Below are 72089 nucleotides of genomic sequence, written 5' to 3'. Positions count from 1 at the left end.
GCAGAGAGAGTAATTGTTGATTGCATTTTCAACACCTTATGAGGTAAAAGAAATGTGAGCAGTATGATGGTGTTTGAGGGGTTGATTAGATCAAGCCATTTTTTTAGTTTTGGAAACTGACCAAATATACAGTTTATTGGCAGAGAAAAGTTGAGTTGTGGTGAAAAAGGGAGGTAGAAGAAGGGAGAAAGGGAGAGGAAGGAATCAGAGTAGTTAAAATAATGCTTAATTAAAAAAGGTTTATGAGAGAGTAGGAATAGCTGAATCAAAAGTGCAGGGAAAAGAATCAGACCTGATAATGCAGAAGAATATTTCTTCCTCTGAAACATGTCAGAATAAAATAACAGAGAGAGAAAAACATTTTGAGTTATAATTGGAGAAAAGTTATGCAAATACTTATTCCATAGTTTTGTGGAGTTGGGGTGAGCAGGAATGGGGAGGGCCAGAGGAGACTATCAAAGAAAACATCTGCAAGAGTCCACAGTGGTGTAGGTGGCAGAAAGTAAAAAAATGCCATGAATAAGAAATGAGCAAGAGGTCCACCTAACATTCTTGTGTTAGGAAACACATGAGCATGGAAAATTGGAAACAGAGAAAACAAACTATAATTCCATAGCTGATGAAGAGTTTGAGGACCAGCCAAGGGTAGGAAGTAAGAATCTGATGTGACACCTAGCTGCTTTGTGCCTTCTCTCATAGACCTTGGCTACCTGGGTGTGGGAGAAGGAGGAATATGACAGCCGTCCTAGGCTGGGAATGTTCTCAAGGTTGTGTAGAGGCTTAGGGAGGTAGTAGATACTACTGTGAGTCCCATGCTATTCAGGGAACAAAGTAAAACCAGAGCACTCCAATGAATGAAAACACTAGACAGAGAGACTGGGGCTAGGCTGAGTCAGTACAGAGCAGTGTCTGCAGGCATGAGGAAGTGTGAGATGGGGTGGATGGTGTAGGTGGAGCTTAGGAATGACAGCTGAATCCAGAAGCAAAGAATGAACCATTGCTAATATTTGGAGAAGTTTTTAAGGCTTTTTCTTCACAAATACATACTTACCCAAAACATGCCATTTTGTAATTTGCTTTTTTTGCACTTAACAATTATTGTGATAAAGTTCCATGTCAACTGATGCACATGGACATTGTACATTTTGATGGTTGCCTTATGTACCATTTTCATAGATGTCTTCCCATTCAGGTCATTAGGTTCTAGGATAACTGAGAACAGATACAGTTCTGCAGTGCTGCAGGCTCTACTCTGATATGTGATTCTCAGATATGGTCTTCCAGTGGAAGTGCCACTTTGGTGGATGTCAGAAGGCTGGTGAGCTTGGCACATGGGTTGATTATTCATAAGATTTCCTCTCTTCATTTTCAGCTTCACGTTTTCCCCTCTTTTTCCCTTTCTTCACTTCTCCTTTCTTTCTTTCTCCTCTTCAAAATTCTCTTCTGCCTGTTCCTCTCTTCCTCCCTGATGTTATTCCAGGCCTGGCAAAGAATCACAGTAGCATCATGTTGCTCACCCCACCCACCTCTTGAGGACAAGTAGAGCTGTGGAAATGTAAGCTGTAGTCAACCCAATAATCTAATTTTATAGTCAACCCAGTAAAAATAGTGATAGTGAGTCCTAGTGGGGGTTCTGCTCATAATTTAATTGGAGGATGTGGCCGATTATTTCCACTTGTTAGTGGAATACATTCTCTCCCTGGTTTCTACCTGCTTACAACAAATCTGCAAGGTTTATGTTGTACCTATGCAGTGTTAATACAGCAACCCTGGAGTGGATCCAAATCACCATTCTACCGATTATTTTATTTACTCAACACCTAACACATCTCTTGAAATGCCTAGTATTATTTTAGTTACTTATTCTGACTTTGCTTGATCTTTGGCATCATAGAATTGAGCCCTGGCTCTGGATAAGTATTGGTTTTTGTGTTGATTACTCCAGATACTATCCTGCAGTGGTCATAAAAAGTTTTTGCTTATGTAACTCTAAAAATATTTGAAAATTCTGTACTTCCTCACCTCTTTCTATAGTGACATCTACAATTTTTCATCATTAGTTTAAATTGTTGCAAAGAATGAAATGTAAGAATATTGACATTTTAAAATAAAACTGTATGCTATGTTTTAATTGTAGCCCAAAGAATCTAAATACTATAGCATTTGAGGCCTAATAACATCCATTTAAAAAATACATGAGTAAATTCTTCTTCAACACTTGGGAATTTAATTTCACTTCTATTTCTCCTTGATGCTTATAGCCTATTTCCATTTTTTCTAAAAAAGAAGCAACCGTGGAAGAATTTTCTTCTGTATTTTAGAGAGTATGTTCATAGAGCCCCCTGACATAAAAAAGTGCTAGTCAATAATTTTTTTTAAAGATTTGAAACTAGCTCCAGTCAGCCAGATTAGACTTCAGTTTAAAGGAATAAAAAAAGTGTTTTAAATTTATTTTAGTTTACTCTTGGTCTCTTTAGTGAACCCAGCTCAATTGCATGACAGCAATGGTCCCAGGTAACCCTAAGAATCCTTGAGCATAAACTCCCTTTCTTCCTTTTGCTGACTCTGACACTCTTCCAGACCAGGGCAGTTGTACTGTTACATCCCAAGGTTCCTATCTAGCAGAACTTAGATTTGCCTGATGGGGGCCTCCTGTGGTACACTTGTGGTAGATCTGCTTCTAGCGTGGCTGGCTCTGCTGCCGAGGGTAACAGTGGCCAGGCCCTTGGAACTTGGCAAGTAGGTAGAGTGGTTTCCTTTGACCCATACTCTCTGGCCCTAAGAGTTCACAAAACCTGTCAGGAGGCTCCTCACTTTCCAGGAAACAGCTGTGAATAGTTGGTTTGGAAGAAACTGGAAATATCACTTTTCTAAATTGTACAAACTAGCCCAACTGCATGAACCTCAATTAAATTGTGAAGAATAGTTATGGACTCCTGGATAAATGCAGAAATTCCTTGCCTGTGAAAGTTCAAGTTTTAGAGCATATGTAGGCCAGACATCATCCTATGATGAGACTTGGCCTGGGAGCCTTGCTAAAAGATACCCATACAGAATGGAAATGGCTGAACCAGTTACCATGATGGTAGAATACTGGAAAAGGGAGTTGTGGATACCTGTTATTGAGGAAGTAAAAATAATTCGGTAAGATGTATGGTAGCTGAGTGTATTGTAGTCTGTATGGGTCTGGTTGATGGGAGTTTCCTGTCTTCCTTTTGTCTTTGGGTGTCCTTACAATAAGTTGCATTAAGTGAAGGAACCTGAATAGGATTTTTCCTGGTAATAAGAAAATACCTAAGAAACTGTCAATAGAAGGAAGAATAAGACACAGAGAGGGCTTACACATTAAAAGAGTCCGGTAAACAGGTAAACTAAAAAATACATGGGGATAAAATATACACTGTCACGAAGAAGTGTGTACAGGGTACAGTATTGACCCAAAGGGTAGGGGAGTCAATTCTGGCACAGTGGAAAGCGTTTTGGACATGTAGTATTGGGTTCAAATCTGTCTTAACCTACTTATGGGCTGTCTGACTAATTTTTTCCCATAAATTTCTTTATTTGTGAAATGGGGATCGTTCTATCTACCTTTCAGGAGTTGTGATGTGTGTGAAATAACTTTATTAACTCTAAAGCATTTTGCTTGGGTAAGGTAGGGGAATGGGAATGCAATGACAGATTGAACCACAGAAAACCAACTCCTTCACTGACTCAATTTTAAATACTCAAGCTTATTTTGAAACCAATTAACCACATTAAAGTTGCCTATCGACATAGAGGTAGAAAATGTGAGTGACTTGGTAAGAAAGAAAAGTTAGAATCTAAGTGCATTCATTCATTCAAAATGTTGATTCATAAAATATTATGGGACAGGCACTGTTGTCTGCATGTGAGACAATTTCTCACATGTTATGAGGTAAACATTCTAGGGGGAAAATAGGATATACACTATTCTACTGCCATTTAATCTTTACAAATTGCTAATTTTTTTCTGGGCCTTGTTTCTCTTTCACTATGTGTTCTTAGAGAGAATATGATGATTTTATATAAAACATGTGAATCCAAGTCATTATATGTGCTTATTGTAAAACAGAATACATATTCTCCTACATACGGAGTGTATTTAAAGTATTAGCTACTGAACAAGGCTACATCCCTATGACTTATCTTTTTGAAGTCAGTTTTCAAAGTCATTTGTTCACCTAGGATCAACTTATTAATAAGCCATTCTCTTCTAAATAGCACTTATAAAATGATTAAATAAATCAGTTGCCATCCTCATAGGGAATTGGTAGAGGTGCCCAGTTCAAGACTAATTATGCCAGTTTTGTTTATAATGGAAGATATATGATGTAATGGAATTTTTGTTTGTAAGCCTTGTAATTTTCTGCATAGAAAGGCAGGACACACATTTCTCATGCAGGTAATATCTGAAGGTTTCACTTAAGTCACTCTTTCACACACCCTGTCATCAAAGCTGCTATCCATGAATGAGGAATTCCCCCTGAGAGTCTAACTGGGAAAGGGAAGGAAACATTGCAGAACTCAAACAAAACAAAACAAAAAAACAACAAACAAAAACAAAATGAGTTCATTGCTCTAAAAGGAAGTTTTCTCTAAATACTTAAGAACAGGAAAGGAGTCATAAAACTATGTGCACAGGACTCCAAATCTCTCTAAAAATGGAAAGTCTTTAAAAAAAGCATCATAGATTTTCAAGAATCATGAAATATTTGTAGGGCAGGATTTCATAACCTAAAACTCTATAGGTAGATATTACTGAAAAAATTATATTAAATTGTAGGTCATGGTATAGTAATGATACTAGGTGTCCCCTGGGATATAAAACCCTTTTTAGGTGAGTTTCCCACCATGGATCCTGCAGGGATTGGAAGGCAAAATATAAATTTGCCCACTTGGTTTAAAATATATTTTCAATTCCGTGGCCACTTATACCAACAAAAAATAATAGAAGTGAGATTTGCTTCTATGTAACCTTTGGTGTGATGAGGACATCAACAGTTTCTGTAAAAAGCAGTAATGAAACCATTCAGTGCTATCCAGGGGTTTGTGTTTTGTTCAAATTAAAAAAAGGAAAATCAGGTAAGGTTTTTCCCCCCTACCACTCTATACTTCTAGAAATTTGCTTGACAATAAAAATTTTAAAACCCGACCATTTCTATTCCACATGTCAGAATCACATTGTTATGGGTGAGCACTAAATTCACAAGTGGCTAGGTTGTTTCTAAATGTGTTTAAAAATTTTCAACTTAAAATGGGATCCTCTCTGTATGCTTAACTACCTACCTTTTTCACTTTCCAAGAATCAGAATATTTCATTGAAATATTTATATCTCATACATAGATGAGTGGTCACCGAATGTAGACAAAAATTCTTATCTGATGTAAGTTACTTGGCTGTTTTATGATTGCATCAACTCGAAAAAATAGAATCCTCTCACAGCTAATAAATGTTCTGCCTTATGTGATTCTGTCCTAGTAAAATTTTTACAATCCATAGTACTGCCCAAATCTTAAGATTTTTCCAACCAAAGTTAAGAAAATAGTATTCAGGAGTCAGGTGTGAATACCTATGACATAACTATTCAGAAGAACATAGTCTATCTGCTCATTCTCAGACAGAACAGAAGAAAACCCTGAGAAGATGGGTGCCTGCACCAAAGTTACACAGCCACTTTGAAGGGAGATGTGACTCAAACCTGGGACTTCCAAATCTTGCCTCTGTGTTCCTTGTATCTCACCACCCCAATCCATCTTACAGCAGAACACGATGGAGGTTCTTAGAAAGAAAACGCTATGGGACTCATGTAAAAATAAAATACCTTATTTTAGCCTAGAGTTTTGGGTACCTTTTATTGGTTAAGTCAGTAAAATGTTGTTTAAAGTACTCTTTGTAGTTGAGATTTAGATGACACAGGTATCCGCAAGTCTCTGAGAGGTCACCACACCCTCATTAGTGTTAGTTGTAATAATGCCTCAGAGAGTCTTTGATTTAGTTAATGAAAAGGGGAAGAGTTCAAGTTCAGGAAATTAAAGCCAAGTAAGCATGCCTATTTTCCACCACACCTGCAATATTTTATTGATTCTCCTTAGACATTTCTTGCTTTTATTTCAATCTTGAAGTCTCTACTTCACGATTCCAAATATTATTAACTGATATATTAAGAAGGGTTTTATTAGAAGTACATAAAGACCTTATGATTTATTGCAATTAATATGAACTGTAAAACACAAATATTTCAGTATTATTGGGGAATGGGGAGAATTTCTATATTAAAAACACTACCAATGATAATAAACCAATACTACCAGTAAGAGAGCCCGAGAATCTGAAATATATTAGTCTTTTAAGATTAAGAGGAAGAAAAATTAACTCCTCAATTAAATAATGTATCATAAAATATGCCTATGCAGAGACCAATAGTAGCCAAAATTTAGAGCTCAGAAGTTGCTTCTAAAATCTTGACCCATCCAATCAGTTTTCCTTACAGAAAAGCATCAAAGCATGGAGATACCCCATAGAAGTGAAATAAGAGGTAATACTAGTAATTTACAATTGCTATTCAAGACTGAGTCAGATTCTTATATCTTCCTTTAGTACCAAGAGATGTCAAAAATGGTCTTGTTTCATATCCCGTCTCCCAAGCCTGGGGAATGGAATGTTCTCCACTGTTCTCATACTCCCTTCTAAGTTTGGGCTGTGTGCCCTTCGGCAGTGTTATGCTCCTGCACTGCTTTTGATGTTCACAGAAACGTGAACGCCAGCTGTGCCAATGGCACAATGAAGGACCTGTTCCCATCTCTCCCCAGCCGTGGCTGCCCGCTGCTTTTCAGAGCTGATGTTCAGATGAGTCCCAGAATAAGCCAGAATTGGGGGAAATCTTTTCCCAAACCTGTGTTGACACACAGCTATGGACATTCCTGGGAGATTGGGGTGCAGCCAACTATACGTTATTTGCCTAATTTGCTTAGAAAAAAAAAATGTACAATTTCCCCCAAACCCTCTCCTCCTGTCTTTGCATTTATTTATTTTTTAAATGGTTTTGACTAAATTGTTCTCTCATCTGACCATCAATTTAATCTAAACCCACGTAGTTGATTCTTGAAATAACTGAATTGACAACTCTTTGGGAGATTGACCTGATCTTTGTGCCTTTATAGACCTGGAATTAAAACTGCCTTACATCATTCAGGCTTAGGTTACTTGCTTTGTGTAGGTGCCTGTCTGGAGAGTACATTCACACCTTGAGCACCCAAGCGCTGGAGTCAAGGAATATAATATCCAAAAATGGCGCATCAACTTAGATGAAACAGAGCATCTAAGTGTTCCCCTCTGGGGCGGCAGGGCTGCTTTAATAATTGCAGAGGAGGTTTGTCTTGTTGGCATGGCTTTCTTCACTTTTCTTGAACCATTTCAGACTGAAAAATTTCTCATATACTGTTACTATTTCCTAATTAGTGGCAATTTATTTTTGGCATAGTTATTATTTCTCTACCTTTAAACAAACTCAGAGAGAAATAACTGTTTAAAAGAAATGGACTTGATCAACTTTACTTCCTTTCAAATTTAGAATCCATTTGCACTAGGAATTTTGAGAGCAAACTGTATGATTTAAGTATAAGAAAATAGGAAAATAATTGTATTTAATATTATGAATTTTAGAATTGTCCCAGCTTTTAATCTCAATTCGTTTATGTCTCATGTCACTTAAATCTAATTCGGCCAGATTCTCATACTGTTTCTCTAAGGCATTTGGTCCCTAAAGGCATAGAGAATCCTTTGGAGTCAACAGAGGCTGAATTCATAGTACTACCATTTCAGGAAGAAGATAAAAATAGAAATAATTCCATGTAGAAAGTGCAGTAGCTGACAGAGGAGACAAGGTCTCAAGGCTGCATTTCCTTCCCAGACCTGCAAGTTCTACTTACCATTAAAATGATCAGTGGGCAAATATTTCTGAAAAGGAGCCAATCCATTCCTTCGGGTTTCTCTTAACACGAAGTCCAGGAAGATTCAATTATTTTAGTCTTGGTTTGCTGTCTCCTGAATTCAGCTCTGACACAAGATGTGCTTCAAGACGCCCTTCCAGGAGGGCATAGGAGGATAATTCTGGAGCTCTCTGAACAGAGGGATGAAGATGTTCTATAATGACTCTGTTTCCCCACCCAAAACTCCTGGGCAGGTCTGGAAGGCTGGCATTGTTTGGGCTCTGGGTAAGAACTCAGACACACCTTGGTTCTTATTGCAATGAAACCCTTTGTTGGACACCAAAGGAAAAAAATCTTACAGAGTGAGGACAAGATTTACAGGGAAGATACCCAATGAATAATAAATTACTCATGACATGAAAAATAATTAAAATGCTAGGACCTATCATCATGTTAAATAAAATTAGTAGGCTTCTTCTTACTGCCAACATTGTAAAAGCAAAATTATACATATTGACAACACACACACCTGCACATATGTCCACTACCAGATCAACTCAAGGAATGACTCTTTCACCAGAGACACTGTGAAAAGGCATCAGGCTTAAAGTATGGTGTATGGAGAGAGAAAAATGAAATCCTTGTCTCTTAATTCAGGCGATTTCTGTCTTCCTTCCTTAAGAAGTACCATGATTGAACTGCCTTCCTCAATTTTAAAGATGCTCTGAAATAACAAGGTAATGACAAAGAAACTGATTTAACTGTATGTTTTTACATCTCAGCACCTTATTTCCTGATTATACAATTGAACCTCTATGATAGAACATTAAATTGTTTTAAATTGACCACATAATAGGGTTTGGTTACTCTGCAAGGCATTTCCACTGCTTAAAAAAAGTACAAAACCTGGGCAAGGAACACCTTTCAAACAATGTTTAATTAGTAAATGTTTATTAAGAAGAAGCTGGAGTTGGAAACCTGGGAATTTAAGACCAGAGCAGCATCTGGGTGGGTTTTTGTTGTTGTTGTTGTTCCTGTAGTTTTTAGTTAGGCTGGTAAAAAGAATTTATTTGGAATGGAATAGAGCTTGCTGAGAAATGGGAAAGAAAGATGGAAATACACACCAAGATATGGTGCAGGCTTCTGCAGGCAGAGAGAGCCCTGGGTGTTTTTGAAAATCATTTCCCTTTTCAAATTTCTTTCCTCCTGTTTGTTGGTGTAGGTTTAGAATAGGGCATAGTCTCCTAATGGAAAAATTGCAGGCTGGCAACATCAACAAACATCAAAAGAAAATGTAGTTAAATGTTCTTTAATTGCTAATATATTCTGGTAGGAGAATTTCAAAGGAAGATATCATTGTAAGTTCACTACCCCATTGCTGCAATTCAGAAACAAGGCAGGTTCTATCTCTAGTAATGGATGTATTCTAAATATTGCTTAGTCTCTTGAGAAACTTGATTCTTGGATTTTCAGAGGCTTAGGAGAGAGTCAATGCAATTAGAGGGCTGGTATAGTATCCTAAATAAAGAGTAACGAATTATATGTTGAACATATTTATGGGAGAGAGAGAAGGAAATTATATTTAAGCAATGGAAAAATTAAATTGTTACTAAGAGGCAGTATTCGGAGGTATCTATTCACGCTTACCAGCATTTGGAGATATCTGCCTTACTCAAAAACGTGTAAACTGACTAGCTAAAACATACCTTTGGTGCTATTTTAAAAAATATGCCTTGGTCCCAAGGGTTATTTGAAAGACCCTTGAAGAAAGCATTTCAAGTCAGATACAGCCCTACCTGCAGTATCTCAACAAATGCCTCTCAAGGGACCAAAGAAATTGACTAGTATTGACACTGTTCTAATTAATTTCAGTGTGTTTTAAGAGTAGAACAAGTATCTTCAATTGTCATGGCATTTGGTGGCAAAATGTTTAGAACACCAATACAACCTAAAATCACTGGATGATTTGTTAACCCAGTATTTCATTGTGTGCTAGATAGGTCCTTAAACCAAGTGTGGTGGAAAGCTGTGCTTGAGTAAATAAGCACTTAAAACATTCTTTGTAACTGTTTCATATCCAACTGCACTTTCATCATAATTTGTTTTCACTAATTTTTTTTCAAAGGTTTGAAATTTGACAGTTGCATCTACCCTAGAAAATTTTTCTTTTATATCTAGGTCATGATAGTATTAAATTATTTTTACTCTTGAGATGTATCCTCTCTCATAATGCTAGTGACTTTCAGGACATTGGAAAAGAGCATAAATTTCCCCTTTGCTTCTCAGTATGTGGCGGGAAATACAAATGGCACTGCTGCACTGCTGCTCTTAGAGAAAGGGAGTATGATGGGGTATTCTCTGACCCAGCCTACCAGTGCTATAATCATGTTGTAAACTTGCTTTTTAATTAAAAATTTTTTTTTTTAAAACAAGTCTTTGGCTTATCTTGGAATAAAGAAGGAAAGGGAGAATTGTGCACTGTATTAGCAAGTGGAGGTGTTTCTTGGTGAATAATGTAGTGTAATTTCTATTCCTAGAGATGTACCATAAGCAACAATGGAGATGATTTGAGTCTTACAGAAATTTAATGTGCAATACTGCTTTAATGGACTTACAGTTATAAAAAATGGATCAAGTAGAGTTTAAGAAGAAACTAAAGGAGCAGGGGCAGTCAGTGACTGATATGATGGTTTTATTTCTTTTTTAACCATATGTATTTCCAAGCAGACTTGGAGGTAACCTGTAATAGTGTATTACACTAATATATGTCATACAGAACACTGACCATTGTTTAGCCACCTGAAGACATTTATTTTTGTTTTATATCAGTTAATTTTGTTTTATTTCCACGAATTAACTTGCCTAAGAGAATTAATGACACAGGTCTGATTCCCCATATGATACTGTTTTTCACAAAGGGAAAACAACACCCTTCTCTATTGTGTCTAATGGAGAAATATTTTTTAAAGATTTCTATCCTTGGATTATACTATAATTTCATTGATTTCTTCTGATATATAAAGTTTTCTATCTATATGAAATGCTGTTTATACGATGGGTTTCAAAGAAAAGAAATAGCGGGAAACAGACTTGGCCCAGTGGTTAGGGCGTCCGTCTACCACATGGGAGGTCCGCAATTCAGACCCTGGGCCTCCTTGACCCGTGTAGAGCTGGCCCATGTGCAGCGCTGATGCACGCAAGGAGTGTCCTCCCACGCAGGGGTGTCCCCCGCATAGGGGAGCCCCACGTGCAAGGAGTGCAACCATAAGGAGAGCCGCCCAGCGCAGAAAGAAAGTGCAGCCTGCCCAGGAATGGCGCCGCCCACACTTCCCGTGCCGCTGACGACAACAGAAGCGGGCAAAGAAACAAGACGCAGCAAATAGACACAGAGAACAGACAACCGGGGGAGGGGGGGGGGGGGGATTAAATAAATAAATAAATCTTAAAAAAAAGAAAAGAAATAGCAAGAGAGAAATAGGTCTTAGATCATTTGGGTGGATTCCTCCAGGTTTCTCTGTTTGTAAATTCATGATTTCACTGGTTCCCAAAGCTTGATTCTACAGACTACTATTGTTATTTGATTTAAAAGATGGTGCATTAACTGAGAAATGACCACATGAAGCCCTGTCATCTCTTTTATACTTACTCGTTGGTGATATTGTGGGTTATTCTTAAAATAGAATCCTAAAGGCAAAGTTAGATCATGGCTCTGAGCTTGGATAGATGAATAACAGCTACTTTTGTTTCTCTTGTAGTGTACCAGTCATCATGAAAATAAAGCAGCATGAGATATTAATAGTTAAATATACTCCAGAGGTGACCTAATCTAATATCTTCCCTTCCTTCTCTCTTACCCATGTTATAATGATAAAACTAAAGCCCAGAGAGATTGTTTACTGCACAGTTTATTAGCGCCAAAGGTAGGGAAAGAATTCCTTCTCCTGATTCATGGCCAGTTCATATAAAGACCAAATCACATTTCTGTATTAGTTGGATATGTGAAGGCAAAGTATTTGATGGCTAAACATTATTATCTCTTAAAAAAACCTTTCCATACTTTACAGTCTACTATACTATTGAGTTTAATTGTTAGGTCTACAGGCATCCGTTTTTAGTAGGCTCATCCTATTACTTTTCTTTGAGGTCTAACCAGTGGCATTTCATTTTCTCAAATGAAGGTGTCCATTGAATTTCAGGGATGCTTTTGATAGTTAATGATTATTCCTTTGCTCCTGTCATATTGTCTCATCATTTTTCCAAAGTAGCAGGACATTTTCTCGCCAAATATTATATTCATCTAAGACAGTGGGAGCTTTAGCATTTATATTTTCCAAAGTAATGCCACAGAAAGCAGCTGATTCAATAAACTCCAGGATAAGTTTTCATTGGGGGGAAAAAAGTAAATGTAGTCTATACAGGAAAAGATGGCAGTGATGTTACAGTAAATTTTCCTATCAAGTTATCATACCTTAGGCTTATTGGTGAATATTATTTAAGTCTCCAAGGGCAGCTATATTTCTTGTAGACAGGTATTAAAATAAAGGTAATTAAATATATATATATATATATTTGGTTCTAAACCATGCTTGTCAAATGTAGTAGGCAAGAAGTTCCTAAAATTGATGCACACAAAAGGCTTTTCATTAGCATGGGCTTGGGGAGACGGACAAAGGTAAACAAGGCTTGTCTTGGTTTGTGATCTAGAGCAACTGCTGTTAACACAAGTCTGACTGTTCACCTTGAGGTAATAATGGCACTGAAGGTAAACATCCTGTATCCTCATTAAAGCCAATTTACATTTGGCACCGAGGGGCCAGCACACTAGGTTATTTAGTGGGTGTTAGAGATCACTGAGATTAAAAGTCAGTTTTCTAAAGGGTTATGTTAATACCATAAGGATGATGTTAGACCCTAAAATCATGCACTCTGACAGAGGTGTCTTGTTGATTCACTCTGTGACTTCATGTCATTGGTGTGTATATCTTCCAAATAAGAGGAGAAAGGATAGCATGGCTTCTAGTATTAATTAAAGAGTATTACTTATATATTTGTTACATACCTCCTGCATACTTATCCCGGGAAATGTCATCCTAGTCTGCCTCCTGCTTCCTGATCACAGTAGCTGTGGCAGCCATTCCACGGTGCCATAATTACTTAGCTATGACTCTGGTTATTTCAGTGACAGTGGGATCCCCCTCTTTGGCAAAGCTGTAATGTGTTTATGGTTAACTTTTGAAGCCGTTATGCATCCTGACAGACTCTGATGTGGGATCTGGGTGCTCAGGTTGTTTGGTGAAGAAATCTAGGAATACGATGTCAAAAACTAGACAGTGGTTTTTGAACTCTAGTTCTTGGGCCATCTGCCTCAAAATCATATGAGCCGTGGACTATAGTTAACACCAATACTGTAATATTCTTGCATCACTGCCAAAGATATACTGTGTTAATAATATGGGGTATGGAAAAAACATGCCAATTGTATGCTACGGACCATAGTGAGTGGTAATAGTCTGGTGATATTACCTCACAGTCCACAACGGTGTGCCGTGTTGGTGAAGGGGTGTTGTATGGGAATTCCACACATGTGTATGCATGTTATGTATTTTCACAACTTCTGTAACAAAATATGTGTTTTTTTAAAAAAGCACATTAGGGAAGTGGATATGGCTCAAGAGATTAGGCTTCTGCCTACCCAATGGGAGGTCCCGGGTTTAGTCCCTGGTGCCTTCTAGAGAAGGCGGGCTGGCGTGGTGGGTGGGCACAGTGAGCTGAGGCAAAAGGATGATGCAACAGAAGAGACATGGGGGTGGAGGGATGTACAATGAGAGACAAAACAAAGCAGGGGGCTGAGGTGGCTTAGGTGATCAGATGCCTCTCTTCTACATGGGAGGTCTCGGTTCGGTTCCTGGTGCCTCCTAAAGAGAAAACATGCAATCATAGAGAATACACAGCAGATGCAAACAAGAAGGATGGGGGATAAATAAAGAAAATAAATCTTTTTTTTTTTAAAGCACATTAGCAGGTAGTTGTGGGTACCATGTCAACAAATATGGAAAACAGAACAAGATTAACAAATAAGGAATGCCTAGAAAATTGTGATTTGAGGAGAAAATAAAATAGTTTCATAAGAAAATAATCATATGGACCATTATGTAGAAAATGCAGATTTCTTGACCTTAGATTTACTGAATCAGAATCTCTGCGGATGGGACCTAAAATTACTCATTTTTAATAAGTCCAGGTAATTCTGGGTTTGCAGGCTGAAGTTAATAACTGCTGGGCTAGGGGAATTAACCCATGGGTGGCCCAGGGAAGAATGATAACAAGCAAACATGGACATTTTTCTAATATGAGTATGATTATCATCTTTTCATTGTGGGACTTGAATGTCCACATTGTGGCTGCTTGTATTTCTTTTTATGTGAAATGTTTGGTTCCTTTTTCTTCTTTTTCCCATTGTGTTACTGATATCTTTATTATTGATTTAAAATACTCTTTACATATAAGAGAAATTAGCCTGTTATATGTGTTGCAGCTATTTCTTTATTTTTTCTCTTTAGGCTTGTTTTGGATTTTTAAATTTTGCAATTGAGGATGTTTGTTTTTACATATAATAGTTAAATGTATCCATCTTTTTCTTTATGGCTCTGGGTTTTATATTATGCTTATAAAGTCCAAAAGTATATGAACATTGAATATATGTGTGTTTACATATATTATACATATAAAATATAAAATACACATATCAATTCAATGTTAAGTGAAGCTGTGAAAGTGAACATCATTGTTTTATATCTCTATCTCAAAGGGAAAGCTTTTGTTATTTCACCATTAAATATGATATTTGCTTTTGGGTTTTTGTAGATTTTTAAAAAATAAGATTAAGAAAATCCTCTTCTCATAATTTGCTAGGAATGTTTACCATGAAGATATGTTGAATTTGAGCAAACATGTTGTATGTATTGAGATTATATGATTTTTGTCATTTCTTCTGTTACTGTGGTGTATTATCTGGATTAATTTTCTAATGTTAACCCAATCTTGCATTGTTAGCAAAAACCAAATTTGGTCATTATCCTTTTTGATATTGTCTTGGTTCAGTTTCTGAATATTCTGTTTAGGATTTTTCCAACCATTTTTAAGATTGAGATGGCATGTAATTTTCCTTTTTTCCACCATTCCCATTGGATTTGGTATCATGGTTATGCTAGCCTTATAAATTGGGGATTATATTGTCTTTTTCTTTTATCTGGAAGAATTGTGTAAGGTTGAAATTACTGCTTCCTTGAATTTTTGGTTTCTGAGACAGTTTGAGTAAGTTATATTTTTTTCTATGAATTTGTTAACTTCATCTACATTTTCTTTTTTTTTTTAATGAATCAATTTTATTGATACATATTACTAAGGCATAGATCCATCTAAAGTGTACAATCAATGGTATTTGGTATAATCACATAGTTGTGTATTCATCACTCCAATAATTTTCATTACTCCAGCATATTCATTATTCTAGTAATACTAATAATGATGTTAAAAAACTAAAACCAACCAACCAAACAAAGCTCATCACCTCTCAATCTTACTATGCTTCCCCTGCCATACATAACTACTATTCTGCTTCCTTCTCTCTAATATGTTTGTATTTATATTTTCTAAAAACAGCCTTATATAAGCAATATCACCTATATTTGTATATTACATCAATGATATGCATATTACAATATCACTATGTTATACAGTCCCATGTTACATTTTTTTGTTTTCCTTGTACTAATATAAATGTCCTTAGACTTTCCCTTTCAAATGAGTCATACCCATATAATAGCTCTGCCAGTCACAAGCAGCATGATATGCTCTCACCATTTCGATTTATTTCCAGAGATTTACAAACAACCACTTAACCAATTTTTGCACAGATTAACCCTCAGCTTTCAAACTCTGACCTCATTCTGTTTTCTGGTGACCTATATTTTAATTATTAATTCCAGAGTTTACATAATATATTTAGTATTTAATAGTACAATCATACAGAATTTACCTTTTTTGTTTGGCTTGCTTCATAATGCTTCATAATGTCCTTGATTCATATATGTTGTCCTTCAGGTTCATATATGTTGTCCTAAGTTTCACGACATCATTTCTTCCTACTGTTGCATAATATTCTGTTATGTGTATATACCACAATTTATTTATCCATTCATCATTTGATGGACATCTGGGTTGTTTCCAGCTTTTGGCCATCATGAATAACACTTCTATATACATCAGTGTGCAGATGTTTATTCGTGTCACTACTCTCAGTTCCTCTGGGTATATGCCTAGCCATGGTATTGCTGGGTCCCATGCCGTGTCTATATTCCTTAGAAACTGCCAAACTGTCCTTTACAGTGGCTATACCATTCTACATTCCCACATCCTCTCCAACATTTACAGTTTTTTGACTTTTTAATAGCAGTCAGTTTAATAGGTGTGAAATTATATCTCATTATACTTTAGATTCGCGCTTCCCTAATTGCTAGCGATATTGAACATTTTTTCATGTGTTTCTTTGCCATTTGTATTTCTTCTTTGGAAAGTTGTCTTTTCAAGTCTTTTGCCCATTTTTTTAAAGATTTATTTTATTTACTTCTCACGCCCCCTGTCCCCCTGCCCCAGTTGTCTGTTCTCTGTGTCATCCATTTGCTGCGTGTTCTTCTTTGTCTGCTTCATTTGTTGTCATCGGCAGGGGAATCTGTGTCTCTTTTCATTGTGTCATCTTGCTGAGTCAGCTCTCTGTGTGTGTGGCACCATTCTTGGGCAGGCTACACTTTCTTTCGTGCTGGGGGGTTCTCCTTATGGGGCACACTCCTTGCGCGTGGGACTCCCCTATGCGGGAGACACCCTGCATGGCACGGCACTCCTTGCGCGCATCAGCACTGTGCATGGGCCAGCTCCATACGGGTTAAGGAGGCCCAGGGTTTGAACCGCGGACCTCCCATGTGGTAGGCGATGCCCTACCATTGTTTTGCCCTTTTTTAAATTGGATAGTTTGTCTTTTTATTGTTGAGTTGTATGATCTCTTTATGTATCAATGATCGTAAACTCTTATCAGATATGTGATTTCCAAATATTTTCTCCAGTTGAGTTGGCTGCTTTTTTACCCTTTTGACAAAGTCCTTTGAGGTGCAAAAGTGTTTAATTTTGAGGAGGTCCCATTTATCTATTTTTTAAAAAGAAACTACTGCCTACCATAAAAGATCTGGAAGATGTTTTCCTACATTTTCTTCTAGGAGTTTGATAGTTGTTTTTATATTTAGGTCCTTGATCCATTTTAAGTTAATTTTTGTGTAAGGTGTGAGAAAGGGATCTTCTTTCTTTCTTTCTTTCTTTTTTTTTTTGAATATAGCTATCCAGTTCTCCCAGCACCATATGTTGAATAGACTGTTCTGTCCAGCTGGGTGGGTTTAACAGCCTTGTCAAAAATCACTTGACTGTAGATGTAAGGGTCTATTTCTGAGTTCTTGATTTGGTTCCATTTATCAATCTGTCTGTCTTTATGCCAGTACCATGCTGTTTTTCACCACTGTAGCTAAGTTATATTCTTTAATATCAGGAAGTGAGTCTCTTCAACTTTGTTCTTTTTTAAAGACATTTTTGGCTATTCAGGGCCCTTTAAACTTCCAAATAAATTTGATCTTTGGCTTCTCCAATTCTGCAGAAAAAGCTGTGGGGATTTTATTAGAATTGCATTGACTCTGTAAATCAGTTTGGATAGAATTGACATTTGGATATTTAGTCTTCCAATCCATGAATATGGAATGTGCTTCCATTTATCTAGTTCTTCTTCAGTTTCTTTTAGCAATGTTTTCAAGTTTTCTGAATACAGGTCCTTTATGTCCTTGGTTAAGTTTATTCCTAAATATTTGATTGTTTTTGTTGCTATTATAAATGGAATTTTTTTTTCTGATTGCACATCAGTAGTGTATAGAAACTCTGTTGATTTTTGCATACTAATCTTATATACTGCCACTTTGCTAAACTCATCTATTAATTCTTATAGCTTTGTTGTAAGTTTTTCAAGATTTTCTAGATATAGGACCGTATCATCAGTAAACAGCGGAAGTTTTACTTCTTCCTTTACTATTTGGGTGCCTTTAATTTCTTTATCTAGACTAATTGTTCTAACTAGAACTTCTAGCACAATACTGAATAATAATGATGACAGTGGGCATCCTTGTCTTGTTGCTGATCTCAGCAGGAAAGTTTTCAGTCTTTCACCATTGAATACAATGCTAGCTGTAGGTTTTTCATATATGCACTTTACCATATTGAGAAAGTTTCTTTCTATACCTATCTTTTGGAATGTTTTTTATCAAGGAAGGGTGTTGTATTTTTTCAAATGCCTTCTGCACCAGTTGAGAGGATCATGTGATTTTTTTTCTTCAACTTATCAATGTGGTTTATTACACTAACTGATTTTCTTGTGTTGAACCACCCTTGCATACCTGGGATAAAACCTATTTGATCATAGAGTATGATTTTTTAACGTGCTTTTGGATTCAGTTTATAAGAATTTGGGGGGGGAATTTTGCATCTCTTTCATTAGAGATATTAGTCTGTAAGTTTCTTTTTTTGTGGTATCTTTATTTGGTTTTGATATTATGGTGATGTTGGTAGAATTCCTTTTTGTTCCATTTTTTGGAAGAGATTGAGCAATATTGGTATTAGGTCATCTTTGAGTGACTGGTAGAATTCACCAATGAAGCCATCTGTCCTGGGCTTTTCATCTTTGGGAAGGTTTTTTTTCAATTAAAGATTTATTTATTTATTTATTCCCCTCTCTGCCATGTTGTTTGTGCTCGCTGTCTGCTTGTGCTCGTTGTCCAGCTTGTCTACATTGTCTAATTTTTTGGCATACAGTTGTTCATAGTATCCTCTTATTATCTCCTTTATATCTGTGGAGTCAGTGGTAATGTTCTTCCCTTTATTTCTGATTTATTTGTGTCTTCCCTCTTTTTTCCTTTGTAATTCCAGCTGAGGGTTTGTTGATTTTGTTGATCTCAAAGAACCAACTTTTGGTTTTGTTGATTTTCTCTATTTTTTTTCTTGATTTCATTTATTTCTCCTCGCATCTTTACTATTAATATTTCTTTCCTTTGGCTTGGTTTGGGATTAGTTTCCTATTCTTTTTTTCCCAGTTCCTCCATGTGCACAGTTATAGCATCAATTTTAGCTCTTTATTCTTTTTTAATGTAAGTATTGAGGGCTATGAATTTCCCTCTCAGCACTGTCTTTGCAGTTTTCCATAGGTTTTGGTATGTTGTATTTTCATTTTTTCCATACTGATTTCCCTTGCAATATCTTCTTTGACCCACTGATTATTTAAGAGTGTGTTGTTACATTTTCGAATTGATTGTTGTTTATACTATCCTCTTATTATTTTCTTAAATCTGTGAAATTTATAGTTATTTCCTATTTCTAAAAATGCCTGATTTTTTTGTCTTTTCTCTTTTTGTTTTGATCTGCTAACGAGGTATGTGGATTAGATTTTTAATTATTTTATAGTATATGCTTGACCGTTTCAATATCTGAAGTTGTTTTAGTTATTTTTCTGCTCTATATTGTTTCTGCTGGTTTTTATTTATGTAGTCTATGTGTGTTGATCCCTGTGTATCTTGATAAGCTCCTCTATTCTCTTTCCTCTTGCCCTTACTTTCTGCCTCATACTCAAAGGTTTCTAGGGGTAGAATGCTTTGTTATGGAAAATGAAGGTGAAACCTTTAAGGAGTTTGACCTGCACATTGCATCCCTTGTCAATCAATGATGTGGAATTGGGTTTCTATAAGAATATAAGAATGTTCCCTGATTATCCTATAATTTGCCTACATCCCTAGATAGGAGGACTGGGTCACTTCAAGATTTTATAGAACTCTCCACTCTGCAAGAGACATGGAGAAATATTCACTAGCTCTAGACTTCCTAGTTTTGGTCCAGATCTCACTGTATGTATAGATTCTGTGTGTGTGTGTGCATGCCTGCTGTGTGGATGTTTGGGGGTAAGGGTTGGTACCCATTTTCTAGTTTTTCTGAAGATAGACTATTATTTTTCACTCTCATCCCATTTATTGTTGGTTTCACAGAGTTGAGTAAAAATATGTTGACTTCCATTATTTATTGAAAATCCTCATTGTGTTCATTTTTTATTACATCTGTTAGTTTTTATTGTGTAGAAGTTAATATATTTTCTTATTTTATTTTTCTTATACCTAATTTATCTTCTAGTTTGTCAAGTCATATAATTATCTTTCTGTTTATAATTAAGTTAAATGTATTATGCCAGTGTGGTATATTGAAATATATAAAGATTTAGATCTGGGTTCAAATTCCAGCTATTCCACTAACTTGGTTTATTTCTATGAGCAAGTTAATTTGTCTTTGTAAATTGCAATTTTCTCATCTCTTTCCCTCCCTGGCAGATATTTGGAGATTAAATCAGATAAATTCATATACATAAATTAGCAATAGTATATTCTCTTTGAGTAGTGTTTTTCTGTTCAAAATTTTAACACACTTTTTATTTATTAAAACCTATGGTATTAGGTATGGATCTAATTAATTTTTTTGTATGTTAATAACCAGTGTTTAGTGGGAGTCATTAAATATGATTTTCCTTACTGTTTGCTACTCTAGTTTAGTACACATTAATTTCTGAAAATTTGTACCTGTGTTTGAAATTTTATTTTATTTTGTTGGATATATTCTTTGTTTTGACTTTAATAGATTTTTATACTTCTTTAAAACTTGTATTCATTATTTTTTCCTCACAAATTTTAATGTTGATATAAAAGGGAGGTTTTTAGGTTTTAATGATAAGATATGAGTGTTGCAAAGAGAAGTCTTACTAGATAGTCACCCAAGCAGGGCCCATTAATTATCTCACTTGACATGAGTTCCCTCATTGCAAGGTTTACATCCCAGGTTTCCAGGGCCACATTTATTTTTATGCTTATATTGAAAGCAGATGAGTTTCCTTTGTGATGAATTCTCAATAATAAAGTTTATAGAAGATGATGTATTAAGTAGAATATTAATTTCTAAATTTGCAGTGGCTCTTAACTCTTGCCACGTGAGGGGAGCAACTCTAAAACTCATATCCTCTCTCCAAAGGATGCCCTATAGCCCTAGCAATCAAAGCACCAGTCCAAAAATTGTTCATTGATCATGAACAGAGAGCAAAGATGGATAGATATTTTCACTTGTTCTTTATCTATGCTGCAGGGATATCTAGTAAAACATTCTTAACCCAGGAGAGGAAATACCTGTATTTACTTTCCCAGAGACAGCAGTGGAAAGGCCCAGAAGCTTTGCATATGTTTGATTTCCTCTATCAGTTGATCTCTTATGTAGTAAAATAAAATAATACAGGAGCTTTTTCACACCGTTGATGCCTCAGCCTTTCTGAGGTTGGTAATAAAATAAAGGGTTTTGCATTGTGATGCTGCTTCAGCTCTTAGACTATTACTAGGTCCCCTCAGGGATCACCCCTGACACCTGCTGATACAAGATCAACAACTTCTCCCCACATCCTCACCCCTGCAAAAATCAAATACAAACTCCCCAGTCTCCACTCTTGCTTGATCAGCTGCTCCAGCCTCTCCCCTATAATACTGAAAAGGCAGAGCCTCCTGGTCCTCTGTGCTCCTCTCGCACCACCTGCTTGGTCGAGCCCATACTTCCGCCCCATTTCCCGTGTGCCGTTGCGGGGCATGCCACTCCCCTCTCTCCTGGGACCTGTGAGTCCTAATAAATGTTTCTTTCATACATCTTTGGTGGTACTCGTTGCTTGCCACACCTGACTATCTATATAAAGAACCCTTCAATACATCTTATATATTGCTTTTATCTGTCAATCATAGAGTTCTGGGGGAGCAGTTTTCTATTGTTCTCTTAATCTTTATCATGTGAAGAAAGCCACATTCTTGCCCCAATTTTAAGATCCTTTTATTTGGATTCTGTTTTTCAGATACTTGGAATATGTTTATTTATGTGTGAAAACAAACTATTTTTCCTTTAGTTTCACTTTTAGTTCTAACTATATGCAAGTTAGGTCTCAATTTGTACATATTCTATTGTTCCCAAACAATTTAAGACAATTAAGACAAACTTTATAATCTAACAAAATTAAATGATATTTTCCTATTTAAAGAGGCATCATCATGCCATTGAATGATTCAGAAAAAGCAGTTCTATTGGAATTAGAGGGAATTTGACAAGCAATATGATGTAATATAGGGGCTTAGTTCTCATGCCAATGCAAGAAAGGATTTTACTACCAAAAAAAAAAAAAAAAATCCCTGGGCCTGTTTAGTGAATGTACAGTTTATTCGTGTGGTCAAAAAACAATTTCTGCTTGATGTTGTGTGTGCTGAACTCTATGTATCGCTCAGTAATTCAAAATTTATTACTTAATTACATCTATATCTGACTAGTGACAATATACATATGCTGGTGTGCCTTTTTAAGTAAATTAGGTATAAGAACATATCTAGGAGACTGAAGGAATTGACATGATGTTAGTGAGGCACTATTCAAATGTTGGGGTTTCTGCCTACAAAAAAAATGATGACTAATTCATAGTCTCTCTGTCATTAAATATCTATTAAGGTCACTCCTGCTTGTAACAGTAAAACCAAGTCATTTATTATAGGGGGATAATTATATGTGTGGGGACTCTATGGGGGCAAGGATCTAATTAACATAAATGATGTGAAATTATGAAGGTACCAGTGAATGAGAAAGGGGACCCAAAACCTTTCCTATTTCACACCAGTGAGTTTGTCATCTAATCAATATATTAGCTTAGGACCCTTTTTTTTTTTTACAGATAAATGTTAAGAAAGGCCTGAAAATTCTGAAGTTTCTCATAGCATATTTTGTTACCGAGTGCTGCAACATGTACTAATTTTGGGAGCAGAACTTGTCGGTGCCCTCCCCATTTTTTACCTTTATCATTTCAGTGTCTACCATCCTACTTTCTAACTGCCACCTCCAGCATTCTCCACTGAGGGTTTCCTTGATGCCAAAGCCACTTTGCCCTCCTGTGTAGCACGTGGATGTGCAGGAATTAACTGTCCCCAGAGGCAGCACATAACTATTAACTAGTGGTAGCTGGTGTATACTTGCTCCCCCTCTTTTCTTGGACAGGTTAACTCAGGCTCTACACCAGGTCCTGGGATTTCCCCAGGTGAATGGAGCTATGCTAGTCCTTGGTGGTCACTGGCTTGGTAATGCACCTTTTATTTGACTGCATTCCCTTGCCTGGTTCTCCTCCACTTTCCCTACCAATGGTTCCTTCTCCTTCCCCCAAACTGCCCTCAGATCTTTGTCTCAGGGTGAACCCAATTGAAGTCAGTGATCAAAACAGACTGAGAAGCCCAGGCGTAGTAGCATATATTTAGAAAGAGATAGCTAAATAGTTTGGATGGCACAAAGTATTTTCCTTTGAAATATCTGATGAATTACATTCCAGGTCCAACCCGATGTGAACATACTGGTAGGAACTGGAACCTGACATTTTGAGTGGCTCTGGAAAAGTTCTGGGGGCAAGAACTCTCCCCCTGAGGATTTAAGTGGAACACAGGCACAGAGCAGACTGGGAGCTATTAAATTTGGTATAATAAAGCTTTGTGAAAGTAGGAGAAGTCAAGTCTTTGAAACTGTCTTATTTGAACTTAATCACCTGGTACATGTCCATAAGCTGGCATCATTTCTAATTTTTTTGACCAATCCAATATCCTCCATTTGTATTTATATTGCTTGAATTTTCCAAGGCAATTTATAATGAAATTTAAATTTAACTTGTTCCTCAATGGCCTTTTTTTCAATTTCTGTTTGCACGTTGTTTCATTAACCTGTCAAGGATTTTGATTTGCTACCAAACTGTTAAGGTCAAACCAGGCAGTAGGAGTTCCTCATTGTAGAGCCAGCTTTAGGCCATCAGCAGCCACTCACTCACCTGGATTATTGAGGTAGCCTTCTAATCCATCTCTCTGACTTCTTGATATCCTTCCAACACTGTCAACAATGTAGGTAGAGTGATCTCCTAAAATTGTAAATCAGAGCAGTGCACTTCCGGGGCTCAACGTTTTCCAGGGCCTCCCCTTTACCGTCAGCATAAGGCAGAGGTCTTAGAATGTGGCCCGCAAGGCCAGACACAGCCTCATCCTGTTACCCCTCTGATTTCCTTTCCTATGGCTTTCCCCTTCCTTCTCTCTCTCCAGCCACAAAGGTTTTCTTGTTTTTCCTTGAATATCCTAAGAATGGTCCTACCTCAGGGTTTTTGCAATTGCAGTCCCCTCTGCCTGAAGTGTCCTGTACTCAGATAACCCCCTAGTTTGTTCCTAATGTTTTTTAGTTCTCTACTCAAATATCACCATGTGATAGAAGGCTACCTATACTACCCTACATAAAAGAGCATTGCCCCCACCTTGAACTCTGTTTTTGTTCCCTGGTTTATTTTTCTGCTGAGCATTTACTGCCATCCGATACACTATATATTTATTAGTTTACTTATTTATTGTCAGAATCCCCCTTTCCACCCCACTGTGAATGTAAACTCCATGAGAAGAACTTTATCTGCTTTGTTCACTGTTATATCACCTGTGCCTGGCACATCTTTTAGGAATGAGTGATTTTAACAGTGTGCAAATATAATTACTGTCTCTCTACATGAAATGAAAATAATAACAAGGTTCAATAACTTCTAATCGTTTCTTATAGTTTGAAAACTTTTCACCTACAGTTCAGAAAAGATAATGGAAGCATGTTAATCATTTTATTGCTGTAAACATAACTCTTTGGAAATTACAAATAGATGACCAAGCAAGGAATTGGCAGCCAGATAATCCATAAACTTTAATATATTGAAACTAGAAAGAAAGCACTGTGTTTTAAACAGCACCAAAGAGGAATATTAGAGTTTTAAAATGCTTGTAAAACAGACAGCAAAAGAAAAATTGTTAGACTAAATGCAGTTTAATGATAAAGTGTAAACTAATTCAAATATAATTAAACAGGGTAGAATTTTGACAATTAAACCATCAATTATTCATTGTTTTACATATTTTTGGTGGATATCAGGTTGAGCTGTTCAGTCTGTAGTCCTGACATAAACTGAATAATCTAGAACTGGGAGACAGATTCTATTTCTTGAGTACTAGGAATCTACCATGTACTAATCTATTCTAGTGCAATGTAAAGTAGGTCTTAAAAATACCAGAAGTCATAAATAAAGGTGGAATTTTGAAGTTTGCTTTGGGTTTCAAAGGTCCTTCCCAAATAACTATGGTCATTTTTGGCCAATAATTATAACAAATATTTAAACTCTTAATTAAAGTCAAAGAATGTCCTATGTTTTATGCTTGGGCTGTCAGTCAGATATTGGAGTAACTTAAATGAATTATGTAAATAACAAAAAAAAAATCCCCTGAACAGAATGAAAATGTAATTTTTGAGCATATATAAATTAAAATTTTTTCAGAACATTGCATTGAATGAAAGTTAGGATGCTAAAACTTTATATGCAAATGTAGGACAGGTATGCAGGTGAAGGCATATAAATAATTCGAAATAGACACTTTTTCTAAATATTTTAGTGCAAATACAGTTACATCAGGCAGCATATATAGAGGCTGATAGTATATAGCAGATATATCTGGAATGCATAAAGTTAGATCAAGATGGTATTTTGGTAGATATTAAATGATAAAGTATTTATGACACACTGGTTTTTGTACCTAAGGACCACCTTAGAAAATCAGATGTTTTATGGACATTAAATACTTTGTTTTCAAACCATCTATACATCACATTAAATTACTACCTCTTCTTTCTTTTGTATAAGAGCAAGCTGATCTGATATTCAGCTTGTAATACAGGTCCAAATTATAGTTGTTCACTTATAAAATGATTTGCCTATCTTTTCTAGGCCTAGGCAATGGTGCATATGAGTTAGAGTATAGCATGAAAGGAGAAGAATGAAATTCTGCCCAAAGACTTTGAAAAAAAAGCAGGTCTTTCGATGACTGTTAGAATGGTTGATATCTTAATAATTTAATTAATGTAATTTAAACATTTAGCACTAAAGGGTTAGAACATCAATGTGTAATCCTGGGGGTAAAAAACAATTTGTCTTAAAAGTATCACACTAGAAAGATTGGTGACTAATACTACCATTTATTCTTGCATCTGCTATAGGTTTATATAACTAAGGGAACTTAATAACAATAGTTTTCAAAGATGGTCACTCTGATATTTGTTAGACAATCTGAAAAAAATATCTCTGGGAAAGTATCAGCTGTCTTAAGAAAAGACTTCTGATGAAATGTCATATCAAAGCAACACATAAATGTCCTGTGGTGGATACTATTCCCTTCAACTAATTAATTAATAATTATATTTATTCCTTCAAACCCCTGGACCCAGGCACACTTAAGCATATTTCAACAAATATCTTTTTACTTTAATTTTAGAAAGGGCACTAGAGTTATTGGACCCCCCCCCAAACAGGAAAAAGACCAAAAAAACCCCAAAAAGCAAAAAACAAAAAACCCCACAACCACACAAAAGACTCCCTGTGAATGACTTTCTTACACCTCTGCATTTTTGCATGCTACAGACTATCAAAATTTTACATATTCTACAGAGTTAAAATAAGATGGATATTGTGGCTTCTAAAATTTTGACCTTCTCTGTTATTACATAGAGAAAAATAGCTTTAGGTAAAATAATTCACGCCCCAGCCCCCTTTGACAAGTGTTCAAAGTTAAATATCTATTCTTAGATCTTACAACACCCAGAAATTTGAGTAATTGAAGAAAAATATCACTGAAAGTTGTATTTTTAAAATCACTCAAGGGCAAAGGGCAAAGTTTTTTTCTAATTTTATTTTGTCATTTCCAGTTTTACTTTAGTGGGAATTAAATCAGCTCATGTTAACATTGATTTTAAAAAAAAAAGAGAGAAAATTCCTGTGCCATTCAGTAGTAAATTTACCTATCTCTGAGAATACTTTGATTCTTTTTAGAGAATTTAATCAGGTAATACTATATTACAAATATACAGAAATGATACATCATAAATAGGACATTACTGAGTTTTGAAGTTAGAAAAAATATATCATAGTATGTATTTTGGAAGCTATCTATTAGAAGGAGAATATGTAAGTAAAGAATTTATTGACAAATCAAATCAGCGATGTTAAGTTTATGCTAATGAGAAAATTCAGGTAGGTGTTCAGATAGGCTAAGGAAATGGGTTCTCTACTACTATTTAATTCTTGTCAACACAATATCATCAACTCTGTTAAAAGTTCCTGGTTGATCCCTTTAAAATGGCAGCAGAGGGTTGTTTAAAAAGGTAATGAAGCTCAATTGAAACTAATAAGTAGCACGGTATGACATTGCCAAACAATTCTTTTCTAACTCTCCCCGTTAAACATTTTTTACATGGTCTAAAAACATTTTCTTAGATCCCTTTTTAAAATTTCTCCCAAAGCTTATCTATACTACAAGCTTATTTTCACAGCTCAGCTTAAGTGAATTATTTTAATTTAGAAGATACGCAATAAAGAGCTGGAAATGAATGAGTAACACTTGCTAAAAACGCAATCTGAAAATGCAATGCAGTTCCCACCTGCTAATTTGGAAGGTAACTTACCACTAGTGCTGACAACCATGGCTGGTGTCATTACTTCAATCTGAGAAGTACACTTGGCAGGTTTTCCTTAACTAAATCAGAGCTACACAGGTAAAGGGAAAAATGAGTGTGGTATCCTGAACCTCACCAGGATGCAATATTCATCAATATTACATTTACTATAAACAGAAACTCGAATCAGAAAAATTCTTGACACCATGAAGAGACTTAGATGAAGTCCCATCTCAAGATTCAGGACATTACCAGTTTACCCTAAATGAATCTTACAGAATTTCCCTCCCAGGAAACTTTTCCTCTTTTTAAGTTTATCTAGTGCAGTTTTGGTGGATTGTGGACTTTGCTACATAGTCAGTTTTTTTTAAATGGCTAACTCTGGCCTGGATTTGTGGTTAGATTTTTATTTACACTTTCTGTGAAATTGATAGAGCACTTGGCACATATTTCAAATTCTTCCTACACATATGAACATCTTACATGTTCTTATTTTCATATTGCCAAAACTATATGACAATTCAAAACAGAGTAGGGAGAATTATACCAATTGTGATCTTAATGCCAGTGCTTTTAAATGACTGCGTTTTATTTATTCCACATATTGGAGATATACTATAGGTCATGAGATACAAAGAAGACCCTGCAGGCCACAGGCCCAAAGAGGACCCTGACTCAAGCATTAGTTCACTGTCCTCACTGCATTAGTACTAATATAGGAAGAAAAGTTTGCAAATGCCAAGGGGGCTCTCCTCCCAGAGCAGAGCAATTTTTCCATTCATTTTGCTCATTGTGGTTGTTCACCTTGCTCCACAATTATCTTGGCACCCAGTTGTGCATCATAAATAACATTGTTAGTTTTTTCTGGTGGGAATTAAATCTAAATCACAATTAATCATGAAAAAGTGTGCTTGGGCCCCTGACTACTTGGTATATTGCACTGTGCTGTACTTTGTGATCCGACTTCGAGTTGTGCTAGGGGAGGCGGAACCCAGGGGCTGACTAAAGTGATGGTCAGAGGAGTTCCTCACATGACCAATAGTGGCCGTGCCCCCAATGCCACCACTTAGGCCCCCACCTGCACTTAGGCTGCTCAGCCCAACGCCACCACCACTTACACCAGCTCCGCTCAGACCCCCACCTCCAGCACCGATGCCGGTGCTAACCAGGCCACCAGTGCCTAAGCCACTGCCTCCACTCATCCCAGCTGTGCCACTAATGCCAGTTATGCCAGACCCAGAAACAACCCTCTCTGTCACTATCACATTGTGGGCACTGGACAAATCAGGGTGCATACTCAGGGTGCCCGTCATGCCAGGAGTTGGTCGGATTACTCTTTCTGTCACTACCACATTTGAAGACTCTCTAGAGTTGGGGATGGTCAAAGAGGTGGGTAGACTTGAACTTGGTGCTATTACCCTTTCTGTCACTATAACGTTTGACCCATCTCTCAAGTCAGGCATGTCTAATATTCCATGCAGGTCAGTGCCAGAGATGGGGCCGACCACCCTCTCTGTCACAACCACGTTTGATGCATGTCGGTTATCATGAACATGGACAGAGGGCATCAGAGTGCCAGAGGTGGTGTAAGACTCCTTTACAGTGACATCACCAAAACCTAGAGGATCGGGGATAGGCATAGGATGCTGTACACCAGGTCCCGAGGGGTAGGTGCTCTCAGAAATTACTGTGGTAGTGCCGAAGTGTGGGGAGATGGGCTCTGTTCCCTGCTGAGGGCAAACGGGTTCAATGGTCTCAGATGGCCAGGAGGGATCAAAGTTTGGATATGATTCCACTTCTTTTCCCAGGGTGATATCTGCCAACTTTTTAAATTTAGGCCCCAGTGTGTCCAAGAAAGTGTCATCCAAGTCTTCTCCAATGAAGCTACAACAACCCACGGAGCCAGCAGGGGAGCCTACACCTTCAATATCATATATGAGCAAACAGTCATTGGATGGGCGGCCTTCATCTTCATCTGCATACGCATATGCTTTCTAAATTTGTGGAAGAAAGAGAAAATGAAATTATGGAGACATATTTAACTATAATAGAACAGTCTTTACCCTCATTTTTTTCTCCCAGAGCATTACCAAAGAAGAATATTTAAAAATAAATTTGAGGATCTACTAGAGATGCTTGAAAAAAATCATGATGTACCTGCTAGAGAGAATCTCTAGCAGTGATTCTGACAATAAATTTTAATTTTTAGAAAACTTTTTTAGAAAGACTTTATATTGCTACACTTTGGACACAAAGAATACAAAGAAATTCCAGAACTATTATTTTGGTTCAACAGAAGGAGGAATGTAAAAACACTGAAGCCCACTGAAATTGGGTATTTTTTCTTGTCTAAGAGGTAGTTCAAAGTTGATATGGGTTTGTTCAGGCTTGTGTTTTCCTTCACAAGGAGTGAATACGAGGGTTCTGTGAAGATTTATTTCAATGTGGCTTTTTAGCAAAACAAGAAGAAAACTTGACTCTGGGTCTAATTCTTGGGGATTCAAAATTGAAGGTAAACAAACGCATTTATAAAAAATAAAATCTCCAATTCAAAGTGAAAACCTACATACATGTACACTTATATTTTGTCTCTGTTATTCCTAACATTGGACTGCAAACATTTAGGCTAAATATCACAAATACCTTGCATCAAACCAAGTCATTGTACCATTTTATTAAAAAATACTTGTTGGGTTCTTATGATTTGCCAGGCACTCTGTTAGGCACTTGACTATGCTCAATAAGACCAGATGAAGTTCCTGTCTCATAGGGCCTACATTTTCATAGGATGAGACAAACAATAAATCATACATATATGTCAGGAGGTAACAGGTGCAGCTTGAGGGAATACAGAATGAATGGGGTTGCTATTTCAGATTGGGTGGTTGTAGTAGGCTGAATAATGGGTAACTAACGATATCAAGTCTAAACCCTGGAACCTGTAAATGGTACCTTATAAGGAAAAAGGACCTTTGCAGAGTCAAAGACTATACCATGGGGAGATGATTTTGGATTATTCAGGTGGGCCCTAAATGCAATCACAAGTGTCCTTAATAAGACAGAGGCAAAGGGTGGTTTGATAAGGACAGAGGAGGGGAAGAAAAACAAGGAGAAGATGACGCAGAGAAGGAGCAGAGTTTGGAGTGATGGGGCCACATGTCAAGGAATGCCAGTAGCCATGAGAAGCTGGAAGAGGCAAGGAACAGATTCTCCCCTAAAGCCTGCAGAGGGAGTATAGTCCTCCTGACACCTAGGGTTTGGCCCAGTTTTACTGGTTTCAGACTTTTGGCCTCCTAACTGTGAGAGCTACTTACTTTGTGGTCTTTTGTTATAGCAGCCCAAGGAAACTAATACAATGGTGAAGGAAGGCATCTTTGATAAAGAAATTTAATTAGGGACCAGAATGAGTGAAGTGGATAGAGGGTTCCCAGTAAAGGGAACTGCTAGTACAAGAGTTTTGGGGCAGAATTTTACTTTTCCTGAAAATATGTTCATATATGTAGGGGTGTGAATAGGAAGTATTCCTATGGATTTCAGCAACAAACCTCTTTTCATCCATAGCTATTTTTTTCTTTTCCAAAATATCAGCCATCCTCTTAAACCATTGGGGAGGTTAATGAAAGAATTTTAGGCCAGAATGCAGGACAGAAATGTAATTCCATCAGAGACAGGAGCTTCCAGAAGGCTTGAAAATTATATGGTATGAAACCACAGGCTGTTATGTCTCTGCCTGGGGATGGCAAAGTTAATTCTGCTTCTGCCACTTCTTCACTCTTTCTACCACCTGCAGCTGGTTCTTAGAATGTTCTCAGTATGTCCTAAGGTTCTTGAAACCACTTTTATTGGATGTTTACTATGTTCCTCCTGGCACTAAGCTAGGTATTGGCAACATAAATGTGGATAACATGTGCATGAGGCACTAAAAATGGTGGTAGACATATAAACTACAGATTTCAGCAGTGTAATGTGTACTATAAAATGAAACTGCAGAAGAGGCAGTCATATTTGAACTAGGTCTTGAAAGGTAAGTAAGAGTTTGTGAAAGATGGTGAGGTAAAAGCATTCCAGGAGGGGCACAGCATAAGCAATACCATGCTGTTTAATAGACCGGTGCTTGACAAGGGGCTTTGCTGAAAAGGAGTAATTGGAGATTTGAAGGAAGGCATCCATTTGTGAATAACCTCAGTTGCTAGTTTATGGAGTTTGGACTTCATACCTTGGGCAGAATAGAGCTGGGAACCATGGGCAGCTTTTAAGCGGGGGGATAAAGTACTCAGATCAGAGTTTTAGAAATATCATTCAGCAGCAGTGTGGATTGTTGGGTGTGAACACTAGAATCTGGGCATCTTATGAGGAGGCTCCCATCAAAGCCCTGCTGGGAAATAGTGAGAACCAGGAGTAGAGCAGTAGGTGTGGGGATGGAGAAGAAGGGACATGGCTAGAAACTTTACCTGACAGAAGTAACTTTCCATGAAATTCATATTCAGACCTCCTTCTCTACCTTCCTTCATAGAATTTCCAGAATATTCTTGACATATTTCAGGTACTCCAGGTCCTTTAACTCCAGTTGTTAGTTCATATCCTGATGTTACTCCTCCTCCTGCCAGTTCGTGCATCTCACCACCACAAAACTCATTTGTATAAACTCCTAAAAGTGTTAATCATATTAAATTTACTTTTTCTAGTGTACTGTAAACTTAAAGTTTATAACTTATTATAATGTACGGTTTCTTCAGTTTAGTGCACATTGTGAGTGAAGAAATAAATGAAGACAATATATAAAAAAAAGGAGATGTAAATATGATATTGAATTCAAAATACTATTATTAATCAACTTGTTAATTTTGTAAATATTTGAGAGACTAATCAAATTCCAAAACTTACAAAATAGTATAAGAATATCCCAAAGTTGAGGACCTGGGTTCAATCCTAGCTACCTCCAAAAGTATATATACATATATTACACACACTTGAAGCACTGGGTAGCCAGCAGAAGGTGTGAGTACCACTGGTATTTAGAGAAGAGAAAACGACTATGGGGAGGGCAAAGGTTTTCATGGAAAATCTTGGATTTGTACTTGGATCTGAGGGGTGAGTAGAACTCTGTCAAAATATTCCAGGGAGGTGAGATAAACCATGATCAGAAGTATGGAGGAGGCGTGGCAAGGGGATAGGTATTCTCCAACCTTAGTATTTTAATGACATTGTGTTTAGGGACAGTGTATTTTTCATATTTCTATGTCCTGGTGCCTCTGGTCTCCTAAATAAGGACCATTCTCCAAGTTATAAACATTCCTATGCCTGTTACATTTTAAAGAGTTTAAAATAGATAGGATATGCTTACTAGTTTGAGAAAGATTACGATAAATGAGAGTTATCTTAGTTTGCTTACCTTGAAAACCATAGGATGGTAAAACTAATTTCAAAAATATGAGAAATTATTTTAATTGCTCTTTTTATTAGACTGATAGTTATCAACTTATTGTGAAGTTTTCGTTATTCCCTGGTTACTGCCCTTGAATTGGTCTAGAACCCTGTTTTAGGGCAAGTTTATTTCTCCCATCTTACCTGTGTGCAAGGGGAAACTCCACCACAGACACGTAGCCTCAGCCAAGAGCTTTGAAAGATCTTGATAGTGTTTCACCCTCTTGCTTTCAATTTAAGAAATTGGACATATCTTTTTTAGACCAATATTTATGATGATTAAGTAAATGGCATGATGCAGTTTTTCTGTTTGTCATGTTAGGCAGCTAATGTCAGAGTAATTTTGAATCATTAAATGAATTGTGGAGGCAGATTCAAGCCTCCATAAGTAACACAAGCTTTATTTAACTGGGCTGTACTTTAATTCTAATTAGAATTTTTAACGTGTGTGGTAAATGACGTTTGCTCTATTAGACAAAAATCTTTGACCAAACTATTGGTCCCTCTCAACTATTTATAGAGGTTCTAACAAATCATCTCCTGGATGCTCTCTGGTGATTAAGGAAGATTTTTTAAACGCAATATCTGGGAATAATCCTGATAGATTTTTCCTTACCATTTAATTTGCATACTAGTCATTTTAAAAAGCAAAACAATTTTGAAGACATTAAGAAGAAAAGTAAAGTATGCAAAGAGAAAATAGAGTTCCTTCTTAGTCATCTGAGCAGTTAAAATGGAAAAAACAAAAAAGGTCTCTTACCTGAGTTGTCAATACATTCGATTATATTTGCATTATCCGGTGGTATTTGTGGCACACCAATGGTGGTCATGTCCTGAAAGTCGGGAAACAACATTTTCTCATTTGTAACCACTCTTTTCTTTCTACAGTTATGCATTTAGTTTATTCTCAAAATAACTCAAATTTTATAAAAGAATACTTAGGAAACTATTTAAAACCTGAACCTCGTTTGGAAAGTCTTCCCTTGTTACTTCCACCTGATTTTTTTGTTGTTATTAGAGAAGTTGTGGGTTTACAGAACAACCATGCATAAAATACAGAATTTCTGTCTGATTTTGATGTGTTCTTTCAATTTCTCTTCACTTTCCCCAGCAGCTATCACAGAACAAAGACTAGTATAGGCTGTGACTGATGGCTAATATCTTGGTTTGTGTGTCTGAGACCAAGTTTAGATGACTTCCAAAGGGCATGCCTTACAGATTAGCACTTACCCTGAGTTCAGGCTGGGGTCCTTCTACTGCCCAGGAATGAATTGCTCCATCTGAACATTCAGGAACAGGCTCAAAGCCGGCTCCAACACCAGGGGCACCGCCACAATCACAACAGATCAACAAAAATGGGACCACTGGCAGTGGAAAAAGATAAGAATTTTGGAGTTAGCAATGAACCCATGTTAAAACAAGCTAACCTCTTTTATTAGAGTTATGGTTATATTTCATTCCTAATGTAACTCCATTTGATCCTAAATGATTATGAACGTTTCAGAAAACCATCTTTATAGTGGTCAGACAGCAAAATAAATGTGAGCCTCAGTATACTAAACTGTAGTCAGTATTAATGTTTTATAGTATTCGAATTACAAACCTTATTATACTATTTAATATTATACTATTAAAAACATTAGTATACTATTATACTATTAAAACTTTCCAAGAACTTAAGAAAGAAGAGAAGAAAAAATGTGGAAGGGTCAAACAATATGTTTGGTTCTTAGAAGTCCCACCTTCATGTCTTCATTTATGTTCCTTCACACATGGCTTCCTTTCTTTATCTCAAAAGAAAGTTGTGCTGCAAGCAATTATTCTCTATGATGATGTTCTTTTCCCCTCCACTGATATTTTTTCTTCTAATAACATTTGCACAAATAGCATCACATTGCTTCACTGAGTTCTCCATTGTTTTACAGAAAGTTTAGTCTCTAATCTTTCTGTGTATTTGTGTGTGTATCATTTATTCAGAGATTATTTATTGATTTTGTATAGTGTTTATTTTCTCTGTAAAACATTTCCATTAGTCTTGTTTTTTATTTTAGTGATCCCCAAGATGAGGCAGGCTACATTTTCCTTTAATATTGTCTTTTGATATTAATCAGTTGGATTTTTTTTTGCATTCCTCTATGTTATTTCATTTTAGCACAGAGCTATTTTATATAATATGATTTTGAGAAATGGTTTTGAATAAATGGATGGATGAAGAAAAGAATATGTAAATAAATAAAGTAAGGAAGGAAGGAAGAAAGAAGGAAGCAAGGTAGGATGGAAAGAAGGTAGTAAAGATAGAAATAAGGGAGAGAAGGAGAGAGAGAAGAAGGAAGAAAAGGAGGATTATGTATTTTGCTTTCTTATGTATTTTGCTTTCTTGAAAACCTGCCAGCTATAGAGAAAGCTTTGAAACTAGAGATGATTGACTCTAAGGCCTGTATGTATATATTTAATCTTTTATTAACTATACTACCTAAAGGTAGTTATCAATATTAAAAAACCCTGAAAGTGAAAGTCATGTATTATTCCTAGTAGAGATCATCAGCACCTGAATTAATAAAGTTTTAATAGAGAAACAGAGAGAAAGAGAAAGACTAATTTTAAAGAGGCTCAAAATTTCCACAATACAATATAGAACTCAGTTGAATAATGTGATGTTCTCTATTTGGTCAAGAATATTTAAAGAAAGCATGTCTGTATAGGGGAAAATATTGGTCTCATTTCATTTTTTAACTTAAAATTTTTAAAAAAATTAAATTTATAGTTTTAAAATGTTGATTAATAATATAAAAGTTAGGGACTTACCTCCTTGCAAATATACTATATAGCATTCTATCAAATTGGAAGCATTTTTGTATTTATCTTGCCTAGGTTCACTTTAATGAGAATGTTTCTTTTTGTTTAAACCCTGTTTCCCCTTTCATGTCATTATTTCAATCTATTACTAGCCAATAATAATGACTTTCTATTACTTGATGTAAAAGTTTCATGTTTCATGAAATATACTTTAAATATGGAATATTTTAAAATATGGAAAAGAATCCCAATTTAAGCTGTGTTACCAGCATGTCCAAATGCTTTGTGGTTTGCATAAATTTAATTTCCATCAAAAAGATTAAAAAGGCAAAAAATTATTTAAAATCAGAGAAAACCCAATTTACCAATTTAGTGGAAAATACTTATTTCAATGCTGTTCATATGTTAAAATAAATGAAGCTAGAAAAAATAAATGAAGTCAAGTGCTTTTGGCTTCACATTTCTTTGTGTGTGTTTTAATTAATTAATCTCTGAGGTGTCTTCTTTCCTAAGATTTTATGATTGCTAGAAAATAGCACTATTTACATTGATTTAATGCAACCTACTACTTGCAGAGCTTCCTTTCTCATTCCTCAAGGACTATGGCAGGCTCCAGATCACCACAATTTCTGTCATCATCCAAGGCAACATTTTAAAGACCAGGAGAATCCATTGGACATTATACCCTCACAGTTAGACCCTTGAGTAGGTCTACTCTAACGAACATTTAAATGTACTAAATGTTTCCATGTGTGGTACTTCTTTTTCATCATCAAAGCATGTTGTGAGGTAAGTATTATTATTTTAAAGATGACAAAAGTGGGACTCAAAGTTTAAGTAATGTTTTAAAAGACTTAGACTTAAGTTTACAAGGTGGAATTGAAGCCCAGGTCATGTTAAGTGTCCTTTTCAAAAGCTGCACAGCCTTAGCACAAGATAAAATCCCTTCAAGATCTAGTCTGCTCCAACGTTTCTGGTTTCACCTCTCAGCACACTGTTTCTGATTGCCCTCTTCTCAAATATCAGTTTGAGTTTGCCTCTGTTTAGCACTTTTCCATTTCATTGAGACTGACTGCAAACAAATTTTTATCCTCCACTGGGCTAAAAGGGGTCAAGAAGTTTGAGTTTTTCATCTTCTAAATCTAATGCCAGTTACAGAACTTTTTTGATTATTGTATAAAAGATGCATTTGTAAATTGCAGTGTATCTAAGGATCAGAAAACTTATCTCCTTTCCCGCCATTTTTTTTTGGCGGGGTAGGAGTGGGGGATATATAAACAGGATTGTTAATACACTTACATCCCAAGACCAAGAATCCCATAATGAGTAGCCCAATGCCAGCAGGTCCAAAATGTACATTATCGACTGGCATTCCCAGCGGGGTATCCATGGTAGAAACAGCTTGAAAGGGTCCTGCAGTTGATCCAGTGACATCGTAATTAGAGGTCGTAGAGTCCCGATTTCCGTTGAAACCAGTACCAGTACCAGTACCAGTACCAGTACCAGTACCAGTACCACCATTTCCATTAGTGCTTCCTGTGCTGGTACCACCATTGGTTGTACCCTCACCATTCCAGCCATTCCCTTCAAGATCGATAATAATCGTGCCAGTGCAAGTTTTTTGAAGAGCATCTGCAGCAAGGTTCAAAATGGAAGAAATGTTTTACATATTTAGTGTAAATATTATTGGACAATACAAAAATACTTTCCTTTTTATTATTTCAATATCTTTATTCCTATAGATTCAGTAACTTCCTAAATCACGCTATGTCTGTGATTCAGATTTTTAAAAATCAAACCATATGAATATCAGTGCTTCTGAAAACCTGTCTTGTGTGTTGTGGGAGCATAACCAGTAAGTAAACACCACCTTGTGTATTGACCAGCAGTGTGTGATGAGCCCCAGATGAGTCATTTCTAGACCAATGGCTAATTTGCTCACTTCTCCATGTATTAGAGATGAATTTTGTTTACAGTTTTACTTTCTCTAATCTTTAGTTCTTGTTTATCCCTTTCCTTTTATGGGTTGCTGAAACCAATAGGTTTTGAGCAGGTTGGCAAGTCATTTCTACAAAAATCTCCTGGTGATAAAGCAGTATATTCTGTAACTTAGAATCAGCAGTTTCAGTAATTCATAGAAAAGGAAATTGGCTTTATTGAGGGAGAAATCCTTATAATAAGAAAGTGAAGCACTTTTGTTTCACAAGTAGATATTCCAAATTAGCTTTCTACCTTGTCCTTCAGAGTTCCAATAAGTTAATATACTTCTTGACTAAACATAGGGGGAGGGACATTCATTATTTATTTCAACTAAATTGCACCTGTTTATTTTATCTAACCAACCAACCAATCAACCAACCGACTGACCGACCGACCAACCAACCAACCAGTATTTCAAAAGAGTAGATTGATTTTGAGTATATTTGCTACAAAGGTAGTACATCAAAATTCATCTAAATTTAGATTAGGGAGGCTCTGGGGCTGGAGTGGGCCTGTGTTAATGCTGCAGAGGGGCACAAGGGAACTCTTTGGAGGTGATGAGAATGTTCTATATTTTGTGGTATGTATAGGGATGTATATACCATCTGGCAAAAGTCATCAAGCTGGGCACTTATAATAGATATATTTTTTGTATTAAATTATACCTCGATAAATTTGAATAAGAAATACCTCTAAATCTATTTGTAAGTCCTTATCACCTTACAGTGAAACAGGCCCCATTAAGAGCTATCAAATAATCACATCTTCTACAACTTAAATGCATTAACAAAAATTAGTATATGTGGAAAGGCAATACAAAGATACCTTTAAATGAACAAACATATTAAAAACATGTTGCTGCAGTCAGTCACCTTAGATAAATCAAGTGTCACATTCTATATGTTATTTAAATGAATGTTATACTGCTTGTATTTATATTTTTTATGCAGTTTCTGTAATTGTTCTCTCTTTAACTGCCTTGATAGTGATTTATTCATTACATCTACACTATCTACTTTCAACAGGATTTGAATATATGATAATCCATGATTAGGAAGGCTTCTGCAGAAGAACCATAATTATTAAAGTTCAAGGTGTGATTTTCTTCCTCCTTCAGAGTTAAGGTTTCCAAAGTTTGGTGTCCACTATATAGGAAATTTGTTCACCAACAGGTACTAATGACTAGAAAGTTTTCATAACTCTGAGGCTCTGGTTGAATTTTTGTAGTCATAATAATTCTTTGTTTAGTATAGAAATGACATTTTTGGGAACTTCATCCTATTTATAGTCCATTTGCAATTATTTATATATGATTATATTTGAAGCAATTTTTAAAAATTAAAAATCCTATGATTACTTTTTCTGTTCTCTTCAATGCTTTTGAGCCATATAGATTGTTTTTAATGCTTTAAATACTTAAAACTTTAAAATATTGTGCAACCCATATTTATAGAGATTAATTTTCAGCAAAAATCACTATGTCATGTCTTTTAAAAAAGAAAATGTAAGTGCTGATTTTTTTAAAAAGATTATGCACACACTCCATTACTCCTCTCTATAAACCCAGGTATTCTAGAGACAAGCATACTTTGCTCAAGTAGAAGGGAAGAAAAGTAACGATATTTATGTGCCTATTATAGTTTTTTACATGTATCATAGCATGCAATTTTTCAAAAGTACTTTGAACTATTACTATAATCAAACTTATTATTAATACTAGTAAATCTATTTCTTTCTTTATGTCATAAGTAGATTGGTATTATATCTACTTTGAAAAATATAGAATTGTAGAAAGAAGCAATAAGCCAAAACCAAAGCTAAAAACAAAAACAAACATGTATAACACTATCCAAGGACAACTTCTGTTGATATTTTGATATATTATATTTTGGACATAGTTGTAATACCCAAAATTTGCTAATTTATTGATCTTACATTGATGTGATCATATGCTTCATTCCATTTTACATACTTTTAACTTACTTTGTAAGCTTTCTTCCACGTTTAAATAAAGTTTTCGTTAACATTTAGGAAGGCTACATAATTTTATATCAAGTAGACCATGGTTTACCTACTCAGTTACCTATTATTGATGTTGGTTTTAATATCTGATTGTTAAAAGATCTCTGTGCATGCAGCTTTCCGTATTATTTTATTCAGATAAAAGTGTTTTTATCTCTATTTTATAAATGTGAGCTTTGTTATCTGACTTTGTTGATGCATGCCTGGAACATAGCTCAAGGACTAACATTTGGATAGGACTCAATATTTGGTTTCTGAAAAAAATGAGTGAAAACAGCTCTAGGAGTGTGTGATAGGCACAGGCTTTAAATCCAGCCAATCTGATATCAAAGTCCATGATCTTTCATCTCAGCTATGTTGATTCAATTGTCATTTTTGTTGTTATTTTTATCATCATCACATCTCATATTTGTCAGATGTTTGCATTTCTTGATGACAAAAGGAATGCTCTCCATTTGCCATAGGCTTAACAATTGGACAAGCTAAAGTTCCGACTTCTCCTCTAGGTATCCTCTTAAGCTTGGTGTAATGTAAAAAAAGGGGAAAACTTGCAATTTGCCTAAGATCATTTCAGTGCTGAATCAAAACAAGATTTATCTATGAACAGAGTCAGCATGTCTGTTTGTAACATACATTTTAAAAACTACATTAATTTGGAAAAGACCAGTATAAGGTGGTGAAGTTCTGAATTATTGAATGACTTTCAAGAAACGTTATCTTATTCCTTTTTAATCTGGAACAATTGGAAACTGTCAAATCCTTTTTAGGACAAGGCAACACAGAAAGAGAGAAAGAGAGGGGGGAAAAAGGGAGGGTAAAAGGGGAACTAAAGTAGAAATATTGCATAGTAGAATGTTTATTTAATTATTTGCTTATTTTTATTAAATTAGTTACACACGCTCCATATCCACCATAGTAGAACTTACTTGGGGGAAATTTTCTGGTTTATTAAATAGGTAGGCATACTTTAATTTTGTTGGTTTTGAAAAATACTCTAACCATACTAGTTCCAAACTGTTGTACAGCAACTTTCCAGGGATTATGTAAAGGTAAGTTGGCTTAACTTCTGACCCAATTTTTACAAAATGTATACTAATTGATATAATTTTATAATACAATTTTAAAAGTTCATTTACTGACAATAAGAGCTAATATTTATAGATGGTCACCACTCTCTAAATGCTGTGATAACCCCTTTAATCTTTCTAAATATATATTATTATTGCCCCATTTTACAGGAGAGAAGACTGAGGCAAAGTTGGGTTAAATAACTTCAGCTAGTAAGTAATGGCAGGAGATACCAACCCATTTTCACTCTAGAGTTTATAACCTTAGCCATTAAATTATACTGCTTTTCATATTACTAAAGACTTGATTCTATCATGTCTGGCAACTTTTGTTGGAACCCGAACTACTTAAAATTAATTGCAATAATAAAAATCTTAATATTTTAGCATAGATATAGCTTAATCTAGAGGGGAAAAAGTTAAACTGATTTTTTACCATCTATAGATAGAACTGTTCCTTTGTATTGTCCATTAAGCATGGCATATTGTTGCCTGGTAACTTTATTTCTCAAAGTAATTACACCTGTTCTTGAGTCAATAGCCAGTAGGTCAGCTGGATTAGTTTCCATTACATATCTGTGTTTTAAAGAAAACAGTACAAATTATTGTCAGATGTCTAAAAAAAAAAAAGAGAGACATTTTAATTGTAAAATATAGTTTCCCAATCAGTAGTTATAACCCCTGGATAGGGCTTTCAATTATAAGAGATATCCCTCCCCACCCCACTCTCAGGTAGTCCCAACTTTTTGGGACCATTTAGAAGTAGGCAAAAAATTTAAATTTAAGAAAAAAGAAAAAAGTTCCTCAGCAGACACTTCTGATAGGATGTCTTTCTGTGCTCACCTGGATGCCAGAATAATCCTTTCACACTTCCAGTCTCATTGTCATTTGATTTCAGTAGCATCTGCACTATCCTGGAAGACCCAAATCCAGGGCCTCCTTGGGCTGCTCCTAATTCTAAGCTACTCTCTTTACAAAACAACTTTTCCTTCATCATCCTAGTCTTCATCCCCTCCCGATTTCTGTTCCTTCTCTCTGCAGACACACTGACTTACAGGACTGCTATTGGATTCCAAACTAGGCCCTTTCCTTGTGCCTCTGTTCTTTTATTCTCTTTCTCTGTTGTCTTTCTCCCCTCATCTTTGACCTCAATGTTTTCCTTCTCGTTCACATATTTTTTAAACAAACACTTGCTAGACCATTCTTCTGACTCAGATATTGCGCTAAGTTCAGGGAAGGGAACTTGGACGAGGAGACAAGAGCCTTCCCTCAGTGAACACACACCTGTGTGGCCACATGGATGCTCATCAGCAGTGCTGGTACACAGTGATAGGAGCTAAGCTGAAGAGCTCACATAGTGTGAATAGAGCACAAAGTCCTTTAAAGTACACTTGGGCATTTTACCTGTACTCTTATTCTTGGTCACAAGCATAAATGCATGCACACACACACACTATTATTATCAAGAGAAATACTTGTTATAGACTTTTTAAACTACATAAAAATTTTTCCTTAATATAACTAATTTTTCATAATAAAGTTATTGACCAATATTAAATACTAACTCAGAAAGTAACTGAAATGATCTAACTAAATCTGATTCTGAGCTGGGCAAATTTGCAATGGGAACAATCAGTCCCATAAAATCTTCCAGGGGGAATAAGCATGGCATGTGGTAATCAGCTAATTGATCAATAAAATATATAAAACACAGGACTGTCAACCTTCAAGATATACTATTTTCATGTTTACATCTTTACATGTTTATGTCATATAAATTTTTCTGTTTACATGCTAAGGTAACATTTCAGTAATCAGGACTTTTTAACAACTGATCTATGGTTTCAAAAAAATGAAAAATTATAAGTCAGATACTTAAAATTTCTAAAAAAGAAAGAAAAACAAGTTCAATATGTTGTGAAAATTAGTTTGAAAATGTCAGCCTTACCTGACAGTTGTAGAAGGTAGCATTGTGTCCAGGTCAGTAGCTACAAAATCTCCCAATCTATAATTTTGTCCCATGTTACTAGTTACAACAAATGTCTTTGAACCTGGACGGAATACGGAGCCTTCAATCATATTGTTAATTTTCACTGAGATTGCAGTTGCTGTGAGTTTGTATTGAGACCTAATTGAAGAATGAAATTCAGCTTTGTTTCTAACACCCATACTAAGTTGCAGATTCTTCATTTCTTCATAATCTAGAGGCTAGAAAGTATAGAGTGAAATAGTTTTACTATAAGAAGGGAAAAATTCCAGATGAAAGAGAAGTAAAGAGAATAGTAAAAAAATTTTTATTCTTTAATTAAATATAAAGATATACAAATATCCAGTCTATTCTTTCTTTTTCCTTAAACCAATAAAAATACATGCAAATATCATAAGAAAAATTTCAATTGTATTAGATTCACTGTTGAAAAAGTTTAAACTTATAATGTAAGCTCCAATTGTCCACCAAACAAATTTAAAACTTGAAATAATATAGGGGATCAAGTTTATGCCCATTACAATGCAGTCAAAGAAAGTTCATGTTTGCTTCATTATCTAATGTTTTTCAGAAAGTATCTCTATTCATTTCACTGTTTTTTTTCCCCATAAAGAACTGTTTAGCAGAAATGTCACTTCTGTAAATATGACTCCTTCAGTAAATCAGGTAGGATACATAATATAATTATTTTCTTCAACATATTTTAGAAAAAATTCATTTCATAGTAGAAAATAACCACATAGACATTTTCATTATGAAAGATGGTGTCAATGTTTACAAAGCTATATTCAAATTTACAAACATCTATGCAATTATGCCCATTTAGTACCAAACATTTTTCTAAAATTTTGCAAGAGTAATTTAAATGAACATAGAATATACTTTGAGCTCTCCTATTTAGCTAAAATATTCAATTTTTGTTCTAATGTTAGCCTTATTTGCAATGTAAAAATGGCTATGAAATCATAAATATACATATATGTAGATTTATAATCATAACAAAAATTAATATATGATGTCCGGTCTGGGAGAAAATGAACATCATCTCCATTTTACAGATAAAGATATTGAGGATAGAATGGTTGCCTAATTTTCTAAAATTATTAGGATCTGTTTTCCCAGTTTGGAATCTAGATGGAATCATGAAAAGGGTGTGAACTTCGTAGTAGAGTAACCTATGTTTGAATGTCATCAGTACCACTGACTAGGTCTGAGACCTTGAGCAGGTTCCATATTCTCTCTGAGCCCCAGTGGTGTTATGCGCAATATGGACATAGTACAACGTCATTTGTTGTGAGGGATAAATTAAAGTATCTGCACATTGCCTCAGTAAATGGAAGTTATAGGCATGGTGACACTTTAGGAAGACACGTGAGGCAAATGACCACACATTCCTATGGGACAGAAGTCCTTAGGAGCCTGTTTCTCGGGGCTATTCTGAAGGAAGAAAAGAGCTAAATAGGGATTACGTTTTACCATGTAGACTACCTGTTGTACGGATCAGACACGTTCCATGCACAACTATGGCAGGTTTACAAAATGAATATTGCAAGTCTTGTAGCCCAGGGAAAACCTTCACTGTCAGCTCCCTAGGAGTCAGACATTTTTCTTCTCACACCTCAGAGGAGATTCTACTGCTGTTAGTAAATGTGTGAGGCCACTAATATAGGGGGACATGGGAGGACTCCATTGACTTGTATATATATGTTCCTAATAAGCTTTGGTCAGTAGCCACAGTGAGATGGCAAGGAGGTAATCCCACAATTTAATTTTAATTTTACCTGGGAGGAATAAGAATTTATAATTTGTTTGGTGAATAATAATTGATGTACAATGTTAACATGGACACTTCGTTACATACTCATGTTAAAACTGCTTTAAAAAATATTCTTAAAACTCCTAAAACAAAACCTTAAGAATTAATCATAATTACTTTGCTGTAAGCATCAGATCAGATTCTTATTTTAAAATTCTTTTAATATATATGATCTGTGAAGAAGTATTATATTTATAGCCAAGTGTGCCAAGTTAAAGTTCAATGCCTGCTTTCCTGAAAGGATGTAACATTAATACTCCATATTTAGAAACTCTATATCATATATCATTTTAAAATACAGAAATGTTGATTCTTTCATCGACTCAAATTTGTGAAATGTTGGCATCATTTTATTTTAAGCTTAACATTTTGAAAAAAGACCTAGAAAACAAAAATATTTAGGATAATTATACCATACCTTAACAACCTTTAAAATTCCCACATTTGTTCTTTCATTCATTTCTATTTCAAACCAACCTCCTTCATTTCCAGAGACAAAGAAAATTACTCCCATCCAGTTATCTGAGAACTCCTCATCCAAGTCAATTACTGTAATCTGGAGTATGTCTGAATATAGAGTATTTTCTTGAATCTCTACGGAATACTGAAATGAGAAGTAAAAAAACTCTTAACACAACTGTGTGAATGAGAGAACTATACTAGACTTACATAAAATGTTTATCATTATTTATTATTTAGAAAAGAGATTTGTTTTTATAGTCTTCTTGATTGCTCAAATCTTTTTTTCCCTATGTATTATATAAACTAACACAAAAAATGCCTACATTTGGGTTATATGTGGCTAAAGATGGCTGTACAGGTGTAAACATATTTGTCTGTACATTTTTTAGAATGTAGTGAATTTAAAGTTACTAATTTCAAGAATGAACACTTACTGAAGACTCTTGCAGGTAGGGGATGTTATCATTGACGTCGAGTACTTTAATGCTGCATTCACACTCGGCTGACATACCATCCGCCCCGCCATCTCGGTCTGAGCCTCTCACAGCAAGAGCATACTGGCTGTATAACTAAAAATACACATTAAAAGCAATATCACAGTTGATGGAGACATTCCTTACTGTGTCATCAAAGTTCTTTTAAAATGTTAGCTCAACATTTACAGAAATCTATGATGGAGATAGGGTTAACACAGAATATTGAAAATCCACAAATCAATCAGTATTGAAGTTTCTTTTCACTATCCCAGCAGTGCTTATCTAGCATCATTTAATATAAACAACACTCTTTAATCTTAATAGTTCCAGTGATTGAAAAAGTTTATAAAAGGTGAAATGGAGCAGAAGGATCAGGAGAGAGATTAATGTTTACCAAGATATATGGCATGACAATTAAACACCCAAATCAATCAGCCCCTAAATGTACATGAAGAATAAAGAGATAACATATGGTTTGTATTTTGAGGGATGGTGGGGAGGGGGAGGCAGGCAGGTAGTAGTGGAGTTACTACTGATGGGTCTGCTTTTGATTCTATTCAGTTGTGTTTAAATTTTTAGAAGCTGGTTAAAGCCATGGAGTTTTCCCCAGACACATGTATATATGCATATGCATACAAAATTATGGATATAATTGTAGGGGATTCATAGTTAGAGATATCTTGGCACCTATCAATGGATGCCAGATTAAGAATATCTGCTCTGGTGGTATCTCAGTGGCTCCTGGGTCCCTTTACCTCTCACATCCCTTTCTCCTAGTTCTTTACCACTGAATGTCTTTTGACATTAAATAATCCCATTGGATTCTTTAAGAAACGTTTGAGAGAATAAAAGCTAATAATGACTTTTTTATGGTGGTAAATTTTCAAAAGGTAAAACGATAATTTAGTTAATAGAGATATTGATGACATCTGGATCATTAAAGAGTGTAAAAATAATCATTTACGCTAAACCTATGAGTCAATAGCAGGGAAATTTTCATTTAAGAATAACTATAACAATTAAATATAACTTAACTAGTATCAATTAGTCTGTAGAACTTCCTTACTTTTATATACCTAAGGTGCACACAGGTCAGCTACATTATATTTAAAGGCAATATTTTTTTAAAAATGAAAAAGTGTATACTTTTAAATTAAATCTGGGACTGCATGGCATGAAAGAAACCTCATAATTTGTAACAATCACTAGTAATTTCCTTATTTGTAAATGAAAAGATTAGACTGGATGTTATTTAATTCCTATCCATAATTCTGTTCTGATCCTGATTCATTTCCCAAAGCAATCAGTGGACTGTTAATAGGTGCTAAATAGAAAGAAAAAAAAAAAGTTATGTTGTCAAATGAGCTTAGTATATTCTGGCTTAAATAAAAATTTGAAAGTTTCTTATCCTGTAGTAATTTTTGTACCCTCTACCATGTTTTCATGCATTGTGACTCATCAAGATGGGGACATAATAGTGTTTCTTAAATTTATTTCATTTTATCATATATTTTTAATGGGACTTCTTGAAGTTAACACTGAATTATTGTATTTTACTATTTCAAAATAGTAAAAATATTTTAATAATTGCAATTGCCTCTACCATATGCTAATTTTGTACTCTCAGAATAGTTTTCTTATATTGATGCAAATCCTAAGTAAAATTAAATGAAAAATAACTGTAAAAAATGCACTTGAGGAATCTCTCATTTTTATTTAAAGTTATTTCTCATGTCATCATTATATGAAAAGATTATATAATTAAAATTTTTAAAAATTATTTTTCCTTTTTCTTGCTTTCTTAGGTACCCTTGCTTTTAGAATCAGTTCTATTGAGACTAAATACTTATTCAAAGAAAAAAATTACCTCTCTGTCAAGAAAACTATTCATTGTTCGAATTTCTCCAGTATATCTGTTGATAATAAACATTGGTGAATCAGAAGGTTCCTGTCTTATGATCTTGAAAGCTATTTTTGAGTTCAGATTATTTGGTTCATCTGCATCAGTAGCATTGAGTTTCATCACCAGTGTATCTAGGAATCAAGGAAAACTGGTTGCAAATGGACAATTTACAACTTTTGTTACAATATAGCATACTACCTTTTCCAACATTGTTTTGGTCCACACTATGCCCTTTATCATCCTCCCTTTCTGCTCTTTAACACATCAATATCTTAGCTCCTTTCTATATATTTGTTTTGATAAAAGGATCACCTTTTATTAGGAACCTAGACATTACTGAGTTATTTTAGTATGATTCCTATGGTGAAACAAAATGATGTTAAGACAGGACCAAACCTTTCCCAGCTTTAGCACTTTCAAGCTATATGAACCTAACCTCAGTTTCCACATCTATAAATGGGGATAATTGTACTATACTCATTGAGTTCATGTGAGAGTTAAACAGCTTAAATGAGAGAAAATTATATAAACAGGCTATTGAATAATGCACCATCAATAAATATTTTATGTTGTTAATTGTTCTGTTTTGCTTGGTCCCTTGCAAATTGCTAAGGAACTAGTAGGTATAAATAAATGCATGTTTACTTTGTTCTAGCTCTCAGCTTATAAGCAGTTTTGATAAGCAGTTTCCCTCCTATTTTCTGTTAATCTTATAAGCAAGACACTAGAGAATGTGAAAAGCTGCCAATATTCATAAACTAGAATTCCTCTCTACATCCCAACTCCATTTCAAGCATAATTGTCCTTTCTATAGACATAAATGCACCATGCCTCTCTCTCTGTTCTTTCTCTCTCTGTATGTATAAATATGGATGTATGTGTATATACCTATATTCATTTGTAAAATGTTTTCACTGTGCAATTGATTAATTATGATATATCCATATAATATCCATATAATATCCATGATATATGATATATCCATATATATCCATATAATAAAATACAATGCCACTGTTAAAAAGAATGAAGAAATCTGTATGTACTAATATGGACATATATTAAAAATGTATTTTAATAAGCACATTATGGATCAGTATGTAAAAGATGATCCCATTTATGTCCAAAAGCATGTTTATATATGTTTATATAATTATAGAACATAGGGACTGGTTCTGGTGCTGAAGAATGGTACTAAGAAGATCAAGAGAGGGATTTCCATTGTCTTTTAACTTTCCATATTGTGTGAACTTTTACAACAAACATTTTTATAGTATTTTTTAAATATTCAAAATATAGGCATGGCATTTTAATGAATAAAAGTAAAATGTAAGGTTTTTTTTTTTAAATTTACAAGAAAGTGCACAACTTAAAGTTTAAAAGAAACTATATCAAGTTGAAGTTTTGTATTCGAACAAGAACTCATCTCTGCTGTTTTCTATGTATTCAGGACAATCTTTACTTGTGTGTTAGACGGTTAATGTATGATCCCTCCCAAGTGACAGAATAGTTAGCAGTTAAAGTGTTGCTGTTTACATTAGCCCATAAGAAGGCACTTGTACCATTAGGTTGTCCAAACCTTGGTAGGTTTTCTGGTGCCCCTCAACTAGCACCACTTAAGAGACTAAATGCTTTAAATATAGAAAGTATGACAAAGAGGATTAGGTTTCTAGAGCATTTAAAATACATAAAATCAGTGAGTAGAAGGAAACAAAACATGTATTTATTAAATTATATATATACATATAAAAGAAGGAAAACATAATGCTTGTTTTGCATTTATTTGTTGTCAAAAAAGTTCTTGGTGATTATAGCCACAGAATAGGCTGCTTGGAGTAGTTTCTATGAGACTTCCAAGGAGTTTAAACCACCACTACTACCACCACCAAAAACTGTATGAACAGAAATGGGTGGGGTTGTCCTTTCAAGCAGTCTTGGATGGGAGGCTGAATTTTCATCCCAATACTGCTGCCACCAGTATGCAAAATGCTTTTGCATTTTGCATTAGGGATCTTCTACAGGACTAGTATGTGACCTGCATGAGAAAATCACCCTCATTACTTTGGAGGTATTCCTTGTGTATGACAGATTGGAGCCACTACCATAGCTGAAGAGAAAACCATGATGGAGAATTCTTGACATTTTCCTGTTTTTGTTTTTTTTTTCTAATTAAAATAATTTTTTTTTGCATTGTGTCTTTCATCACCGTAAGATCTGTTATTTTTCATATATATTGACTATTTCTTCTGTATGTTCCCTCAGTGTCTTTTTTTCCCCCCACTTTATTTTACCAGAAGTTTTAGGTTACAGAGAAGTCACACGGAAAATCCAGGGATTCCCATACACCTTTCTGTTTTGTATGCTCTGCCATAGCTTATCCCTTACATTCATGCTGTGGTACCTTAACGTGCTTTAATTTCTAGTTGGCTGGCTATGCAGTGATCTGGAAGTCAATATATTGTTTACTTAATAAAATAGATTACTTACTTGCATTACAATTTTCTTCTATTTCTCCTAAAAATGTTGACATAGAAAATACTGGAGGATTGTCATTTATATCCATAACCTTGACTCTGAGCTCAAGAGGCCTCTCTAAATCCTGGCCCTGGGGATTCAGAGCCCGACAGTAAATCTAGGAGAGCAAAGAGAAATAATTATACAGTGCAACACATGCTTATTAAGCTCTTACTTCTTTGAACACTATGCTAGCCACTCTAGGAAACTAAAGGAGAAGGAAGATGTATTGTTTCCTAATAGAATGTAGGCACAAGCAGTAATTAAAACCAATAAGGGGAGGCAAACATGAATACACAATAGCATTTAAGAAAAGGTAACCCGATAATTTATAAAAGAGGAATACTATGACTTTATAGAAAGATGTAATGATTGAGATGGCCCTTGAAAGAGAATTTCAATAGATGTAGCTGGGAATTGGCAGGGTGTTCCCAAGAAGTGGGGAAATAACAGTCACTTGCTGTGATGAAATGCTGCTTTTGAAATTAGGAATAGTGGCAATTGGATGAAATGTGAATGTGGTCAAGGTGAGTCCCATGGGACTTCAAAAAAATGTTCATTCTTAAGCCAGTTTTGTGGCTATGTGGGTATTATTATTATTTTATTTTTAAAATTACTTAAGTATAATGTGAATTGTTTTATAAATGTGGTATATTTCATATAAAAATGCATTGCACTTAGAGAAAACCTAATAGTATGGTACATTGACTTAGACAGTTTATGGGGAAACATAGTGGGAGATAGGCAGGAATATAGATTTTGAACTAAAGACCAAAGAAGTAAATTTGTCTGAGGAATGAAGACAAGCAGCAATGAGTGAAAGCAGCAAATGTCGATTACAATTTAAAGGGGCTTGGGACGCGGACTTGGCCCAATGGATAGGGTGTCTGCTATCACATGGGAGTTCTGTGGTTCAAACCCCAGGCCTCCTTGACCCGTGTGGAGCTGGCCCATGCGCAGTGCTGATGCGCGCAAGGAGTGCCCTGCCACGCAGGGGTGTCCCCCGTGTAAGGGAGCCCCACGTGCAAGGAGTGCACCCCATAAGGAGAACCGCCCAGCGCGAAAGAAAGTGCAGCCTGCCCAGGAATGGTGCCACACACACGGAGAGCTGACACAGCACAAGATGACGTAACAAAAAGAGACACAGATTCCCGGTGCCACTGATAAGGATAGAAGCGGTTACAGAAGAACACACAGCGAATGGACACAGAGAGCAGACAACTGGGGGGGGGGGGGACCAGGGGGGGGGGGGAGAAAGGGGGAGAAATATATAAAAAAATAAATCTTTTAAAAAAAAAGAAAAGGGCAGAATTGGCAAAAAGGCCAAAAATCTTAAAAAATAAAAGGGGGGGGGCTTGAAGGGGGTTTTCGGTATGGACTGATGGAATTTGTATAGAAGAGGTTACATGATTCAGGAAGATTTTCTTTATTTTTTACTTTTCTGTTAAGTAGGAAGATGTACTGACCATGATCATAGTGGGACGTGGAAGCAGCCAATGGAGTGAGCAGAACAGAGATGAAAAAAGTTGATGGAAAAAGGTCTTAGAAGAAACAGGTGACTATGGACAACAGACGTTTCTTGGGATTTCCATTGGAAAAAGAGAAAAGTGATTTTTTAAAAAAATTAATGTAGGGCATTTCTGAGCTGAAGGAGAGGGAACTAATTATGGGAGTTAGTAATGAACAGCCTTGGAATTTTTGATGAAGTTGGTCATGAGATCAGCAGCTTCAAGAGGTAATGAAGTTGAGAGTGTAAATAGAGAAGATACTCAAGCTTTTTGACAGCTACTGTACAGAATAGAGAAAGATTAAGCTAAGGACGAATGAAAGAATTTCCAAGCCACATTCAGAGCTCAGGTGAACTTGAGCAATGTGAGTTTATAATAAGTTATGTTCACTGAGGAAAGGCTCCTACAGTAGTTCCAGAATCATCACAAGGCATTGGAATGAAATTAAGCCAGCTTTCTCAATTGCATTAAAGAAAAAGAAATAAAAGCCACCAGTACTTCCAAACAAATATTGTAATTTGCCACAGGACAAACTAGAGGTTAGCATTTTTGCTTAAGAAACTTAAGTGTAATATACCTTTTCTCTTAAACAATCTCTGTTTGTTTTATTGAGTTATGGGATGCTTGTGGATTAAGAGACAATTAAAAATGGCTAAATATTACGACTGTTAACATCAAATCAAGTATGATCTGAGTTTAAGATTTTCCCAGGATAATTTATACCTGAAGGAAAAGAAAGAGGAAGAGAGAGATGGATCACACTTACAATGAAAAAAGGGGTGACTTCTCGATCAACTATGGATGTTATATTAATTTCACCAGTTTTTGGATTAATAATGAAGATACCAAATGGTGCTTGATCAATTCCTACGCCAGAGATGCGGTAGGTAACTTGCTGGTTTGCGGCACAATCTGAATGAATCTGCAGAAGGGACATAAATGAAAATATTACAGGGAGCAAGTTAAGAGTTATGTTTAATGTATGACAGTGATCTTTCTTGAGAATTGAATGTAATGTACCCATTATCAATTGGGAAATGTTGAAAATAGAGAGTCATTTTCCTAGATAAGTAACAATTACAGCTGTAGTATTTTCAATGGTAATTGACAATGGAATAAAAGAAATTCATTTTCTATTTCTACCAAACATGAAAATAGTAAAACATTATCCCCAATAAATCTAAGTCTATGCCATTATAATTTATGCATTCAGTCATTCAGTCAACATATATAATTTGATTGTGTATTGTTTTCAGGCTCTATGATAATGCTGGGGCTATAGTGGGGAACTTTTTGTGCTCTTAGGGAATTTACAGATTTATAGACTTTGTAATTTCATAACTTTTGATTCAAAAGTTTTAAAAAATGTAAAGTTTTAGATAAAAGATTTAAGAAGATTTATGTAGGTGAGAAGAGTTATCTGACTTTGTGTGGAAGCTCTTAATTCTGAAAATGGGAAAGCCGAATAAGCAGAAAAGAAAGGACACACCCCAAATATAATGGTTATAAAAACTAGGACTCTGTCTTTTAAATAAAATATTGTGTGACTGTAAGCAAATCTTACTGGGGAGTCTGTAGTGTTTCTGTATGTAAGTACATGTATATTTTTGTGTGCTTCTGTGTATGTTTATATCTGTATGTGTGAATGTGTGTGTTTCTGAGTGTGTGTGTAGAAAGGAAAATAAGAGAAAATGAAAGAAAAAAGAATATGAAGGAGGGCACATTGTGAATGTTAATAAAAATTGAAGTGGAAATGCAATTTTAATAGACTGTGGGGTAGAAACTTCCTCTGAATGTGCTGAGGGCTAAATTCATGGTTTAAAGTACTGTGTTTTTAAAAATCTAAAGTTTGGAGTAACACATCATCATATGTATTAATTTCATCAGTGCAGTGATTTAACTGTTTGTTTGAGTACCTAAATTTCTTAACATGTCCTTTTAGTGGCTTTCAATTTTTGTAACTGGAATGACTATTCCAATGTCTATATAATAACTTTTTAGTAAGATACATTCATAATTCAAAAAATATTTTACATTCACAAAATACTTTAAAAATAGGTTCTTTTAAAACTTTAACCCTCACTCTATCTGATTTTTCATTTTATGCTTCAGGTTGATACTTGCTTTGGCGATTGGGTTCCTCTTTGAGTTGTCTTCACCCTCCCGGCAGGCTGCAGCAAACTTGATCCATTCACGTTTTTGCCTTCTGATTGAATGCCACTTGATGGTGCCATTTTTAGTGTTATAATCTCTTACCTTGAATAAAATATGCAGGCTAAAGTAAAATAATCTATTATTGTTTATTCATAATTTACATTCTATTGGAAATTTTGGAGGAGGGGGGTGAATTATAATGGCAGAAAGAGAGAATGTTTACTAGAAAAATGGATAGTTTTGATAATCTATTAATTTTAACATTACATTAACTTTACTTATAAGAATGAATTTTTCCCTGGGAAATATATTGTTACCCACAAAACCATTTAGCCCATTTTCCTTTTCTTTTCTTTGAAAAGAAATGGAATTCTATATATTACCTGAACTCGAAATTCACTGTTAACTTCTACCACCACCTATAAAAAAGGATAATCACAGTAGTTAATTAATTAACTAATTGATTGATTAATTTTATTGTTGTAACATGTATCATAAAATTTTCCATTTTAAGCATTTTTAAGTATTCATTTCAGTGGTATTAATTACATTCACAAGGTACCATCACCAACATTCATTACCAAGACTTTTTCATAATCCCAAATAGAAGCTCTATACCCATTAAGCAATAACTCCCAATGATGGTTAAGGTTTAATTGAGTGCTTTTAAAAAAATCAAACAATAGTCTTGTGACTCATTGAAATTATTTTAACAGTGGCTAAAAAGGAAAGTGTCATGGGTTCCTGGTGGGATTGGTTTATCTTTCATCTGATCATGATGCTAAAAATTCCTTTTGGATTTAACCTCTCAATTTTCCTCTTCTTATTTTTCACTATCTTTGTTTTCTAACCCATTTTTCATTTTTAACCTATGCAAATGCTTGTTTTGATATGATATAGGTTATTTGAAGCTAGAACTCAGAGGAAATGCAATGTTGAAAGCTCAGGCTTTCTTAAAATATCTTGTTCCTAAAGGGCTGGAGATACTGTGATGCTATTCAACAATAAATGATATTCAACAATAAATGATAAACTAATAGATGTGGTGATAGTTTCATAATTTGACAAGTCACAGATGGAAATGGGGGAAAATGTTTTGGAGCAAAGAAAGGATATGAAGCACGAAGATGTCCAGAAAGTTTCAAAATATTTGTTCCTTCCAATTCTAGAAGGAAGATTTACTGGTATTCTTAAAAGTTTAAAGATAATAGTTTTAAAACTGGTTTTGAAATATGAGAATAAAAAATTCTAAAATAAAAGCAAATAATTTCCTTTACCTAAAAGTGAATTCTTTGACATTTTATTGCTAGCAAAAATAGGATACAGCTAAAGTTGCATCCTTCAATATCAAGGAGAAGAAGTGTAAGAAAAGTTGCTGGGTAAGCAATTTCCATTAGTCTTTTTCCCTTCATTAAACAATTTTCCTAGTCAAACAGATGTGCTAATCAAGCTGAGCTCTACCTAGTTTCATCTCTGGCATTAATAATTACACATAAGTTTTAGAGAAAAATCAAGATAATTTTTTTTCTAAATGCCACAGGTATTTATGAAAACAAATTTAAATACTGAATGTAATGTACCAGTGTACTTATTTAAGACATTTAAAATATTTATCTAAAGATTAGTTGTGGATTTGAAGGTAAATCTGCATTTATTAAGGTTTAAATTTCACTTTGAATCAATAAAGATGGTAAAGATGGTCTAAATAATTAATGTTTACCTCTCCAACTAAATTAAAAGTATCAAGTTCTAACTGAATTTCTTCAGAATTAAAAGCTAGGAAAACTGTCATCATAATTAGACTTTATCTACATCATTGATATGAGAACATTATAGTTTGCATTTAAATATTAATTAACAATATAGTCAATTATTTTTTATAGTTGCTTCAACTTCACCATTAAATAAGATAGGAATTTTAGACTCCAAGCATATATTTTAAAAAAATTACTGCAGTTGATAACTTCAGAAAATAAGGTATTCATGGATAATATGAGAAGTATAAGGAGCCAATGTTAATTATTATCATTATCACTGTTATAATTCATTGAATGATAACAATATACCACACAATATATTTAGTGAAATTCATGCATCCCATCTTTACAACAAGCACATGTGGTAGATGCAATTATTATCTCCAATTCATCGATGAGGAAATTAATGCTTGGATATTAACTTATATCTAAATACAATCCAACTCAGCCTAAATTAGTGCTCGAGTTGTGGATTTTACAATAAAGCATGATACCCTATTCCCTCAAGTAACTTAATACCTGAAACATGCTATGAAGAATTGATGTTACAATTTTAAGAATTCAGAAAACTTCTGATTTTACTCTAAATTCATACTATCCCTGTGATTAGAAATGCTCATATAATAATAATAATAACAACAACAACAACAACAAGAAAAGGGGGGAAAGTGGCCTAAATAGTTAGGACAAGTAATTGAAATGTTATCTGTAGAGTCTATATTGGGTGCAGAACTGAAATGACATTAATGCAAACGCGGACTTCTTGCTGTGAACTCTGTGAGCACTTCTCTCTTCTTTGTCAGTGTGGGATGGGGGAGGTAGGAGACCTTATCTGTCTGTTTTGAAGTGATTACTTCATAGCTACAGCACCTGCTATCTGTGTTGTGCTTTCCTTACCACACTGAAGTGCCATGCCTACTGTTTGTTTTGAAAGATGCCAGATGACTAATAAACCCTTCCAACTTTATGAAGCTGGATGCTTCTTTTTCCCATGAGAGGCACCTTGGGCAGAAGACCAAGTAGATTTCACCATAGATTAAGGCTATACATTCGGTTTCTAAAAACAGCCAAGACTGCTTCAGAATGTGGTGTCTTGATATAACCTTATGGTTTTTTGCTCAGGGTCTAGTATAAACTGATACAAAGGCACACTTGGACTTTGAAAGGCAATGTAATGAAATAAAAAGAGCACTTGGAGTCACAGAAACTTTGATGTTTTTAAAAAAATTCCTTGAGCTTTCATTTTCTCATTTATAAAGTGACAGGCATAAACCAAAGTATCTACAGGTAGTTTTTCAGTTCTAACGGATGCTTCTGTGCAATAGGAAAATACTGACAATTTCTGATGATGGGAAAGGTGTGATAAAAACTGTGGGCTTAACAATTACCCTGACGACATTTGGTGGAAGTGGTGGGAAGAAGCAGAGATTACTGGCCAGGAACAGTCAAGTGTCTTTTGTGTCAAATCAGGCTGGAGATGAGGAGGCGCTAACCTAGAACAGTGGCAGTGGGAATGGACAAGAAAAGATCAAGGCAGAAGTAAATCCTGCCTGGGGAAAAATGACAGGGCTTGAGAGCAGAGAGGATGTGAAATCTCAGGTGAATTGTTTTAAACTGGCAGCTGGGGAACATGGCTGTAGCAAAATTAAACTGGTTAGAATTCATTGAGTTTGAGATGCCAGAAAAATGTCCAGGTAAAGACAATTTAAAATATAAATTTGAGGGGTATCTTCTTAGTTATGATAGTTGAAATCATGGAGATTTTGAAATTGCTAAAATAGAGAAATAAAGCAAAGAAACAGCCCATGGTTGAGGATAAAACCAGTGAAATTCCTACATTTATGTAACTGGGAGCAACAACAAGAAGAAAGAAAAAGAGGAAGAGTGACCGAAGAAACAGGATGCAAAAATGATGCAGTGTCACGGCAATCAAAGGAATGGAGAATTAAAAGAGATGGGGGTGTGAATGAATATCAGATGACAGAAAAATCGAGATGACCTTCAGATGAATGGAACAGGAACTTGATTTACTGAAAGGTGTTAGGGAATAAGAGAAAGAGGAATAGAACTTCAAGGTAGTCATTTTTTCCCCAAGAAATTTGGTGGCAAAAGGAATCAGAAAGATGGGATGGTGGAATGTCATGGCAGATGTCATGGTATTCCAAGGAACTTTTCCCAAGGAAGGAGCCCTGTGGATTTTTGAAATCTGAGAAAGAGAAGAGAATGGAGATTCTGAAGATAAAAGAGGAGATGAAATGTAAAGGGATATTAGAGGGAGCAGATGTGATGGTGAGAGAAGAAAGGAATAAGCAGAAAGAAGGAAATTCTTAAAGGGTAAGGAAGACAAGAAGGATAATGATTAAAATCAATATATGAGGGGAGGGGAGTTGAAGGACATCATCCAGAATGATCTAGACCTTGTTTCTAAAAGAGGGGTGAAGTTATTTTCTGGCAAGAAGGAGAAGAGTTTGGATTAAAAATTAAGTTGGGAATACATGCTGTGGCACTGGAAGGGAAACTTACTTGATGAACACGAGGGTTGACTGGCTAATTGAGCATATCTCAAGTCTCTTGACCACAGGGTATCACCATTTTATGCCTCAGTTTTCCCATTGAAATATGAAACTAAAGTCCCTTTTATTCCTATAATTCTATGAAAGCAGAGAATAATTTACCAGACATATATCCTCAATGAGTCCTCTCCTCATTGCTATTTTAGGAGTCGATCCACTTATTTGTTGTTTTTCTAAAGTCATAGAACACAAAATTGTATGCTAAGCTCAATGGTTCTCTAATTACAGTTATTTTCAGTTTTTTTTTGAGGTTTATGAGTCTTTGCACATAATAAAAATGAACTTGAGGGTAATAAGTAATTTTTGTAAGGAAATTCTGCATTTAACAAATGTAAGGTGGTTTTCCACAATCGCTTGGTAGTTTTTGTTAAACATCAAATTCTAATGTATTTGTTAACTGTTATTGTATACATTACAAGGATGAATTGAAACACAGCTAAAATAGAATTTAAAAAAAAATCCCTTTCATCTTTCCATCATATTGCTTTTGACAAAAGACATCTGTCTGTGGTTGACAATGCCTTAATGGGTTGATTTTTGTTATTTAATCATTGGCTTATTTATTTGATAAATATCCACTGAATGTGTATCATGCGGTTCCAAAACTGAGGGTAACCATCTATGAAAAATAAGGTAAATGTAATGCAATGTCATGAAAATAAGTATTAAGAAAGTCCAACATGATTATTTCCAAATTTACAACTTTGATCGTTTTTTTGGAGTATGTAAGGAAAGAGAAATATAAATATCTTGTGGGACTAGATGCTTTCTGAGTAATTTTGCACTGGTGCAATGCACTGTGAGTGATACAGGGGTGAATTAGACACAGAATCTGCCATCAAACGACTCACAGCCATGAGCAACAGGCTGCCATTATTTGTGGAGAGATGGTTTCCTAATAGACAACTGTAAAATGGTTGCACTTCATTCTCATAGGTCATGTGAGAGCAAGGGCCAGCAACCAGGCATATTTAAAAATTGACTTGCCTAAGTGCATCAAAGGAATGTGCATGCCAAGCACATCCAGCAAGGGTGGCGTGGCCCAGCACTTCGCGCAGGCTTGTTCTCAGCTGAAACAGTTTAAGTCTAACTGCAGAGCTAAGTGATCTTCCTGGCATATGTCAGGCAATGCCCTGTTAGAACGTGGGGTACTCAGCCGCTGTGCCATGGAAGAATGTATACTGGGGAATGAGTTATCAGAAATTAAGTTCTTTGGTTATAGACAAGGGTGTCATTTATCTAGATTCATAAACTTCACCAAATTAGTGAATCTTGCCCCAGAGTGGTTCACCCTTCAGAGTCATCGAGTTAGCATTGCCAAGTGCTTTAGTATTTTCTATTACCTAAAACAGGGATGGCAAAAGTGGCTTCCTGAGATGCTGTGCTGAAGAGGATTTTGAGGTCTTATCTAGTATTTGGTCAATCAGGAAAGTTTTCACAAAGGGCAGGGCCATCCTTGGTCTAAATGCTTTTCGGTTTGGGTTTGATAACTACCTGATTCCTTTTTGAATCCACACAGGACTCTCATTATGTATTTCTTAATAAGTGAATGCATTGATTTCTGTAGATGTCAAAGATTCAAGGACTTCTTTGTCATGGAGAACTTACTGTAATAAATTTGTACTTGCTTTTTTAGTAAAGGGGAAAGATAATGCTCATTCTAAATCTAGGCTGGAATAATGATGCTTTTAGGAACACCATATAAATGGAAATGATCATGTTTAAATACAATTTATAAATTTTATTTAACAGGTATACTCCTATTTTCTATAAAACATTTTACTGAAATCCTAATATTTATAATGTAAGTTACTCTAATATGTGCAATAAAGTATAAATTTTGAATTAGAAAGGGTGGTGAAAGAGTCCCTCTTTTGCTTCTCTTTGGTTTGGTCTGAACTTGTTTGTTACTCTTTTTCTAGCTTTAGGTATCAGTGAACACAATTATGGGAACTTAGGTATTTTGTTCAAATAAGTGGACGGACTATGTAGTAAAAAATATATATATATTTTTTTCTCTGTATTTTTGCCTGTGCGCTCAGAAATACTCTGGAAAAAATCTTTTGCTTATATACTAAAGAAATGAATACATTTAAGTTCAAATTGTGGGGTTATTTTATCAGGTGATTGGAGGTGTTTTGAAAGGAAATATTAACACAGGAAGATAGACTAATATGATGAACTGAAGACTTCCGATTATTCTTAGTAATAGATACAGTTTCCTTTGTTCTTTGAATTTAAACTGCCTCTATAGAAAACAAAACCTTGAGATTTTTATTGATTCAAATTGACTAATTGGACCTGGAAAATTTCCAAGTAAACTTTCAGAAGTCACTGGAATCACAGAAATTCTTGTTATTCTATTTTGCTTTCCCACAAGGATCATACCATACCTTTTACTATAGTGAGAACCATCCACACAGATTTCTTATATTTGGTGCATCAGGTATTATTGTCCTCTTGCCTAGAGGAAATTCATTCCAATTCCTGCCTAACCACCCTCACTGAACACACTGATTTCATGGAAGTGGAACAGAAAAAAAAAAAAAGAATGCAGAATCAATAAAATTTATCTGGCTTCCTGTGTTGTAACTTGTATAAGCTATTGTTTGTCCAGGAGACTTGTTTGAATAATGAAACAGTCATGGAACAGTATTTGTTGCTATATGAGAAGCAACTCTGGCTTTTTTCTCCCTGTTCCAATGCATTAATTTCAACAAGGTCTAAAACCTTCAGGTATATTGATCAGTGTGTACTATATGCTTGTAAACAGATAGTTGCCCAGCTCTCAAAGGGATTTGCTTTAAAGATATTACCAGTTTAAATGTCTTAAAGATCTTCATCATTGTGTAAATATATTTCCTAATATGGATTTTTTGTTATCGACTTTGAACAGAGAAGCATATGTTTTACATTTTTTTTTAAGGTAAGCTTTCATTGTAGAAAGATAATTGGAAGAATTTACCACAGTGGTGGTTATCTTTGGGGGGGAAATTATTCTTAAAGCAAAAAAAAATGTTAGATAGCTATACAAGGTGATTACCAAAATCATCTAGTAAATCAGTAGCAAAACTATAATTTGTTAACCTTAGAAAATGAAAAAAATTCAAAGTTATGCTGTTACTATGAAATGAAACATTTTAATTCATTATAGAGTAAGTTCTTTGATAACTAATTCTCATAAAAGATTTGAAAAATTCTGAGTGATTCCAAGTAAAATATGGCTTAATAAATTCCCCCCAAACCAAACTATCCAAGCTTAGAAAATAAAATATAAATCCCAGAAACCTTTCTCCAAAGAGAGAAAGTTCAATGAGGATATGTGTTTTTGATAAAATGATACTTTTTACTGAAGTGTGACAAATTAGGAAGTGGCTGTTAAAAGGACATTTATAGGGTATAATTAATTAGAAACAATCATATAAATCAAGTAATAAGGGATCATATAGTCTATGAAAATTAGTACATACATATCTGAACAAACTTTAATCAGTTGAATCTATATAGTAGTCCAGAAGGGATCAAATTCAAATGACCTTAAAGATAAAAGTATTTGATATTTGGCAATACACAAATGTTTGGATGTTCAAATGGCAAATTGTATAATGTGATTGATTCCTGTCACATTGCAAGCTACAATATCAACTTGTCGTAAAGATCCATTGAAAAGTACATAGAATATGACGGATGTGTGAAGGGCAGCTTGACATAAGAAGTACCAGCTGATTGAGGCTCACTTTTCCCAAAACCCATGGAGTGTCTCCTTTTAATTCATGAACAGAATTCAAACTTATCCCTGTACCTTGAATAAAAGATCTAACTTGCTATTATGCAAACCCAACATTCCAGTTCAAATAATTAAGCAAGTAGAAACAAATATGCACCACAATGCTACCTCCTGCCGAGATGGAGAGTGATTTTCCTGGTACCTGCCCTAGTGAATTGCCTCAACTTCACTGTAGGAGAGACTCCTGTTTTAAAATTTTCACCGCAAGTGAAATTTTGATGCAATGCTTTGGTGTTGCATTTACTATTATCTCTAAGAAGAGAAAACTAATGACGTGGTAAGAAAGGCAATGATAAAACATTTCATTACATTTGTGTGACCATCAAATGGACAATTTTTATATCACAGTCATTACTGACTCCAGGAGTAAGAACAAGTACAGTAATAACTATACTTACTCCTTAATTATAGCCATCACTTCACTTACTACGTCTTTTATAAATCTCCTATACTGCCTTTTTTGTTTGGGGGGTGGTGAAATTGAAAATGCTGTTTTAAATAAAATCATAGGGTCACAGTGTGAGGCTTCCAATATCAGGGTTATGGCTCCTAGCCTCATGTGGAGACAATGAGATTGTTTTGCTAATGCAGTCAATTACAAACTGCTGTGGTTTTAGTTTATATGGCTCCTATTTTTATGCTTTAAAAATCACGGTGACTTTGCCAGCAAAGATATCAAAAGAATAGGATGAATAGGTTAAAAATCAGAACATTCCTGTGCTAATTAATTTCAAAATCTCCTGCAAAAGAGAACTGTAATAACCAAGTGCTACTAAGAAGTAATATGAAGTTCTCAAATTCAAGAATATCCCAACATGACTAGCATTAACTTCACTCTCAAAGAGATGAATGTGGTGAGTTGACACTGATGCATTCATGTGATCTCAGGTCTTCAATTAAGGAGAGAAACACTTTAAAAATCTAGTTCATAAAGTCATCTAGTAATTAACATAAACTTTTAATGGGGTTAGCTTAGAAATAACATTAAGTAACATTTTTTGTAAAGTCCCCACTTGTTTACCACGAGAAAAATTGTGAAGCGTTTTAAAGAATCCACTCACCAGAAAAATGAGCAGCACTGCAGCTGTTCTGACGGAGTGCCAGTCCATCGCTGCTGGTTCTCTTACATCCAAAACCAGGGGAGCTTAGTTTGTTCTTCTCTCTTCTTTTTCTTTCCCCCACTCAGCTGGTGTCTGATTAAAATAATTTCTCAGTAGATGTTCTTACATGCAGGCTTTGAGGTGTTTCTGCCTTCCTCTGGGAGAAGGACTGAAGGTACGTATAATCTGCCGGGATCCCCACCCTAAAAACTTGGGCTGGTCTCACTGAAATACTTGACACGATCATCATTGCTCCCAGGTAAAAGCTTAGAGACACACCCTTCTTCCAGCTGAACAGCAGCGCTCTGTGGGGCAAGGGAGATTCAATTCACCCTTTATCTGAAAGTTTTCAGTGGCAGACTTTTTAAATGATCAGCACTAGTGAGAACTATACAATTGATCGGGGCTTTTCATATTGTAGTTTATTTACAAGTTGTTTTCTTTCTTCCCATATTACAAGAGGAAGTGTAGTCTGGGTGCTTACAGTTTTCAAAGAGGATTTTCTGGCTATACTCATAGCTAAACCCTCAGGTCACAGTAGAAAATTATAAACTTTCCATTTCAGTGCATGTTAGAGATTCAGTTATTTTCTTTGTTGTTGTATAAAAGAGAAAATGTGTTACTGCTAAGAGTGAGACTCTACTTTAGCATTAATTCAAACAAGAAAAACTATGATACTTAGCATTATAAAGTCTTCTGCATAAGTCACAATTCTCTGTAGGTGACCAGCCTAAATTCTGGGAAGTCTGTTTTTTCTCTAACTGATTATTTTCTCTCCCCAATTATTTTCTCTCTTTAAGATTCTGCCCTTTACAAATGCAATAAAACATAATTTAAAATATCATTAAGTTAGATTAAAAGTAAACAATCAAAACCACCAATGAAAATCCTGTTGGCAGTTTTTGAAATGAGGCTTAGTGCCTGAAATATAATTGAAACACAGAAAGCTGCTCTTCAGGTGAGGTGGGTTAAAAGTCAATGACGATTCCCAAGCACAGAGCCAAGAAACTGCACGGCGAGCCAATTAGAATCTGGGGAGGACAGTGAAGAAATGGCTGCCCACACATGCAAAAGGAAATTCAAAGCAGCCCTTAGCTTTGCAAAGATAGTGTCTCTCATGAAGCAGTGTTTGGAAGTTTTCTCAGGATATCTTCTCTTCACCTGGCAATATCTAGAAACATTGTGACTGACAGGAAGCCAATGGATGCTGGGTGTCTTCAGAGTTTGAAATGGCAGCCTGGAAGAAGAGATCTATTTGATAATATATTGGTTGTGACTGAAGGGATATTAGAAATGTCTCAGGGAGGAAGGATATCATTAAAGGGCAGATGTTCTGCCAAATGCTGTCATTTCACTATAGGTGTGTGGCAAAGAATGTTACTCACTAGTGGTTTGAAATTTCATGCTCTTCATCATGGAAGTTAGAAGGAAGGAGATGGACTGCCTGTATTTATTTGCAGTGATCAAGAATATTTATGATGGGAATTGGTTGTTGTGAATAGATAAAATAAAAGGAAATGATCAGGCCAAATTTCTCATTAGTCAAGTAAGACAGAATATAAGTATCAACCTGTGACTTAGTCTGAGCAATATATTAGTAGTAATATAATCATTCATATGATCATGAAGGCTTGAAAATTTGTTGGGCAGGAGAGGAAAGAATCTATGCTTGCAGCTTCCCAATGATGAGTGAATGTTTTTTCCACCGAATATCCTGGGCATTGTGTTAGGACACATATAGGCCCTTTTTAACCATAGAAAGATCTTTCCCTAAGCCTAACCCTGGCTCCACCCCCAGCTGATGCCTGTGCCTCAGTAATCCCAACCAGCTAGAGCTTTCCCAAGGCAGCACCTCGCCAGCAGCTTTCTGGGGAGAAGGTGTGATAGAACCCGAGACTTTCAGGGCAGTAGCTGTCTTGAGAACACACTGGAGGTAGTGACATTAAGCACAGGTGGGAGAGTTTGTTTATGAATCACTGTCCTTCCTTCTTCACCTCTTTCATAGCCTTTTTCTCTTTTTTACTCATTTTAGTTCCCTAGAACAACCATGAACATTAGGAATTTTCAAAATGTGGAAATGTCCTCTGTGTTGTCCAGTATGGCCGGCCTTAGGCCCATGTGCTGTTGAGCATTTGAAATGTGGTTAATATGACTGGGGAACCAAATTTTAATTTTGTTTAATTTTAGCTAATTTAAATTTAAATAACCAAATGTGACTAGGGGTTACCATATTGGATGGTACAGAGGGCTTACGGCACCATTGCTTTTATTATCTTCTGTCTTACTCCTGTTCCCCATAAATTAAAAACTCTTCTAATTAAATCTCTCTGATTCCATTTCTCAGTGGAGGGAATTCTACTTCTGCTCTGGTTTCCAGTCAGCACCTTTTGGTTCCATTTCTTCTGTGGACTCCCTTTATCTCGCTTGTCCAGGCCATTTTTCTGACCCCTTACTGATCCTATTTCCTAATTCCAATGACTTAAGAAAACATATGCAATCCCAAACTCTCTTATTTTCATGTTCATATTCACAACTCATTCTTCTGGCTCCTCATCTGCAACGTCACACGACATTGTCGGATAATAGTGGTTTTTTTTTGTGCAGTCTCACTGCACACTATGTCGACTCTGAATGCTATTTAGTAAGTGTTGCCATACATATGTCAACAGTTTTCATTTCAAGGAAATTTTATGAAATTTGGGGTGCTTTTTCTGTCTTGGAATTTCCCTGGCAAGTTGACACACAGGCATCAGCATCCTTCTGGGAGGAGGATTTTCCTCTCTTGTAAGACACTGCAGACTCCAGAATGTCATCTCAAGTGTCTACATTTCTGCATTTGCTCACAGCTTGGAATACTGTAATACTTTCTTGAAAGACAAAATAGTCAGCATCTGAACCTAAATTTGATAGATTCTACTGGCCTAGTATTTCCTCAACCTAGTTAAAGTAACTCACTATTCTACCCATCTCATTTACAGAGCACCCATAGCATGGGCACACGTATTGCAGAAAAACCCTTTGGCATCTGCTCTAGTTTATATACGTCCCCAAATTACCCTGTTAAGCTGTACGTACTATCTCAGAGAAAAACAATATGTGAAAGATTAAAAAGAAATGATCTTAAAATAGAGAAGAAATTAAGGCAAACATTTTAAGGATAACATTGTTTAATATCAGACTATTCCAAAATAAGTCAATGTCACAAATACATAAAAAAAGTCTGGTGGGATGGGACTACTGTTTTTGTTTTAAAAAGACTTTTAATATATAACAGCCAACTACAATGACTTATCTTTAACTGGATTCCTGGTTTGAGCAAAACAACTATAGAAATAATATGGAAGATATTTGGGGAAATTTAGATAAGGACTCCTAAGGAATTATTATAAAAATTATTGGGTATATGGGAATATGTTTTTATTTTTTAATAATAGTGTAATGCTAAATTAGGTAAGGTTAGACTCCCATGATGACAGACATTTTCTTTATTGTAATTCAACAATAAAATGATGAAGTAAATATAAAATGATGTGTACATTTTAAGTCTAAATGATGGTACATGATAGTCTATTTTTCTGTATATTTGAAATTTTTCATTATAATAAAAGTGAAAATAGTGGACCAGAGCAGGAACTGACAAACCATAGCCCACAGGTCAAATGCTTTTTATTGTTGTTGTTCTTTATTTTCATTTTTTTATTTTTAATTTTTTTAGTTTCTAATAAGCTTATTTTATTTTGTAATGATAAATTTTCTTTCCATTAAATGTTCTTTTGTTTGTTTTGTTTTTATACTATTTTTTATTAAAGTTAATAGATCACAAAGAACGTTACATTAAAAAACATAAGGGAAGCTGCTGTGGCTCAATCAATTGGGCTCCTGTCTACCATATGGGAGGCCCTGGGTTCATGTCCCATATGGCCCGTGCGGCACGGAGAGCTGGAGCAGCAAGATGATGCAACAAAGGGAGACAAGCAGCCACAGAAGAACATGCAGCAAATGGACACAGAGAGCAGACAGCAAACAAGCTGCAAGGAGGGGGAGGGGGTGAGATAAATAAATAATAAAATAAAATAAAAGACTGCAGCTTTTAAAAACACACACACAAGAGGTTCCCATATAGCCCACTCCCCACCTCCCACCCCCATTATTTTTGTAAACTGCATTTTTTGGAAGATATATTGTTCTTTTTAAAAATTGAAACATAGCCACACCCATTTGTTTCTGTGTTGTCTATGGCTACTTTTGCTCTATATCAGCAGGGTGGAGTAATGGCAGAGACCATGTGGCCTGTAAAGCTTAAAGTATTTACTAAACTATCGCTTTACAGAAGAAATTTACAGGCCCTTGGTCTAGATCAATTGATTATAGTTTGTAGTACAAAATATGACTTCTTAGTAAATTAGTTGAACTTGGAAGAATCTACAAGATTGATGTGAAGGGTGTGAACAAAGTCTTCATAACAGAATGTAACCACTAAATGCAATTGATCATTGAGGAAAAGGTGCCTCTTTATAATTGTGTTTTTAGTTTTACATTTTCAGACAGACTGTTTAGCTGGCTAGAATATTTTATGGTTTAATCCTTATTCCTTTCTTTTAAACCAGATCTAAGGAAAATCTTAATTTTATTTTCTCTAATTAATTTTAGTAGGAGAGTTCAATCACGTCGTATTGTTACATACTTTTCTCTATAAATTAATAGAAAGAATATTTAGGAACAAGGGAATATCTCAAATGATTTTGAGAACTTTGGATGCTATTTTAAGATTTAAGTATTATGTTAATATAAGGTTTTAGTCTCATAAAATTAGTGGTGAAAGAGACTAAACTGTTATTGTCTGCACTTTAAAAAAGTTTCAAAATAATTCTAATTGGGACATCCACTGCATGTTCAGTACTGTGCTAGGCGCTATGGAATGTTCAAAATACTTTTGAACTCTTTCTTTAAGAAGCTTTCACTGTAGATGCAAACATGAAACAACTGGAAGTATTTACTATACCCTTCTGGAAGACTGTTCTTGTACATCTATGTGTACTAATGCTTCTGTGTACATTGTTTGAACTTCGTGTGCAATTTCAGTACTTCCTTTTACTTAAAATAAATGATCATCAGTTAAGTCCTACAGTTTTCTGTTTGCCTATTGACATGCTTTGCACTGTACTAGGGACTGGGTTACAAAGATGGCTACAAAATGGTTCTTGCCCTTTAAGTGGCTCCTGACTAGTTCGAATGAGATAAACAAAAGGTTCCCGCCCTCCCCCCCCCCCCCCCAATTTACTAAATAGAAGAGTTCATATGCACTAGATTTGGCAACTCTTAGCCCAGTTTTATTCAATGTGAGGTCAGAGAAATTTTATACTGTTACAGGCTACACATTTATGACATAATAGAATCATTTACTACAGTGTTTGATTTCTTCTTGTTTTCTTTGTAGCTCACCTAAATCCTTAATGTGACATTTTGAATTTTATATCTTTTTTTTGTTTCATTTGCCTTTCTCTTTCCATTTCTGCTGTTGTAGATCCTTTCCAGGGCCTTTTTATCTTGTATTAATGTGCCATAACTCTGCTCCAAACTCTTCCCTTTTAATCTGTTTATGTTTATTTTCCAGAACAGTATTTCTGAAACACTGCTTTTCTGATGCCATGCTTCTTCTCAAAAAACTACAGTAACTGTGTATTTCCTCCCAGATTGAAATGTCTTTAGATTGCAACCCCTTAGAGACATAAGAAAATTTATGTCTCTAAGGTATTTACTGTATTTTGTAGAAAAAAAAGTGAAAAAACCCACTTTTTCCACAGTTGTAATATTTTCCACCATTGCCTTTCATTTTTGAAGACCCTGCTTCTGAGGGTAATAACACTGATATGTTTCAGGGTAACAGTGGTAATGGATGTTTGTTTAGAATATTTTTCAGGTTGTGTATAGTCTATGAGCAAGTAAAAGTTCATTTGCAGATACATTGTGGACTGAGGTTTTTCAACTTCCAGTCTACCAACATTTCTTCAGTTCTGCTAAGGACTGTACTAGTCATCTGGAGGAGTTAAATATAGATAATAGAAATCTTGACCTTTAAGAAGGCTACAATATTGACAGGAATTCAAAGGGATGATGAGGCTTGTCTCTATTACAAGGCATATTGATACACGTGCTGTAAGAAAGGTCTACAGGGTTTTATGAACACCCAGAAAAAGGACATTTCCTTAATGTTCACATTAAGGTAATTAGACAACACTTCATGGAAGAGCTAGATTTTGAGATTTTAAGGAGAATTATATTCTGCCCAAGTGGAAATGCAGATGGGAAAGAAGGCAGAAAGGAATGCATTTTTTTTTTTCAGGTCAAAAAGGAATCAGATTGGACTTGAGTATACTACTTGCACACACCCCTTCTTTTTTCTTTTTTGCTGAGTAATTGGAAAGTAAGTAACGTATATCATGATACTTCCTTCCTAAATACTATAGTATATATATCCTATGAACAAAGATTTTTATTACATAATCATATTTATGTGTCATTGAGGCAAAAGCATCAAAAAGAATAACATGCTAATAAGCTATGACACACTGAATGAAAAGAAATTACATGAATCCACACTGTTCCTCAGAAAGGATGGTGGCAAGAATAAGCTCGTCTTTAGAGAGGAATGCCAGCTAACAAACATATAAAAATAAGAGAATTAGAAATTTTTAATTTTGTACCCAGCAATGTAATAATTGAGTCAGACAAAGATCATTAACGGGTGCTAATACTTTCGAGGAAAATTTTCTTGGGAAACTGGACATTCACATGGTCTCAAAGTATCTCATCTTCTTACCAAATGATCAAAGCTTTTGTCTCCTTGAATGACATAATGAAAACTTTATGGTGTCATGCAGGTAGTATTCTTGCCCAGAATGTTTAATGTGAATCTTCAAGTAAGAAAACAATGAGATAAATCTAGATGGCAGAACATTCTTTTAAAAAAATAATCTGGATCCTTCAAAACTGTTAATGCCGTGATATGCAAAATACGGTTGGAGATTGTACTATATTAAAGGAGACTAAAGAGACATCAGAACAAAATACAATGTATAGTCCTTGATTGGGTTATAGAAAAGAATAGCTATGAAGGACATTTTTTGGGGACAATTGGAAAAATTTGATTTTGGGCATTTTAAACTCCAGAAAAATATCATGTTTTTCATGTCCATATTTCTAAATACTTTTAGCCCCAATGTACACACACACAAATTGCAGGAGTAGCATGCTAAATTATTGATAAAATAAAATGTAATAGAAGGCAAAAAATTTTTAAAGGAAACTATCAATTTGTAGGTTGCAACCCATGATAAAGATTTTTCATAAATATTTTTCAATAAAGTAAAACAGCATAACATGCTCAGAGAAAAATGCAGGGGAAATAGATAGAACAAAGGGGTTTTAATTTAGATCTTTTAGTCATTGACAGATCATAGAAGTATTATTCTGAAAACAAAGACAACAAAAACAAAAACAGAAAATGGAAGTCTTATTTATGAATCTAACGGCAAAACTTTGAAATAGCATATTAGCATATGAATTTGGAAAGTACGTTAAAAGAATAATAAATCATGACCAAATGGAATTCAGTCTAGGAAAGCAAAGTGGTTTAAAACTAGAAAACTTTATTACCATAATTAACAATAATTAGAAGTTAAATTTTTTTTTAAAAAGGTAACTTCCATGGGTATTTTAAAAACTTGACTTAATTCATCATCTATTTTAAAATAAAAAATGAAATAAAAAGAACTGGATAGATCACTAATAATAAAAATAATATACAAAAATCCGCTATTATACCTAGTGTCAAAATGGTAAGAAAATTCCTATTAAAACCAGGAAAAATATCCCATTATTACATGTTTAACATCCTAGAAGTAATAGACAAATAAAAATATTGGAGAAGAGATAAAATTATGGCTATTCATGGGTCAGAAACTTTTCTATATGGAAATTCCAAGAAAATCAATTGAAAATATCTGAAAATAAACCTCGCATGTTCACATTTGCTGGGTAAAGGGAAAGAACATTCAGAGAAGGTGCTTCAAAGAAGAAGTAGTAGAACCAGTTCAGTCCAATGTATTAATAATTTAAATCAAAGAAAGAGTTTCAGAATGAAGATATTCTAGAACAACACTGAAGATAGGAGAAAAATAGTGAGAGCAAAAACACTGTCCTTATTTTCTTCCCAACTCTCTCTGGCTATCACTTTTCTGGTTCTTTGCAGGCATATTCTTTCCTGCCCATTCACTGCATTGTTCCATGAGGCTTCATGCTACATCTCTTCCTCTCTTTTGGTAGGTCTCTCTCTAGACTGATCTCACGAAATTACAGTCTTCAGGTAGATCTACACAGGCCAGACCCTTTTTCCTTAACTATAGACATAAACATCTGATTGCCCGCTTGACTTCTCTTCTTGGATGTTTCAAATATGGCTCAAACTCAATGTGTTCAAAACTCGTGTTCTCCCTCTCAAGTCTCTTCACCTTTGCCAGTCAGTGTCTTCTTCCCGCTGAATAAGAGCACCACCAACCTGATTTTGCAAGGCAGAAGCCCACGAGTTATTATCAACACCTTTAAATTCTTATTCTTCCATTTCCAATCCATTTCCAACTTCAATTGACTTTACATCTAAAATATTTCTCAAATTCATTCACATCTCTTCATCTCAAATACCACTATTTGAGACAAGCAATTATCATTTCTCTCCTGGATTACTGTTGTAAACTTCCTAACTGGTTTATATCCATTCTGATCACCTCCAATCTTTTTTACAACACTAATGATGGGAAAAGCATTTCAAAGAGCAAACCCAAGCACATCAACCCCTTAAAATTTTTTTCAGTTTTAAAGGAGTACATATAAAGGAGTATGAAAGTCCTTAGTCCAGTCTACAAAGCCCTGAATTGGCTGACACTTGCGTACTTTCCAGTCTCACCTTGTAGCACATTCTAACCATAATGAGCTCTCACAGTTCTTGAACATCTTCTTTGCTCTTATAATAGTTGCAAGTTTATATGTATTTGTGTGATAGTTAATTTCTGTCATCCCTACTAGACTGCTATGTCCATGAGAATAGGAGTGATTTTTTAAAATCAATATT

The 72089-nt window shown here is 35.2% G+C and overlaps 1 protein-coding gene across 1 annotated transcript; it reads right to left on the bottom strand.

The window, feature by feature from the left end:
* Nucleotides 1-26148: 26148 nt before the first annotated feature.
* DSG1 (desmoglein 1) lies at nt 26149-63011 on the bottom strand. Its single transcript, XM_004484176.4, has 15 exons — nt 62924-63011; nt 54129-54164; nt 53716-53847; nt 52358-52513; nt 50057-50201; nt 47534-47700; nt 45625-45759; nt 45147-45332; nt 42874-43133; nt 41362-41501; nt 37156-37488; nt 34291-34424; nt 33821-33893; nt 32088-32284; nt 26149-29630 (listed from the first exon to the last, which is right to left on the bottom strand). The coding sequence occupies exons 1-15, from the start codon at nt 62969-62971 to the stop codon at nt 28560-28562; spliced, it is 3213 nt and encodes a 1070-aa protein (XP_004484233.1). The 5' UTR covers nt 62972-63011; the 3' UTR covers nt 26149-28559.
* Between the last annotated feature and the right edge of the window lie 9078 nt (nt 63012-72089).

Source organism: Dasypus novemcinctus, chromosome 16 (genome assembly GCF_030445035.2).
Source record: "Dasypus novemcinctus isolate mDasNov1 chromosome 16, mDasNov1.1.hap2, whole genome shotgun sequence".
NCBI classification, from domain to species: Eukaryota; Metazoa; Chordata; class Mammalia; order Cingulata; family Dasypodidae; genus Dasypus; species Dasypus novemcinctus.
The sequence above is the reverse complement of the archived record's forward strand: the minus strand, read 5'-3'. Positions and strand labels throughout refer to the sequence as shown.

Excerpts from the sequence above, each read along its gene's own strand:
- DSG1 (XM_004484176.4), bottom strand. The coding sequence starts at position 62,971 with ATGGACTGGCACTCCGTCAGAACAGCTGCAGTGCTGCTCATTTTTCTG. Across the intron at positions 54,165-62,923 it reads CAGTGCTGCTCATTTTTCTG|GTGGTGGTAGAAGTTAACAG; the intron begins GTGAGTGGATTC and ends CCTTTTTTATAG. Across the intron at positions 45,760-47,533 it reads ATAGTTTTCTTGACAGAGAG|TTATACAGCCAGTATGCTCT; the intron begins GTAATTTTTTTC and ends GTGTATTTTTAG.